This window comes from Cupressus sempervirens, chromosome 9, assembly GCF_028749045.1.
Source record: "Cupressus sempervirens isolate cs-2001-9-10 chromosome 9, ASM2874904v1, whole genome shotgun sequence".
In the NCBI taxonomy this organism is placed as follows: domain Eukaryota; kingdom Viridiplantae; phylum Streptophyta; class Pinopsida; order Cupressales; family Cupressaceae; genus Cupressus; species Cupressus sempervirens.
This window is the reverse complement of record NC_143126.1, coordinates 93,070,051-93,142,139: the sequence shown is the minus strand read 5'-3', so window position 1 is coordinate 93,142,139 and position 72,089 is coordinate 93,070,051.

Here is a 72,089-nt window from a genome sequence, read left to right as displayed (position 1 = left end):
TGACTAGTTTCGAAAACAATTTTGAAATAATTAAACGAAATTAATGAATTAAATGGAGTACTTACTTCTAATTAATTAAATAAATTTATTTAATTAAATGAGAAGCCATTCCTAATTAATTAAATCATGTTATTTAATTAAATAAGAAAAGTTACTCTAATTAATTAAAGATTACTTAATTAAATAGAAAAAGTAATTATGAGAGCATATCTCATTTTATTAATTTAAATATCTCAAAAAAACCTCTCTTCAGTTCAAAAAGGGAAATTTTTAGTTCACTATTGATAAAAAATGAGTTAAATCAGTTAACTCCTTTTTCTACTCAAATTGAATCAGTTAGCTCCTTATTTTACTCAAATTAAATCTGTTAACTCCTTTTAGTTTGGAAATCTCTCTTTATAACTGAACTTCACATTTAATCCTGACCGCTGATTGAAATCGATCTCAACCGTTGATGAATTTCAGGAAAGTCTACTTCAGAGACCCTCATCTCTTCAATTTGAAAGGTTGAATGAGAATTTGCATTGAATTTTTAACTCCTTTTTGTACTCAAATTGAATCAGTTAACTTCTTATTTTACACAAATTAAATCTATTAACTCTCTTTAATTTGAAAATCTCTCTTTATGACTGAACTTCACCTTTAATCCTGACCGTTGATTGAAATCGATCTCAACCATTGATGAATTTCAGGAAATTCTATTTAAAAGACCCTCATCTCTTCATTTTAAAAAGTTGAATGAGAATTTGCATCGAATTGTAGCTGTAATTCATAATCGTGTTTGCTCATTTTCACATACGCAAATATCAAGTTTGACCAAAAGTTGACCAGATTCAACCACGATTGACCTGAGTTGACTAATTTTGAAAAGAATTATAAAATAATTAAAACAAATTATTTAATTAAATGGAGTACTTACTTCTAATAAATTAAACAAAGTTATTTCATTAAATGAGAAGCCATTCCTAATTGATTAAATTAAGTTATTTAATTAAATAAGAAAAGTGTCTCTAATTAATTAAAGATTATTTAATTAAATAGAAAAATTAATTATGAGAGCATATCTCATTTTATTAAATTAAATATCTCAACAAAATCTCTCTTTAGTTCAAAAAGTGAAATTTTTAGTTCACTATTGATCGAAAATGAGTTAAATCAGTTAACTCCTTTTTTTACCCAAATTGAATCAGTTAACTCCTTATTTTACTCAAATTAAATCTGTTAACTCTCTTTAATTTGGAAATCTCCCTTTATGACTGAACTTCACCAAAATTTGACCAGATTTAACCACAGTTGACTTGAGTTGACAAGTTTCAAAAAGAAATTTGAAATAATTAAACATAATTATTTAATTAAATGGAGTACTTCCTTCTAATTTATTAAACAAAATTATTTAATTAAATGAGAAGTCATTCCTAATTAATTAAATGAAGTTATTTAATTAGATAAGAAAAGTGTCTCTAATTAATTAAAGATTATTTAATCAAATAGAAAAAGTAATTATGAGAGCATAACTCATTTTATTTAATTAAATATCTCAACAAAATCTCTCTTCAGTTCAAAAAGGTAAATTTCCAGTTCACTATTGATCAAAAATGAGTTAAATCAGTTAACTCCTTTTTCTGCTCAAATTGAATCATTTAACTCCTTATTTTACTCAAATTAAATCTCTTACCTCCATTTAATTTTAAAATCTCCCTTTATGACTGAACTTCATCTTTAATCCTGACCGTTGATTGAAATCGATCTCAACGCTTGGTGAATTTCATGAAAGTCTATTTAAGAGATGCTCATCTCTTCATTTTGAAAGGTTGAATGAGAATTCGCATCGAATTTTTGTTGGAATTCATCCACACATTTGCTCATATTCACATACGCAAAGGTCAAGTTTGACCAAAAGTTAACCAGATTTAACCACGGTTGACTTGAGTTGACTAGTATCGAAAAAAATTTGAAATAATTCAATGAAATTATTTAATTAAATGGAGTTCTTACTTCTAATTAATTAAACAAAGTTATTTAATTAAATGAGAAGTCATTCCTAATTAATTAAATGAAGTTATTTAAATAAATAAGAAAAGTGTCTCTAATTAATTAAAGATTATTTAATTAAATAGAAAAAGTAATTATGAGAGCATATCTCATTTTATTCAATTAAATATCTCAACAAAATCTCTCTTGAGTTCAAAACAGGAAATTTCTAGTTCACTATTGATAAAAAATTAGTTAAATCAGTTGACTCCTTTTTCTACTCAAATTGAATCAGTTAACTCCTTATTTTACTCAAATTAAATCTGCTAACACACTTTAATTTGGAAATCTCCCTTTATGACTGAACATCACCTTTAATCCTGACCGTTAATTGAAATCGATCTCAACTGTTGATGAATTCAAGGAAAGTCTATTTAAGAGACCCTCATCTCTTCATTTTGAAAGGTTGAATGCGAATTTGCATCGAATTGTTGCTGGAATTCATACTCACATTTGCTCATATTCACATACGCAGAGATCAAGTTTGACCAAAAGTTGACCAGATTTAACCACAGTTGACTTGAGTTGACTAGTTTCAAATTTTTTTTTGAAATAATTAAATAAATTTTTTTTTGAAATAATTAAATGAAATTATTTAATTAAATGGAGTACTTACTTCTAATTAATTAAAGAAAATTATTTAATTAAATGAGAAGCCATTCTTAATTAATTAAATAAAGTTATTTAATTAAATAAGAAAATTGTCTCTAATTAATTAAAGATTATTTAATTGAATAGAAAAAGTAATTATGAGAGCATATCTCATTTTATTAAATAAAATATCTCAACAAAATTTCTCTTCAGTTCAAAAAGGAAAATTTTCAGTTCACTATTGATAAAAAATGAGTTAAATGAGTTAACTCCTTTTTCTACTCAAATTGAATCAGTTAAATCTTTATTTTACTCAAATTAAATCTGTTAACTCACTTTAATTTGGAAATTTTCCTTTATGACTGAACTTCACCTTTAATCCTGACTGTTGATTGAAATCGATCTCAACCGTTGATGAATTCTAGAAAAGTCTATTTAAGAGACCCTCATCTCTTCATTTTGAAAGGTTGAATGAGAATTTGCATCGAATTGTTGCTGGAATTCATACTCACATTTGCTCATATTCACATACGCAAAGATCAAGTTTGACCAAAAGTTGACCAGATTTAACCACTGTTGACTTGAGATGACTAGTTTTGAAAATAATTTTGAAATAATTAAATGAAATTATTTAATTAAATGGAGTAATTACTTCTAATTAATTAAACAAATTTATTTAATTAAATGAGAAGCCATTCCTAATTAATTAAATGAAATTATTTAATTAAATAAGAAAAGTGTCTCTAATTAATTAAAGATTATTTAATTAAATAGAAAAAGTAATTATGAGGGCATATCTCATTTTATTAAATTAAATATCTATACAAAATCTCTCTTCAGTTCAAAAAGGGAAATTTTTAGTTCATTATTGATCAAAAATAATTTAAATCAGTTAACTCCTTTTTCTACTCAAATTGAATCAGTTAACTGCTTATTTTACTCAAATTAAATCTGTTAACTCCCTTTAATTTGGAAATTGCCCTTTATGACTAAACTTCACCTTTAATCTTGACCGTTGATTGAAATCGATCTCAACCGTTGATGAATTCTAGGAAAGACTATTTAAGAGACCCTCATCTCTTCATTTTGATAGGTTGAATGAGAATTTGCATCGAATTGTAGCTGTAATTCATACTCGCGTTTGCTCATATTCACATACGCAAAGATCAAGTTTGACCAAAAGTTGACTAGATTTAACTACGGTTGACTTGAGTTGACTAGATTCAAAAAGAATTTTGAAATAATTAAACGAAATTATTTAATTAAATGGAGTACTTACTTCTAATTAATTAAACAAAGTTATTTCATTAAATGAGAAGCCATTCCTAATTGATTAAATGAAGTTATTTAATTAAATAAGAAAAGTGTCTCTAATTAATTAAAGATTATTTAATTAAATAGAAAAAGTAATTATCAGAGCATATCTCATTTTATTAAATTAAATATCTCAACAAAATCTCTCTTCAGTTCAAAAAGAGAAATTTTTAGTTCACTATTGATAGAAAATGAGTTAAATCAATTAACTCCTTATTCTACCCAAATTGAATCAGTTAACTTCTTTTTTTACTTAAATTAAATTTGTTAACTCCGTTTAATTTGAAAATCTCTATTTATGACTGAACTTCACCTTTAATCCTGACCGTTGATTGAAATCGATCTCAACCGTTGATTAATTCAAGGAAAGTCTATTGAAGAGACCCTCATCTCTTAATTTTGAAAGGTTGAATGAGAATTTGCATTGAATTTTTGCTGGAATTCATACTCACATTTGCTCATATTCACATACGCAAAGATCAAGTTTGACCAAAACCCCAGCAGCAACAGCAGAAACCTTCTCAAGGTTATTAGGGCTCTAAGCCCAAGTAGTGGCAGTCACAGGGTCCTAAGCAGGATCAGAAAGTATAGGCCCCGCAGTCACAGTCAGTGAAGACTCAACAGTCTTCTAGGGGAGGATTCAGCGGATCTAGCAGGACAGGAGGCCTACAGCAGTCTGGGTCACAAGGTGCACGATCTTATACTCGCGGACCATGCTACACTTGTGGTGGGATGGGTCATACAGCTAGGGAGTGTCCACAGGGACAGGCATCCAGTGGCTAGAGCATGGCTTTTTCAGAGCCGACAGTTGGTGACATGGGTAGATCCCATAGAGGTTTTGCAACGGTTGACAACCTCCAGGCTGAGCATCAGGCCATAGTTATTGAGGCTATAGGTATTATACAGGGCCATATGGTTGCAGTTTTATTTGATTCTGGGGCTACTGACTCTTTTATATCTCCATTTGTGGTGGAGCGTTGCGGGCTAGTGGCAGTTAGACAGGATGTTAGTTGGGAGGTAGAGTTAGCCTCAGGAGCCAGAGTGTCAGTTAGTTCCATGGTGCAGAGTTGTCAGATGCAGATTGGAGACATGTCCACTAGGACTGATCTACGCATTACCCCTCTAGGTTCTTATGATGTTGTTCTTGGCATGGATTGGCTTTATGCCCACAGTGTCAAGATGGATTGTCGACAAAAGAGGGTGGAATGTGTGGATGATGATGGTATCTCTAGGGAGATCTTTGGAGTGAAGAGGCCAGTGTCCCTTCGTATGATTTCCGCTATGCAGCTTAGACGGTGCATGCGAAAGGGTTGTCAGTTGTTTGCTATCACTATTAGTGACCGAGAGGAAGATTTAGAAAGGGAGCCATCCCTTGATGATTTTCCAATCCTTCAGGAGTTTGCAGATGTGTTTCGTTCAGAGCTTCTTGGTATGCCTTCACCTCGAGCAGTGGATTTTCACATAGACCTAGTGCCAGGAGCCGAGCCAGTTTCGAGAGCACCATACAGGATGACTACTCATGAGCTTAGTGAGCTAAAGGCTCAATTGGAGGAACTCTTAGAGAAGGGGCATATTCGACCTAGTGTGTCACCTTGGGGTGCACCGGTGATCTTTGTCAAGAAGAATGATGGATCACTTAGGTTGTGTATTGATTATCGGCAATTGAACAAAGTAACCATCAAGAACCGATATCCTCTTCCCAGAATTGATGATCTCTTTGATCAGTTATAGGGTGCCTAAGTATTTTCAAAGATTGACCTAAAGTCGGGTTACCATCAATTGAGGATTGTGGATAGTGATATCCGCAAAATAGCTTTTCGTACTAGGTATGGCCACTACGAGTTCACTGTGGTACCTTTTGGTCTTACAAATGTTCCAGCTATATTCATGAGCCTCATGAATGGAGTATTCCATACTTTTTTGGATAAGTTTGTGGTTGTGTTTCTTGATGACATTCTAATTTATTCTCATGATAAGAGAGAGCATGAAGAGCACCTGAGATAGGTATTGCAGAGGCTGAGAGAGAATCAGTTGTTTGGCAGCTTGTCGAAGAGTGCATTCTTTAGACTCGAGATACATTATTTGGGTCATGTCATATCAGGTGATGGTGTCTCAGTAGACCCATCAAAGATCAGGGCTATCATGGATTGGCCAACACCCACCAGTGTTACTGAAGTGAGGAGCTTTATAGGGCTAGCAGGTTATTACCGATGCTTCATTTCAGGATTCTCTAGATTGGCACACCCCATCACTTCTCTTCAGAGGAAGGAAAAGAAGTACGAGTGGATAGAGAAGTGTGGTAGAGCTTTTGAAGAGCTCAAGAGAGCCCTCACGAGTGCACCAATTCTTGCAGTACCAGATCCTATTGCAAATTTTGTGGTGTGCACCGATGCATCTTTAGATGGTTTAGGAGCAGTCCTTATGCAGGAAGGACGACCTATTTCCTTTGAGTCTAGGAAGTTGAAGACTCGTGAACTCAATTATCCTACTCATGACCTAGAACTAGCGGTGGTGGTTCATGCCTTGGTGAGATGGCGACATTTCCTTCTGGGTCATAGATTCGAGCTTCATTCCGATCACCAGAGCTTGCAGTACATATTTTCTCAGCCGAACCTTAATGCTAGGCAAAGAAGGTGGATGGAGTTCCTGTGTGAGTATGATTTTGATGTTCATTACATCAAGGGAAAGAAGAATGTGGTTGCAGATGCCTTAAGAAGAAGGTGCCATGAGCTTTCATCTGTGACCACTTGCACTGACTTGAGAGAGTGAATTTTGCAGCACTTACCAGCTGATGAGCTTTATGCAGAAGTTAGTCAGTTAGTACATTCTCAAAGACCCTTGGAAGGGAAGTTTGCAGAGTATTCCTTGGATTCCGATGGACTTTTGTGTCATAGGGGACGTATGTATGTACCTTCCATTAGGGGTTTGCGCGAGCTCATTGTACTTGAGGCTCACAAAGCACCTTATGCAGCGCACCCCGGTGTTAAAAAGTTACATGCATATTTGAGGCAGTTGTATCATTGGCCAGGCATGAGAGTGTGAATTGCTAGCATAGTTGTGAGATGCCTCGAGTGCCAAAGGGTGAAGGCAGAGCACCGTCATCCTGGCGGGCTTCTACAACCACATGAGATTGCAGTGTGGAAATGGGACACTATATCTATGGATTTTATTGTTGGTCTTCCTATGTCATCTCGTCGCCATGATACTATTTTGGTGATAGTTGACACATTGACCAAGGTTTCCCATTTCTCACCCGTGCGTACTACGTTCACAGCATGAGACTTAGCTCAGGTGTTCTTGCGGGACATTGTTAGACTTCATGGTATTCCTCGTAAGATAATCTGTGACAGAGACTCTTTGTTCACTTCTTCATTTTGGAGAGAGTTACAGTCGGCTTTGGGCACTAGGCTCAATTTTAGTACAGCGTACCATCCTCAGACCGATGGCTAGACCGAGCGAGTGAATCAGGTTTTGGAGGATATTCTATGTATGTACGTGATGGACCATCAGGTCAAATGGGAGGAATACCTTCATCTTGTCGAGTTTTCCTATAACAATGGGCATCATTCTTCTATAGGTATGTCACCTTATGAGGCTTTGTACGGGAGACCATGCAGGACACCCTTGAGTTGGGATAGGATCGAGGATCGAGTATCTATTGGTCCCCAGTTAGTAAAGGAGATGGAGCAGCAGGTGATCCTGATTAGACAGCGCCTAAGAGAGGCACAAGATAGGCAGATGAAGTATGCAGATGCAAAGAGGATAGATTGAGAGTATCAGGTTGGAGATAGAGTGTTCCTGAGGGTGCGACCCCACAAGAGTCCGATTCATTTCGAAAAGGGCTCTAAGTTGGCACCCTAGTTTGTTGGGCCGTTCGAGATCCTTGGGAGGATAGGACCTGTTGCATACCGTTTAGCTTTGCCACCTAGCCTGTCACGCATCCACGATGTGTTTCATATTTCAGTACTTAAAGGATACATTTATGATGAGTCTCATATTATAGATTGGGATGCTTTACAGGTGGAGTCAGACGGATAGCTAGCACTGGAGCCTATCCGCATTATTGCTCGACGGACCCTAGCACTTCGAGGCCGAGAGCTAGACCAGGTTAGGGTCCAATGGGATTGTTACGATGAGGTCACGGCTTCATGGGAGGATGCAGCGCAGATGCGATCTCAGTACCCGTACCTTTTTGATGAACTCCAGGAGGAAGTTCATGCCTAGTGGGGGAGGATGTGAGGCCTCGCCTCAACCCATCGTAGCATAGTGATACATTACTATTATTTTTTTATTCACGACTCGAGATGTCGAGACATTATCTGATGCTTAGAACATACTTTATTATTTCATGTTGTGTGATGTTACTTTCAGATATAATTGATGATTTTCATTTAATGTTTCATGTATATGTATGTTGATGAAATCAGTAAATGTAGGATGAAAAAATATTTATTGATGTATGTTTTAATTTAGGTAAATTTTTGATACGTATACATTTATGTACATGTGATTTTATGGGACTACTGATGTGTGCAATGAGTGTGCAGATATTTAGCCGAGAAACCCTACGGAGGAACATAACTGATCTCTTTGTGCTAAATTTTGGAAGCCTTGTTGTTCGTAATTATGATTCTTTCAGTGTCACTTGACACTCGTAAAATCTTTATGTGCTTCGGTGTACTGTTTAGGGTTAATTGTTTAACCTTTGGATCAAGGTTAGTCATCCCTTAATCCGGATTAGTGTTTAATTTGCAAGTTAGAGTAGTTAGATGGATCTATTTTATTCTTAGATTTTTATTTGACTCTAAACCTCTTTCCTAAGGCTTTTAACCATGTTATTATTCTAACCAAAGGGTATGGGTATGGGTTAGGGGTCTTTTCCAACCCCTAAGCCCCTTTTTTTGACTTTTGAGGTCACCCAAAAAGTCCCTTTTTGCCTTTGTGCGAAAATTGATCATGGTTATCTTGAGTTACCTCACCTCATCTCCACTTAGGGTTTAACCATGGTGTAGGTTGAGTTAGGAGTTTTTAGAGTTGCTAGTGGGTGGAGATAGTTATTGCTCCATTTGGGTGGTTGAGTTGGAGGCTTATTTAGAGGCCTTTCTTGGACTAGTTGGTGGTTACCCAATCTCTACATTTAGAGAAGTTTTCTTGAAGCTTGAAGGAAGGAAAGGGATACTCTACTCAAACTTGTTCATTGCCATTACTTCTTTTGTGAAGGTAGGAAATTCTCATCTCCCTTATTCAGTTTTTATGTTTGGTTTCATGTTCATGTTACCTAGTTGTTGTTTCACTGTTGTATGGTTGTGGGTATGTGGGAAGATTTGAAAACTATGTCATTTTGGTTGTTTTCCTTTTGTGTTTATGTTTTCAATTTTGAGTTTTTCATTGCATGGGTGTTTTGGTATTACTCACCCTTGGAGAGGGCAGAAGTGACCAATTTAGGGAGAGGTCTATTTAGTTGGACTACAACTAGTGTAGAGTCTCTTCTCAAGATGAGAAGAGGGATAAAGGGTAGGGTGTTATAGGCCCCTACCCGTCAGCACAAACCTGGTATGAATATGGCATGTTTAAATGGAAGAACGAAAGTTCTTGGTTATTAGCCCCGATTGGGCATCTGAAGGGGTGTTGTGCTTGACTTCTCCTGTTGGAAGAATCCACCTTTCCCTAGTCTTGATTCATTGTGAATCCCATTGTGTAAACCATGTATGATTAGGCATGCTTGATGTTCTCTTGGTTCTGCTTGGTTGTCACCCGATCAGTTATTGGTTCCCTCCATGGTTCTTGAAATGAGATTCAAAAAATATTACAAACTCCTTGTTTTGATCATGAAGAAAATTTGATAAAATTGTTGAAATTTGGGATTGAAATCCTATTGTAAATTGTATTTTAAACCTTATTGTATATGGCAACAAAGCCGGGTTTTCTTCTTCATTCTTTTCTGGCTGAGCCTTGAATCAGGTTTGCCAATAAAATTGGTGCTTTGAGCATAATTGTTGGTCATGTGATTAAATTTTGTAACACATTATTTTGGATGGATGCACATTAAAATAAGATGGAAATGGTAGGGATTTAGTTGGGCAAATTTCAAGCTTATTTTTATGATTGAAAATGAAAATTATATCATGGATGTAGATTTAGTTGGATTAAGCAAATTTTCTAATTTCTTTATATGTTCCTTATATGTTCAAATGTCAACTATGTTCCAGAAAGAAAATAACATCTATAATCGATATATTGCAAATTCAAGTTATATAGGAGATCATATTAAAGATGGTGTTAATAGGCTTCAAACTATTGTATCCTTGTGTTTAATTCTATTCAAAAATATTTTAAAAAATATATATATATATATATATATATATACTTGTCTTGTAATTCTATACTTAGGAATTTTCAAAAAAAAATGGCCCAAGAGAGTAAGAAAACTCTCTGCCTTTTGTATGGGCTTGAAATTTAAAATTTTATGGAACAGAGAATATTCTTTTCAATATCCTCTTTTGAATCATTATAAAATCTTGTAAATTACAAGTAAAATAATCATGATAATAGAAATTGTGTAGAATATAATTTTAAAACTTATATCCTTAATATCTTATCTCCACCTACAAAACTTTAGCCATAACTAGCCTAAAATATCCTAACCCAACAACAAAACTTTTTCATTAACTCAGGCTAGGAAGCAAGGTTTTTTTTTAAAAACAAAAACAAAACCAAAATTTATAAATTAAATTGTAAATCATCCCCAACCCCCTGTCAGCGAGTACATGGGTCGAATCATGGTGGGGGGAAGAGCTGAGGTCAACAAGCATTGTCATTTGCTATAAAAAACTACTATTTCCTTCCCCACTTTAATCTTACCTTACTCCTCCAGCATGATTTCCTTGACTGCGATAGGGAGAAAGGAGGTAGGCCTGCGTGCACAGGCCCTCGGGCAGTGCCCGTCCATTGGGATGAGGACCCCTGACACGCCACTCAGTATAGGGTGTAGGGAGGTTGGATAGTGTGAGATTAAGCTAGGTTAGGATAGGATGTCAATTTTAGTGTTTAATTAGTTTTTTTAATATTTAAGTTAGTTCTTCTTTTGTATATTGTTTTAAATTAGTCAAGTTTAGAATTTGATATTTTAGGTAATGCTAGTTTTTAAGTAAATAAAGTTTTTCCTTGTTGTTAGTTTAGAACTAAGTAAGTATCACATTAAAAATGTAATATAGTGTTAGATTTTAAATTAGTTAGCATTTTTTTTTTTAAAATATATATATATATATATTGCGATATAATTTTAGTTGCAATCATAGTTGTAATTTAGTTAGTTAATTCTTAGATTTATTTAGTTGTTTTAATATTCATGTTAATTAGTCTTGGAGTACGATTAGCTTCAATATAGATATATGTAAAATTGATTTTAGTATTTTAGTTAAGATAAATTTGTTTAGATTTTAGAGATGTTAGTATTGAATTAAATCTTGTTAATTATGTTTTAATAAATTAAATTATAAAATTAACTTTGTTAAATATATAGTTAGTATTAGATGTAAATAGTATTGGGTTTAATTAAAGATGGTTAGTCCCATGCATCGGATCTTAGTAGACCAATTAATAATTTGTTTAATTAATGTTCAATATCAGTCTTATCACAAAAGCTTTAATATCTTAATGATGTAATCATCGTCATGTTATAATCTTAAGACATCTTGTAGAGAACCTGTACATAGAATGTTATCTCAATCATTTCATCTTTAAGCACTTTATTTAATAACTATACTTAGTATAAAAAAAAAAAAATTGTGTGTGTTTTGCCCTCGTAGTTTGGGCATGACAAATCAGTTAACTCTTTTTTCTACTCAAATTGAATCAGTTAACTCCTTATTTTACTCAAATTAAATCTGTTAACTCCCTTTAATTTGGAAATCTCCCTTTATGACTAAACTTCACCTTTAATCCTGACCGTTGATTAAAATCGATCTCAACCATTGATGAATTCCAGGAAAGTCTAGTTAAGAGACCCTCATCTCTTCATTTTGAAAGGTTGAATGAGAATTTTCATCGAATTGTTGCGGGAATTCATACTCACATTTGCTCATATTCACATACGCAAAGATCAAGTTTGACCAAAAGTTGACCAAATTTAAAAATGGTTGACTTGAGTTGACTAGTTTCGAAAATAATTTTAAAATAATTAAACAAATTTTTTTAATTAAATGGAGTACTTACTTCTAATTAATTAAACAATGTTATTTAATTAAATGAGAAGCCATTCCTAATTAATTAAATGAAGTTATTTAATTAAATAAGAAAATTGTCTCTAATTAATTAAAGATTATTTAATTAAATAAAAAAATTAATTATGAGAGCATATCTCATTTTATTAAATTATATATCTCAACAAAATCTCTCTTTACTTCAAAAAGGGAAATTTCCAGTTCACTATTGATAAAAAATGAGTTAAATTAGTTAACTCCTTTTTCTACTCAAATTGAATCAGTTAACTCTTTATTTTACTCAAATTAAATCTGTTAACTCCCTTTAATTTGAAAATCTCCCTTTATGACTGAACTTCACCTTTAATCCTGATCGTTGATTGAAATCGATCTCAACTGTTGATGAATTTCAAGAAAGTCTATTTAAGAGACCCTCATCTCTTCATTTTGAAAGTTTGAATGAGAATTTGCATCGAATTGTTGCTGGAATTCATACTCACATTTGCTCATATTCACATACGCAAAGATCAAGTTTGAGAAAAAGTTGACCAGATTTAACGACGGTTGACTTGAGTTGACTAGTTTCGAACTTTTTTTTGAAATAATTAAACAGAATTATTTAATTAAATGGAGTACTTCCTTCTAATTAATTAAACAAAGTTATTTAATTAAATGAGAAGCCATTCCTAATTAACTAAATGAAGTTATTTAATTAAATAAGAAAAGTGTCTCTAATTAATTAAAGATTATTTAATTAAATAGAAAATGTAATTATGAGAGCATATCTCATTTTATTAAATTAAATATCTCAACAAAATCTCTCTTTAGTTCAAAAAGAGAAATTTCCAGTTCACTATTGATAAAAAATGAGTTAAATCAGTTAACTCCTTTTTCTACTCAAATTGAATCAGTTAACTCCTTATTTTATTCAAATTAAATCTGTTAACTCCCTTTAATTTGGAAATCTCCCTTTATGACTGGACTTCACCTTTAATCCTGACCGTTGATTGAAATCGATTTCAACAGTTGATGAATTCCAAGAAAGTCTATTTAAGAGACCCTCATCTCTTCATTTTGAAAGGTTGAATGAGAATTTGCATCGAATTGTTGGTAGAATTCATACTCACATTTTCTCATATTCACATACGCAAAGATCAAGTTTGATCAAAAATTGATCAGATTTAACCACGGTTGACTTGAGTTGACTAGTTTCGAAAAGAATTTTGAAATAATTAAATGGAATTATTTAATTAAATGGATTACTTACTTTTAATTAATTAAAAAAATTTATTTAATTAAATGAGAAGCCATTCCTAATTAATTAAATGAAGTTATTTAATTAAATAAGAAAAGTTTCTCTAATTAATTAAAAATTATTTAATTAAATAGAAAAAGTAATTATGAGAGCATATCTCATTTTATTAAATTAAATATCTCAACAAAATCTCTCTTCAGTTCAAAAAGGGAAATTTCTAGTTCACTATTGATCAAAAATGAGTTAAATCAGTTAACTCTTTATTTTACTCAAATTAAATCTGTTAACTCCCTTTAATTTGGAAATCTCCCTTTATGACTGAACTTCTCCTTTAATCTTGACTGTTGATTGAAATCGATCTCAACCGTTGATGAATTCTAGGAAAGTCTATTTAAGAGACCCTCATATCTTCATTTTGAAACGTTGAATGAGAATTTGCATCGAATTGTTGCTGGAATTCATACTCACATTTTCTCATATTCACATACACAAAGATCAAGTTTGACCAAAAGTTGACCAGATTTAACCACAGTTGACTTGAGTTGACTAGTTTCAAAATAAATTTTGAAATAATGAAACGAAATTATTTAATTAAATGGAGTACTTGCTTCTAATTAATTAAACGAAGTTATTTAATTAAATGAGAACAAAGAACGAACAATGATTGAAATAATTTTTATTTTTTTTAGAAATCATATTAATTCAAGTACCAATACATAGCTTGAACCCATCTTAATCTAAAAATCTCAATATGCAATAGAATGTCATCCAAATACATAACCATTACAATAAGAATACAAAAAGAGTTCATTACAATCATGAAGTACAATTTCATCTCTAGACACCTATGTCCAACAAAGGAACCCTAAATACTTATTCAAGAAGTAACTTCAATAAACATCCTTAGCTACTTGAAACTAGAAGCACCTGAAAATCACACAGAATACAACATAACACAAATAGGGGCTCAATACATACTGAGTTTAAAAGCGAAATCCATCTGCATACATGTTAGTACCAACATATAGATATCCAAAAGCAGATCTCTAATCTATCTAATGTAATGCCAATCTGATATTATTATGCAAGAAGTAAACAATTACTTAACAATGCAAAATTAAACTCGCACTAAGAATAACACGTAAATGAAACATATATATACTGAGGTGTCATCGTTATGGCACTGCGATTTTGCAACCATGTATGGTATGCTCATAGTCAACACATAATGGGTTTCTCTATTTTACTTGTCCATGACAGAATAGAGATAGACCTTGTACTCCATCCTTAACCTTATAGGTTAAGTCATAGGTAAGGCCAATTATCTTATATGTAATTAACCCACCCAATCCATTTTATAATTTTCACTGAATTAATTAACTGAATAGGATAAACCGAATTCAGCCACCTCAATATATGTTCACCACAGCTATTCTTATAAATAGACGTCAAATAGACTTTCTAAGAATGTACATGCTTCAGTTATAATTCAGTATTCAACATGATACCACATCCTATAATCTATTTGAGCACATCTTAACTTGCCTATTTCCAAGGTAAATCTAGACTACTATAACAAAGTTGTCATACAGGTTTGAGTATTCATTCAATTCAATATGATTTCTTTTCTACTCATAGCAAATTTCTAAATTTAAATAAAATTTTACAACATAGTCATTTACACCATATAACTGTCTATGTTCTCATTATAAAAAAAATATTTCTTTTTTAAAACTTACAACACCATCCTACAACATTCCTTGCTGTTATCTCAATAACTAGCCTCTATTTTCTTTGTCTTTACAATACTATCCAGTCTACTGTTTATAAATGAGTGAAATAAAACTATCCAAAGAATCGACAATTATCAAATAAACAAAATCTATTGTTATATCAAATAAATCAAATATCAGCATTTTACTAATTGTTCTCCAATAATCACTGTCAACTAGAAAATTTCCCAATTATCATATGATTTTCAAATGATCATAAGCCATTTTATATCCTATTCAATATAGAAAATGTTCAACTGTCAGCTGGGGGTTTTAGCTATCATAGACAGAAAAATAATGAAGGAATGATGTTTCGACAGCTAATTTAAATATTCCAAATCGATAGTTCTTGCAAACTATCTCAACCAAATCCCTAGTTTCCCTAATCCAAAGAAACCACCATTCTTTACTTAAAACAACACATATCGACACAGATACGACTATTTGTCCAAACACAACAAAAATCGTAGAGTATGCAAATGGTTTTTCCATAATGACATTGTCAAAACCTTATTACCGACTGTCCATAATTTCCTATATTATGCAACCAAAATAGAATTCTATACTATTTATCTCACAACAGTATAGTTTACGACAATAGAGTGATAAAATCATAAGATAACCCGAATTGCTAAACCCACCATATCATTGAAGCATCTTAAACCTTACTTCAAGCAAACTGTATGATGAAATGACTATGCCAAGAATTCCATAAACATCCCTTTTCCTAAGACTTAACCCTCAATCTTACAAAGTTAACAATGTCAACATAACAAATCTAAAATACCACATAAACATATAAACTACGGAAAATCTGAAACACATTACTAAATCTCCCATTTAGGTATGGGCACACACAGAGCTACGCCATAACATAGAGTCCAACTCTGCCTCTCCCCACACATAAATGACAAATACTTCTACAATGTAACTAATAAACATGTGTGTACAACAAGACAAATTACAAATGCAAATAAAAAGAGAGTGAAGGGTAAGAAATTGCCCCTACGTGAGGTAAGAAGACACAACTGTTCAACACATTCCTTGCTATGCAACTTGATGCGAAGCCCAAAATGTTGAATCCGACCAAAGTTCAAAGTGCAGAGATGGAAGAGCTTGATAAACAAACTAGCTGTGAGTAATATCTCGACGCTCAGCCTCATATACATGAAAATAGTTCCAACAAACACTTTCATGTTTTCAAAAATCATTGCAACTATGTTCACAAGTGTATGCCAAACAGAGCACGGCGGCCATGATTCTGACCAAACCTTAACAGAAAACCCTCTTGCAAATGAAATGATCAACAGAATAGCGAGTGCCATAATACCTCTTTAATATTGTTTTTAATGCTACAATGACACATAGCGATACTGGGTACAATAAAATGGACCCATTACCATTGTCATTTTGGCATTTTAAAACAATGCGAAATTCACATCTTATAAGCATTAAAGACTAAATTACCAAAACAAACTAATATGCATGTTCTATCATCTACGATTAATAAGAACCTAACTTAAACAAGTGAACCATTGACATGAAACCAAAACCAATTTAGGGTAAGATGCAATAAAATATATTTAACCCTATTCACAACATCTACAAATATACCCAGTCAAAATCATCTCTAAGGAAGTAATTAATCTTTTAACTTTATATGCATAAACCTTGTAAAGTTTATCCTCATGAACACTTGATACCCTAACATTATAACTTCTTATAATCATGTTTTCAAACCTTAAAAAATCAAATTAAATTAAGAACTTAAAACATTTACTCCTTCAAAGCAATCTAATATATGCAACTGAAAAAGTCAGGTATTTAAAACCTCTTAATAAAACATATTAAAATCATAAGTCATCTGTCATATCTATATAAAGTAGTGCTGATACCAGAAACACACTCAACAAAAGTTTTATGTTCTAGCTAAACAAAATATAACCAAGTTCTGACTGAACAATCAACTTATCAAACTGAAAGAAATTAGATCACAGCTAAGTCATAAAAATAGAATAACCAAAATAAGGAGTCAGGCATGACACCTTCCCCCACTAAGCTTCGACTTTCTCCTGGAAGTCAGCAAATAAGTGCAGATGAGCTATTCTCATCAATTCAGTATCTTCCTAGGTAGCAGATGTTTCATCATTAGGGTCCCATAAGACTTTTACCTGTTTAATTTCTCTTCCTCTTAAACTCATAGTTCTGGTTTGCATGATCAACACTAGTTCCAGCATGATTTGACCATCCAAAATCTATAAAATTTTCCAGTCAAGCACGTGAGCAATATTAGGAATATATTTACACAAAACTGAAACATGAAAAACATTATGAATGCATGAAAGACTCAGTGGCAAGGCAAGCTTGTAGGCAACAGGTCCAATCCGTTCCAGAATTTCAAACGGACCAACAAATCGAGGTGCTAACTTGGACCCCTTTCCATAACGAATCAGACTCTTACGCGGCCTAACTCGGAGAAACACTTTATCACCAGCCAAGAATTGATGGTCGATTCTATGCTTATTAGCATATTTCTTCTGCCTATCCTGAGCAGTAATAAGATGCTCTCTGATTCTCTTAACCTGCTGCTCCAAATCTAGCAACATATCTGGTCCTAGAAGAGTCCTATCCTCCAAATTATCCCAACTGAGAGGCATCCTACAGGGTCTTCCATACAATGCTTTAAATGGTGCCATACCTATGGAACTGTGATATCCATTGTTATACGCGAACTCAACCAAGTGTAGATACTCCTCTCATTTATTCTATCTATCCATTAAATACATCCTAAGCATGTCTTCTAGAATTTGGTTGACACGTTCAGTTTGTCCGTCCGTCTCAAGGTGATAGGCTGAACTGAAATTGAGCTGAGTACCTAATTCTCGCTGCAAGGATTTCCAAAGAGACAAAGTAAACACTGGATCCCTGTCAGAAATAATCTTTTTAGGAATTCTGTGTAACTTAACTATCCGTTCCATATAAAATTTGGCAATCGTTGCTGCATTATAGGATGACTTAACAGGAATAAAATGAGCAACCTTCAAAAATCGGTCCACTACCACCATAATAGCATCATGCCTTCGAGCTATGATAGGAAATCCAGTAATGAAATCTATCGAAATGGTGTCCCATTTCCATTCTGGAATATTATGTGGTTGCAATAAACCTGCAGGGTGCTGATGTTTAGCCTTAACTCACTGACATTCCAAGCATCGAGCCACAAAATCTGCTATGTCTCTCTTCATTCCAGGCCAATAGTAATGCTTCTTAAGGTCAGCATGCATTTTATTGACACCCGAATGAGCTGAATATGGTGCTCTGTGGGCCTCAAGCATAATCAGATTCCTCAAATCACCCAAATTAGGAACGTACATGCTTCCTTTATACAACATAAAACCTTCAGAATCTACTGAATACCCTTCAAAATGTCCTTCCAAGATGCTGTCACTGTCCAAAATAGCCTTAACATCCTGAAACCAACAATCTACAGAAAGGTTTTGCAAAATCTTATCCTTCAGATCCGCTGTTAGGATCAAAGAAGATAATTCATGATGCCTTCTGCTAAGAGCATCAGCAACTATGTTCTCTTTCCCCTGCACATACTTAATTTCAAAATCATATTAACGCAAGAATTACATCCATCTTCGCTGCCTAGCATTGAGGTGTGGTTGTGTGAAAAGATATTGAAGACTTTGATGATTCGAATGTAACTCAAAATGTTGCCCAGAAGAAAATTCTGCCACTTGGTCAAAGCATGCATAATCGCAGCAAGTTTGAGATCATGAATAGAGTAATTCACCTCATGACTCTTAATTTTTCTAGACTCATAAGCTATGACATGTCCCTCTTGCATCAAAACTGCCCCTATGCCATCCAATGATGCATCAGTACAAACCACGAACTCCTTAGCAGAATTAGGGACTGCTAGAACTGGTGCGCTAGTCAAACATTTCTTTAGTTTCTAAAATGTTGCCTCACACTCAACTGTCCACACAAATTTCTTCCCTTTTCTCTGAAGAGATGTGATAGGATGCCCTATTCTAGAGAAATTTAATACAAATCTAAGGTAATAGCTTGCTAAGCCCATGAAACTTTGAACCTCGGATACATTCGTAGGTGCTGGCCAATCAACAATAGCCCGAATTTTGGATGGATCCACCAAAATTCCATCACCAAAAATGATATGCCCCAAGTAACAAATTTCTGATTTGAAGAATTCACACTTTTTAGGATTGGCATACAATCTGTTCCTACGAAGACAATCCAAAACCTGCTCTAAATCCTGCTTGTGCTCCTCAAAAGAGTTGGAATAAACCAAAATATCATCCAGAAATACCACTACGAACTTATCTAGGTAAATCCTAAATACACCATTCATTAAGCTCATGAATACAAAAGGTGCATTAGTTAACCCAAAAGGTACCACTGTGAACTTGCAGTGTCCATACCTGGTGCGGAAAGTTGTCTTATGGATATCAGCTTCCTGGATTCTAAGTTGATGATACCCAGATTTCAAATCAATCTTCGAAAAGATTCAGGCACCCTTGACTTGATCAAAAAAGTCATCAGTTCTAGGCAAAGGATACCTGTTCTTAATTGTGACCTTATTTAACTGCCTATAATCGATACAAAGTCTTAAGGAATAGTCTTTCTTCTTGACAAAGATCACTGGAGCACCCCAAGGTGAAACACTAGGACGAATCAAACCTTTCTCCAAAAGCTCCTCCAACTAAAGTTTGAGTTCAACCAGCTCTTGAGCTGTCATTCTATAAGGAGTCTTGGAAATTGGTTCCGTTCCTGGTACTAAATCAATTCGAAAATCAATTTCTCTCTTCGGTGGTATCCTAGGAATCTCCTCAACAAAAACATCAGAAAAACTCTACAAGACAGAATAATCGAGAGAAGAACCTCCATCTACAGAATCTTCTAAGTCATTTATCAAAATGGCAAACAAACTATAGCCTTTCCGAGCACACCTTGCCAATTGCTTGGCAAAAATAGTCCGCAAAGAGATAGGTCTCTTTATTCCCGCAATAATCCTAGCTGATCCAAGATCATCAACATAGCTGATTGTCTTATCCTTGCAATCCAAAATAGCTTGATGCTGTTCTAACCAATCCATTCCCAAAACTATGTCATATGTCCCTAAAGGTATAACCCTAATGTTCTCTGAAGTAGAAAAAGATTTCATAAGAATCTTATAGTTAGGGGCAATCAAATCAGTACACACCCTAGAACTTGACGCTAACTCCACTTGCCAACTGTTACTTGCCTTAGCCACAGGAATACCACTATGAGCAACTAAAATAGAAGAAATGAATGAGTCTGTAGCTCTTGAGTCGAATGAGATAGAAACTTTCATACCTTGAGTATTACCTAGAGCTTCTATAACTGAGTTCTAGTGTTCGGCTTGCTTCTGATCCAAAGTTGCAAAGATATGGTGGTTCCTGGTAGAATAACCAACTATCACTTCAGACCTAGCTGGCTTAGGTCCAACCTTCAGCTTATCCCAATTAGGACACGAAGACTGATAATGCCCTAGCTGTCCACAATGGAAACACTCAACAAATTTCCTGAATCCCATGTTCTAACCAAAAGGATTAGGAAATGGCTTATTACTCTGCACACTTTGAGGTGGTTGAGATGGTTTAGGTTGTTCTGAAACCTTGGAATTCTTATCAAACTTCTTCTTCTTGAATCTCCCTCCAGAAAATCCTGATTTTGAACTGTTCTGAGGAAGCTTCTGATTTTTACTGACATCCGGATAAGGTGGATTCATAATAGTTTTGTAAGCAGCCCCATGATAACCAGACTTCATCTCTATTAACTTTGCTCACTCTAAGGCTTGCTGAATAGTCAAAGGTCAAAAAGTCCTCACTTCCTCCCCAATCCTGGGCATAAGCCCTCTGATAAAATGTTGAATCATGGCCTTATCATTTTCAGCCCACCCAGAAAACTTCTTAAGCTCAAAGAAAATACGTTCATAAACTTCCACTGAAGAGCTAGATTGCATAATCTGAAAGAATTCCTCAGCACGGGCCTGACGCCAATACTCAAACATGAATCTCTCCTTGAAGTGCTCAACAAAGAGCTCCCAAGTAACTACAGAGATATCAATGCCAAGCTTCTCCAACTCCTGTTCCCACCACAAGGAACCAAATCCTCTCAAATGCATCACCGTCCATATTACCTTCACGTTACTCATGTAATGGTGTAAGACAAAACATCGGTCAATATTCAGCAGCCAAGCTTCTACCGATGTACCCTATTCTGTACCAAAAAAATAACAGCCCTTTCATCTTGGAAAAATCCTTGAGCTGGGCTCTTGCCATTGGATCTTCCTCAACAGGAAGGTTAATACCCTACACAAGAGGTCTCCTTCCATCTGCTCCCCCACCAAGAATCTAGTTGTTAGCCTCGATATTATCAAGACGTTCCAGAATCCTCTGAAATACCATAGCCTAGTCAGCTTGGTTATCCTAGTTGTTTCCAACCCTAGCATTTTGATCAAACTGATCATTTCCAGCATCATTCTGATACCTAGGTCCTCTACCATGGCCCCTACCCCTACCTCTGCCCCTGCCAGCAAGGTTATCCTCAGGAATGCCATGTCCACGTGTTCCTCTAGTGATGGGAGGCATGATAGCAACCTAAAACAAAAGTTCTATTAATAACGCATCGATGACGGGTTAAACCCTATAACCCAAGAGTCCTGGTTATTCTAACCTAGCGCTCTGATACCAAAATGAAACACACCACCATAAAAATGAGAACAAAGAACGAACAATGATTGCAATAATTTTTTTTTTTTTTTTAGAAATCATATTAATTCAAGTACCAATACATAGCTTGAACCCATCTTAATCTGAAAATCTCAATATGCAATTGAATGTTGTCCAAATACATAACCATTACAATAAGAATACAAAAAGAGTTCATTACAATCATGAAGTACAATTTCATCTCTAGACACCTATGTCCAACAAAGGAACCCTAAATACTGATTCAAGAAGTAACTTCAATAAACATCCTTAGCTACTTGAAACTAGAAGAACCTGAAAATCACACAGAGTACAACATAACACAAATAGGGGCTCAGTACATATTGAGTTTAAAAGAAAAATCCATCTGCATACATGTTAGTACCAACATATAGATATCCAAAATCAGATCTCTAATCTATCTAATGTAATGCCAATCTGATATAATTATGCAAGAAGTAAACAATTACTTAACAATGCATAATTAAACTCGCATTAAGAATAACACGTAAATGAAACATATATATACTGAGGTGTCATCGTTATGGCACTATGATTTTGCATCCATGTATGGTATGCTCATAGTCAACACATAACGAGTTTCTCTATTTTACTTGTTCATGACAGAATAGAGATAGACCTTGGACTCCATCCTTAACCTTATAGGTTAAGTTATAGGTAAGGCCAATTATCTTATATGTAATTAACCCACCCAATCCATTTTATAATTTTCACTGAATTAATTAACTGAATAGGATAAACCAAATTTAGCCACCCCGATATACGTTCACCATAGTTATTCTTATAAATAAACATCAAACAGATTTTCTAAGAATGTACATGCTTCAGTTATAATTCAGTATTCAACATGATACCACATCCTATAATCTATTTGAGCACATCTTAACTTGCCTATTTCCAAGGTAAATCTAGACTACTATAACAAAGTTGTCATACGGGTTTGACTATTCATTCAATTCAATATGATTTCTTTTCTACTCATAATAAATTTCTAAATTTAAATAAAATTTTACAACACAGTTATTTACACCATATAACTGTCAATAGAGACTATGTTCTCATTATTAAAAAAATATTTCTTTTTTAAACCTTACAACACCATCCTACAACATTCCTTGCTGTTATCTCAATAACTAGCCTCTATTTTCTTCTTCTTTACAATACTATCCAGTCTACTGTTTATAAATGAGTGAAATAAAACTATCCAAAGAACCGACAATTATCAAATAAACTAAATCTATTGTTATATCAAATAAATCAAATATCAACATTTTACTAATTGTTCTCCATTAATCACTGTCAACTAAAAAATTTCCCAATTATCATATGACTGTCAAATGATCATAAGTTGTTTTATATCCTATTCAATATAGGAAATGTTCAACTGTCAGCTGGGCATTTTAGCTATCATAGACAACGAAATAATGAAGGAATGTTGTTTCGACAGCTAATTTAAACATTCCAAATCGATAGTTCTTGCAAACTATCTCAACCAAATCCCTAGTTTCCCTAATCCAAAGAAACCACCATTGTTTACTTAAAACCACACATATCGACAGAGATACGACTGTTTGTCCAAACACAACAAAAATCACAGAGTATGCAAATGGTTTTTCCATAATGACATTGTCAAAACCTTATTACCGACTGTCCACAATTTCCTATATTATGCAACCAAAATAGAAGTCTATCCTATTTATCTCACAATAGTATAGTTTACGACAATAGAGTGATAAAATCATAAGATAACCCGAATTGCTAAACCCACCATATCATTGAAGCATCTTAAACCTTACTTCAAGAAAACTGTATGACGAAATGACTATGCCGATAATTCCATAAACATCCCTTTTCCTAAGACTTAACCCTTGCTCTTACAAAATTAACAATGTCAACATAACAAATCTAAAATATCGCATAAACATATAAACTACGAAAAATCTGAAACACATTACTAAATCTCCCATTTAGGTATGGGCACACACAGAGCTACGCCATAACATAGAGTCCAACTCTGCCTCTCCCCACACATAAATGACAGATACTTCTACAATGTAACTAATAAACATGTGTGTACAAAAAGATGAATTACAAATGCAAATAAAAAGAGAGTGAAGGGTTAGAAATTGCCCCTACGTGAGGTAAGAAGACACAACTGTTCAACACAGTCCCTGCAATGCAACTTGATGCGAAGCCCAAAACGTCGAATCTGACCAAAGTTGAAAATGCAGAGATGGAAGAGCTTGATAAACAAACTAACTCTGAGTAATAACTCGACGCTCAGCCTCATATACATGAAAATAGTTCCAACAAACACTTTCATGTTTTCGAAAATCACTGCAACTATGTTCACAAGTGTATGCCAAACAGAGCATGGCGGCCATGATTTCGGCCAAACCTTAACAGAAAACCCTCTTGCAAATGAAATGATCAACAGAACACCGAGTGCCATAATACCTCTTTAATATTGTTTTTAATGCTACAGTGACACATAGTGATACTGGGTACAATAAAACAGACCCATTACCACCACCATTTTGGCATTTTAAAACAATGTGAAATTCACATCTTATAAGCATTAAAGACTAAATTACCAAAACAAACTAATATGAATGTTCTATCAACTACGGTTAATAAGACCCTAACTTAAACAAGTGAACCATTGACATGAAACCAAAACCAATTTAGGGTAAGATGCAATAAAATATATTTAACCCTATTCACAACTTCTGCAAATATACCGAGTCAAAATCACCTCTAAGGAAGTAATTAATCTTTTAACTTTATATGCATAAACCTTGTAAAATTTATCCTCATTAACACTTGATACCCTAACATTATAACTTCTTATAATCATGTTTTCAAACCTTAAAAACTCAAATTAAATTAAGAACTTAAAAAATTTACTCCTTCAAAGCAATCTAATATATGCAACCAAAAAAGTCAGGGATTTAAAACCTCTTAATAAAACATATTAAAATCATAAGTCATCTGTCATATCTATATAAAGTAGTGCTGATACCAGAAACACACTCAACAAAAGTTTTATGTTCTGGCTAAACAGAATATAACCAAGTTCTGACTGAACAATCAACATATCAAATTGAAAGAAATTACATCACAGCTAAGTCATAAAAATAGAATAACCAAAAGAAGGAGTCAGGCATGACAGAACTTCACCTTTAATCCTGACCATTGATTGAAATTGATCTCAACCGTTGATGAATTCCAGGAAAGTCTATTTAAGAGACCCTCATCTCTTTATTTTGAAAGGTTGAATGAGAATTTGCATCGAATTGTTGCTGGAATTCATACTCTCATTTGCTCATGTTCACATACGCTAAGATCAAGTTTGATCAAAAGTTGACCAAATTTAACCACAGTTGACTTGAGTTGACTAGTTTCAAAAAGAATTTTGAAATAATTAAACGAAATTATTTAATTAAATGGAGTACTTACTTCTAATTAATTAAACAAAGTTATTTAATTAAATGAGAAGCCATTCCTAATTAATTAAATGAAGTTATTTAATTAAATAAGAAAAGTGTCTCTAATTAATTAAAGATTATTTAATTAAATAGAAAACGTAATTATGAGAGCATATCTCATTTTATTAAATTAAATATCTCAACAAAATCTCTCTTCAATTCAAAAAGGGAAATTTTTAGTTCACTATTGATAAAAAATGAGATAAATCAGTTGACACCTTTTTCTACTCAAATTGAATCAGTTAACTCCTTATTTTACTCAAATTAAATCTGTTAACTTCTTTTAATTTGGAAATCTCCCTTTATGATTGAACTTCACCTTTAATCCTGACCGTTGATTGAAATCGATCTCAACCGTTGATGAATTCTAGGAAAGTCTATTTAAGAGACCCTCATCTCTTCATTTTGAAACATTGAATGAGAATTTGCATCGAATTGTTGCTAGAATTCATACTCACATTTGCTCATATTCACATACTCAAAGATCAAGTTTGACCAAAAGTTGACTAGATTTAACCACAGTTGACTTGAGTTGACTAGTTTTGAAAAGAATTTTGAAACAATTAAACCAAATTATTTAATTAAATGGAGTACTTACTTCTAATTAATTAAAAAAAGTTATTTAATTAAATGAGAAGCCATTCCTAATTAATTAAATGAAGTTATTTAATTAAATAAGAAAAGTGCCTCTAATTAATTAAAGATTATTTAATTAAATAGAAAAATTAATTATGATAGCATATCTCATTTTATTAAATTAAATATCTCAACTAAATCTCTCTTCAGTTCAAAAAGGGAAATTTCCAGTTAACTATTGATCAAAAATGAGTTAAATCAGTTAACCCCTTTTTCTACTTAAATTGAATCAGTTAACTCCTTATTTTACTTAAATTAAATATGTTAACTCCCTTTAATTTGGAAATCTCCCTTTATGATTGAACTTCACCTTTAATCATGACCGTTCATTGAAATCGATCTCAACCTTTGATGAATTCTAGAAAATTCTATTTAAGAGACCCTCATCTCTTCATTTCAAAAGGTTGAATGAGAAATTGCATCGAATTGTTGCTGGAATTCATACTCACATTTGCTCATATTCACATACGCAAAGATCAAGTTTGACCAAAACTTGACCAGATTTAACCAAGATTGACTTGAGTTGACTAGTTTCAAAATTTTTTATAAAATAATTAAATGGAATTATTTAATCAAATGGAGTACTTACTTCTAATTAATTAAGCAAAGTTATTTAGTTAAATGAGAAGCCATTCCTAATAAATTAAATGAAGTTATTTAATTAAATAAGAAAAGAGCCTCTAATTAATTAAAGATTATTTAATTAAATAGAAAAAGTAATTATGAGAGCATATCTCATTTTATTAAATTAAATATCTCAACAAAATCTCTCTTCAGTTCAAAAAGGAAAATTTGCAGTTCATTATTGATTAAAAATGAGTTAAATCAGTTAACTCCTTTTTCTACTCAAATTGAATCAATTGACTTCTTATTTTACACAAATTAAATATGTTAACTCCCCTTAATTTAGAAATATCCCTTTATGACTGAACTTCACCTTTAATCCTGACCGTTAATTGAAATCGATCTCAACCGTTGATCAATTCCAAGAAAGTCTATTTAAGAGACCCTCATCTCCTCACTTTCAAAGGTTGAATGAGAATTTGCATCGATTTGTTGCTGGAATTCATACTCACATTTGCGCATATTCACATACGCAAAGATCAAGTTTGACCAAACGTTGACCAGATTTAACCACGGTTGACTTGAGTTGACTACATTCAAACAAAATTTGAAATAATTAAACAAAATTATTTAATTGAATAGAATATTTACTTCTAATTAACTAAAAAAATTTATTTAATTAAATGAGAAGCCATTCCTAATTAATTAAATGAAGTTATTTAATTAAATAAGAAAAGTGCCTCTAATTAATTAAAGATTATTTAATTAAATAGAAAAGGTAATTATGAGAGCATATCTCATTTTATTAAATTAAATATCTCAAAAAAATCTCTCTTCAGTTCAAAAAGGGAAATATTCAGTTCACTATTGATCAAAAATGAGTTAAATGAGTTAACTTCTTTTTCTAGACAAATTGAATAAGTTAACTCCTTATTTTACTCAAATTAAATTTGTTAACTCCCTTTAATTTGGTAATCTCTCTTTATGACTGAACTTCACATTTAATCCTAACCGTTGTTTGAAATCGATCTCAATCATTGATGAATTCTAGAAAAGTCTATTTAAGAGACCCTCATCTCTTCATTTATAAAGGTTGAATGAGAATTTGCATCGAATTGTTGCTGGAATTCATACTCATGTTTGTCCATATTCACATATGCAAAGATCAAGTTTGACCAAAAGTTGACCAGATTTAACCACGGTTGACTTGAGTTGACAAGTTTCGAAAAGAAATTTGAAAGAATTAAACAAAATTATTTAATTAAATGGAGTACATAATTCTAATTAATTAAAGAAAGTTATTTAATTAGATGAGAAGCAATTCCTAATTAATTAAATGAAGTTATTTAATTAAATAAGAAAAGTGTCTCTAATTAATTAAAGATTACTTAATTAAATAGAAAAAATAATTATGAGAGCATTTCTCATTTTATTAAATTAAATATCTCAAAAAAATCTATCTTTAGTTGAAAAAGGGAAATTTCTAGTTCACTATTTATCAAAAATGTGTTAAATCAGTTAACTCCTTTTTCTAATCAAATTGAATCAGTTAACTCCTTATTTTACTCAAATTAAATCTGTTAACTCCCTTTAATTTGGAAATCTCCCTTTATGACTGAACTTCACCTTTAATCCTGACCGTTGATTGAAATCGATCTCAACCGTTGATGAATTCTAGGAAAGTCTATTTAAGAGACCCTCATCTCTTCATTTTGAAAGGTTGAATGAGAATTTGCATCGAATTGTTGCAAGAATTCATACTCACATTTGCTCATATTCACATACGCAAAGATCAAGTTTGACCAAAAGTTGACTAGATTTAACCATGGTTGACTTGAGTTGACTAGTTTCAAAACGAATTTTGAAATAATTAAACGAAATTATTTAATTAAATGGAGAACTTACTTTTAATTAATTAAACAAAGTTATTTAATTAAATGAGAAGCCATTCCTAACTAATTAAATGAAGTTATTTAATTAAATAATAAAAGTGTCTCTAGTTAATTAAAGATTACTTAATTAAATAGAAAAAGTAATTATGAGAGCATATCTCATTTTATTAAATTAAATATCTCAACAAAATCTCTCTTCAGTTCAAAAAGGGAAATTTTCAGTTCACTATTGATAAAAAATGAGTTAAATCTGTTAACTCTTATTTCTACTGCAATTGAATCAGTTAACTCCTTATTTTACTCAAATTAAATCTGTTAACTCTATTTAATTTGGAAATCTCCCTTTATGACTGAATTTCACCTTTAATCATGACCGTTGATTGAAATCGATCTCAACCGTTGATAAATTCTAAAAAAGTCTATTTAAGAGACCCTCATCTCTTCATTTTGAAAGGTTGAATGAGAATTTGCATCAAATTGTTGCTGGAATTCATACTCACATTTGCTCATATTCACATACGCAAAGATCAAGTTTGACCAAAAGTTGTGCAGATTTAACTACGGTTGACTTGAGTTGACAAGTTTCAAAGAGAATTTTGAAATAATTAAATGAAATTATTTAATTAAACAGAGTACTTACTTCTAATTAATTAAAAAAAGTTATTTAATTAAATGACAAGCCATTACTAATTAATTAAATGAAGTTATTAATTAAATAAGACAAGTGTCTCTAATTAATTAAAGATTATTTAATTTAATAGAAAAAGTAATTATGAAAGCATATCTCATTTTATTAAATTAAATATCTCAACAAAATCTCTCTTTTGTTCAAAAAGAGAAATTTCCAGTTTACTATAGATAAAAAATAAATTAAATTAGTTAACTCCTTTTTCTACTCAAATTGAATTAGTTAACTCCTTATTTTACTCAAATTAAATCTGTTAACTCCCTTTAATTTGAAAATCTCCCTTTATGACTGAACTTCACCTTTAATCCTGATCGTTGATTGAAATCGATCTCAACTATTGATGAATTCAAAGAAAGTCTATTTAAGAGACCCTCATCTCTTCATTTTGAAAAGTTGAATGAGAATTTGCATCGAATTGTTGCTGGAATTCATACTCACATTTGCTCATATTCACATACGCAAAGCTCAAGTTTGACCAAAAGTTGACCAGATTTAACCACGGTTGACTTGAGTTGACTAGTTTCGAAAAGAATTTTGAAATAATTCAACAAAATTATTTAATTAAATGGAGTACTTACATCTAATTAATTAATAAAAGTTATTTAATTAAATGAGAAGTCATTCCTAATTAGTTAAATTAAGTTATTTAATTAAATGAGAAAAGTGTCTCTAATTAATTAAAGATTACTTAATTAAATAGAAAAAGTAATTATAAGAGTACATCTCATTTTATTAAATTAAAGATCTCAACAAAATCTCTCTTCAGTTCAAAAAGATGAATTCCAGGAAAGTCTATTTAAGAGACCCTCATCTCTTCATTGTAAAATATTGAATGAGAATTTGCATCGAATTGTTGCTGGAATTCATACTCACATTTGCTCATATTCACATATGCAAAGATCAAGTTTGACTAAAAGTTGACCAGATTTAACCACGGTTGACTTGAGTTGACTAGTTTCAAAAAGAATTTTTAAATTATTTAATTAAATGGAGTACTTATTTCTAATTAATTAAACAAAGTTATTTAATTAAATGAGAAGTCATTCCTAATTAATTAAATGAAGTTATTTAATTAAATAAGAAAAGTGTCTCTAATTAATTAAAGATTACTTAATTAAATAGAAAAAGTAATTATGAGAGAATATCTCATTTTATTAAATTAACTATCTCAACAAAATCTCTCTTTAGTTCAAATAGGGAAATTTCCTGTTCACTATTGATAAAAAATAAGTTAAATCAGTTAACTCCTTTTTCTACTCATATTGAATCAGTTAACTCCTTATTTTACTCAAATTAAATCAGGTAACTCCCTTTAATTTCAAAATCTTTCTTTATGACTGAATTTCACCTTTAATCCTAACCGTTGATTGAAATCGATCTCAACCGCTGATGAATTCCAAGAAAGTCTATTTAAGAGACCCTCGTCTCTTCATTTTGAAAGGTTGAATGAGAATTTGCATCGAATTGTTGCTAGAATTCATACTCATATTTGCTCATATTCACATATGCAGAGATCAAGTTTCACCAAAAGTTGACCAAATTTAACTACGGTTGACTTGAGTTGACTAGTTTCGAAAAGAATTTTGAAAGAATTAAACAAAATTATTTAATTAAATGGAGTACTTACTTTTAATTAATTAAACAAAGTTATTTAATTAAATGAGAAGCCATTCCTAATTAATTAAATGAAGTTATTTAATTAAATAAGAAAAGTGTCTCTAATTAATTAAAGATTACTTAATTAAATAGAAAAAGTAATTATGAGAGCATATCTCATTTTATTAAATTAAATATCTCAACAAAATCTCTCTTCAGTTGAAAAAGGGAAATTTTCAATTCACTATTGATAAAAAATGAGTTAAATCAGTTAACTCCTTTTTCTAATCAAATTGAATCAGTTAACTCCTTATTTTACTCAAATTAAATCTGTTAACTTCTTTTAATTTGGAAATCTCCCTTTATGACTGAATTTCACCTTTAATCCTGACCGTTGATTGAAATCGATCTCAACCGTTGATGAATTCCAGGAAAGTGTATTTAAGAGACCCTCATCTCTTCAAATTTGCATCGAATTGTTGCTAGAATTCATACTCACATTTTCTCATATTCACATACGCAAAGATCAAGTTTGACCAAAAGTTGACCAGATTTAACGACGGTTGTTTTGAGTTGACTAGTTTTGAAAAGAATTTTGAAATAATTAAACGAAATTATTTAATTAAATGGAGTACTTACTTCTAATTAATTAAACAAAGTTATTTAATTAAATGAGAAGCCATTCTTTCCTAATTAAATGAAGTTATTTAATTAAAAAAGAAAAGTGTCTCTAATTAATTTAACATTACTTAATTAAATAGAAAAAGTAATTATGAGAGCATATCTCATTTTATTAAATTAAATATCTCAACAAAATCTCTCTTCAGTTCAAAAAGGGAAATTTCCAGTTGACTATTGATCAAAAATGAGTTAAATTAATTAACTCCTTTTTCTACTCAAATTGAATCAGTTAACTCCTTGTTTTACTCAAATTAAATCTTTTAACTCCATTTAATTTGAAAATCTCCCTTTATGACTGAACTTTACCTTGAATCCTGACCGTTGATTGAAATTGATCTCAACGGTTGATGAATTTCAGGAAAGTCTATTGAAGAGACCCTCATTTCTTCATTTTGAAAGGTTGAATAAAAATTTGAATCGAATTGTTGCTAGAATTCATACTCACATTTGCTCATATTCACATATGTAGAGATCAAGTTTGACCAAAAGTTGACCATATTTAACCACGGTTGACTTAAGTTGACTTGTTTTGAAAAGAATTTTAAAATAATTAAACGAAATTATTTAATTAAATGGAGTACCTACTTCTATTTAATTAAACAAAGTTATTTAATTAAATGAGAAGCCATTCCTAATTAATTAAATGAAGTTATTTAATTAAATAAGAAAAGTGTCTATAATTAATTAGAGATTACTTAATTAAATAGAAAAATTAATTATAAGAGCACATCTCATTTTATTAAATTAAATATCTCAACAAAATCTCTCTTTAGTTCAAAAATGGAAATTTCTAGTTTACTATTGATAAAAAATGAGTTAAATCAATTAACTCCTTTTTCTACTCAAATTGAATCAGTTAACTCCTTATTTTACTCAAATTAATTCTGTTAACTCCCTTTAATTTAGAAATCTCCCTTTATGACTGAACTTCACTTTTAATCCTGACCGTTGATTGAAATCAATCTCAACCGTTGATGAATCTGAGGAAATTCTATTTAAGAGACCCTCATCTCTTCATTTCGAAAAGTTGAATGAGAATTTGCATCGAATTGTTGCTAGAATTCATACTCACATTTGCTCATATTCACATACGGAATGATCAAATTTGACCAAAAGTTGACCAGATTTAACCATGGTTGACTTGAGTTGACTAGTTTTGAAAAAAATTAAACGAAATTATTTAATTAAATGGAGTACATACTTCTAATTAATTAAAGAAAGTTATTTAATTAAATGAGAAGCCATTCCTAATTAATTAAATGAAGTTATTTAATTAAATAAGAAAAGTGTCTCTAATTAATTAAAGATTATTTAATTAAATAAAAAAAGTAATTATGAGAGCATATCTCATTTTATTAAATTAAATATCTCAACAAAATCTCTCTTCTGTTGAAAAAGGGAAATTTTCAGTTCACTATTGATAAAAAATGAGTTAAATCAGTTAACTCCTTTTTCTACTCAAATTGAATCAGTTAACTCATTATTTTACTCAAATTAAATCTGTTAACTCCCTTTAATTTGGAAATCTCCCTTTATGACTGAACTTCACCTTTAATCCTGACTATTGATTGAAATCGATCTCAACCATTGATGAATTCCAGGAAAGTCTATTTTAGAGACCCTCATCTCTTCATTTTGAAAGGTTGAATGAAAATTTGCATTGAATTGTTGCTAGAATTCAGACTCACATCTGCTGATATTCACATATGCAAAGATCAAGTTTGACTAAAAGTTGATCAGATTTAACCACAGTTGACTTGAGTTGACTAGTTTCGAAAAGAATTTTGAAATAATTAAACGAAATTATTTAATTAAATGGAGTACTTACTTCTAATTAATTAAACAAAGTTATTTAATTAAATGAGAAGCCATTCGTAATTAATTAAATGAAGTTATTTAATTAAATAAGAAAAGTGTCTCTAATTAATTAAAGATTACTTAATTAAATAGGAAAAATAATTATGAGAGCATATCTCATTTTATTAAATTAAATATCTCAACAAAATCTCTCTTCAGTTCAAAAAGGGAAATTTCCAGTTCGCTATTGATCAAAAATGAGTTAAATAAGTTAACTCCTTTTTCTACTCAAATTGAATAAGTTAACTCCTTATTTTACTCAAATTAAATCTATTAACTCCCTTTAATTTGAAAATCTCCCTTTATGACTGAACTTCACATTTAATCCTGACCGTTAATTGAAATCGATCTCAACCGTTGATGAATTTCAGGAAAGTCTATTTAAGAGACCCTCATCTCTTGATTTTGAAAGGTTGAATAAGAATTTGCATCGAATTGTTGCTGGAATTCATACTCACATTTGCTCATATTCACATACGCATAGATCAAGTTTGACCAAAAGTTGACCAAATTTAACCACGGTTGACTTGAGTTGACTAGTTTCGAAAAAAATTTTGATATAATTAAACGAAATTATTTAATTAAATGGAGTACTTACTTCTAATTAATTAAACAAAGTTATTTAATTAAATGAGAAGCCATTCCTAATTAATTAAATGAAGTTATTTAACTAAATAAGAAAAGTGTCTCAAATTAATTAAAGATTATTTAATTAAATAGAAAAAGTAATTATGAGAGCATATCTCATTTTATTAAACTAAATATCTAAAAAAATCTCTCTTCAGTTCAAAAATGGAAATTTCCAGTTTAGTATTGATCAAAAATGAGTTAAATCAGTTCATTCCTTTTTCTACTCAAATTGAGTCAATTAACTCCTTATTTTACAAAAATTAAATATGTTAACTCCCTTTAATTTGGAAATCTCCCTTTATGATTGAACTTCACCTTCAATCCTGACCGTTGATTGAAATCGATCTCAACTGTTGATGAATTCCAGGAAAGTCTATTTAAGAGACCCTCATCTCTTCATTTTGAAAGAATGAATGAGAACTTGCATGGAATTGTTGCTGGAATTCATACTCACATTTGCTCATATTCACATACACAGAGATCAAGTTTGACCAAAAGTTGACCAAATTTAACCACGGTTGACATGAGTTGACTAGTTTTAAAAATAATTTTGAAATAATTAAATGAAATTATTTAATTAAATGGAGTACTTACTTCTAATTAATTAAACAAATTTATTTAATTAAATGAGAAGCCATTCCTAATTAATTAAATGAAGTTATTTAATTAAATCAGAAGATTGTCTCTAATTAATTAAAGATTATTTAATTAAATAGAAGAAGTAATTATGAGAGCATATTTCATATTATTAAATTAAATATCTCAACAAAATCTCTCTTCAGTTCAAAAAGAGAAATTTTCAGTTCACTATTGATCAAAAATGAGTTAAATGAGTTAACTCCTTTTTCTACTGAAATTGAATCAGTTAACTCCTTATTTTACTCAAATTAATTCTGTTAACTCCCTTTTTTTTTAATAATTAAACGAAATTATTTAATTAAATGGAGTATTTACTTCTAATTAATTAAAGAAAGTTATTTAATTAAATGAGAAGCCATTCCTAATTAATTAAATGAAGTTATTTAATTAAATAAGAAAAGTGTCTTTAATTAATTAAAGATTATTTAATTAAATAGAAAAAGTAATTATGAGAGCATATCTCATATTATTAAATTAAATATCTCAACAAAATCTCTCTTGAGTTCAAAAAGGAAAATTTCCTGTTCACTATTGATCAAAAATGAGTTTAATCCTGATCGCTGATTGAAATCGATCTCAACCGTTGATGAATTCCAGGAAAGTCTATTTAAGAGACCCTATCTCTTCATTTTGAAAGGTTGAATGAGAATTTGCATCGAATTGCTGCTGGAATTCATACTCACATTTGCTCATATTGACATACGCAGAGATCAAGTTTGACCAAAAGTTGACTAGATTTAACCACGGTTGACTTGAGTTGACTAGTTTCAAAAATAATTTTGAAATAATTAAATGAAATTATTTAATTAAATATAGTACTTACTTCTAATTAATTAAACAAAGTTATTTAATTAAATGAGAAGCCATTCCTAATTAATTAAATGAAGTTATTTAATTAAATAAGAAAAGTGTCTCTAATTAATTAAAGATTATTTAATTAAATAGAAAAAGTAATTATGAGAGCATATCTCATTTTATTAAATTAAATATCTCACCAAAATCTCTCTTCAGTTCAAAAAAAGAAATTTCATGTTCACTATTGATCAAAAATGAGTTAAATCAGTTAACTCCTTTTTCTACTCAAATTGAATTAGTTAACTCCTTATTTTACTCAAATTAAATCTGTTAACTCCCTTTAATTTGGAAATCTCCCTTTATGATTGAACTTCACCTTTAATCCTGACCGTTGATTGAAATCGATCTCAACCGTTCATGAATTCGAGGAAAGTCTATTTAAGAGACCCTCATCTCTTCATTTTGACAGGTTGAATGAGAATTTACATCGAATTGTTGCTGGAATTCATACTCACATTTGCTCATATTCACATGTGCAAAGATCAAGTTTGACCAAAAGTTGACCAGATTTAACCACGCTTGACTTGAGTTGACTAGTTTCGAAAAGAATTTTGAAATAATTAAACAAAATTATTTAATTAAATGGAGTACTTAATTCTAATTAATTAAACAAAGTTATTTAATTGAATGAGAAGCCATTCCTAATTAATTAAATGAAGTTATTTAATAAAATAAGAAAAGTGTCTCTAATTAATTAAATTTTATTTAATTAAATAGAAAATGTAATTATCAGAGCATATCTCATTTTATTAAATTAAATATCTCAACAAGATCTCTCTTCAATTCTAAAAGAGAAATTTCCAGTTCAGTATTGAATAAAAATGAGTTAAATCAGGTCACTCCTTTTTTCTACTCAAATTGAGTTAGTTAACTCCTTATTTTACTCAAATTAAATCTGTTAACTCCCTTTAATTTGGAAATCTCCCTTTATGACTGAACTTCACCTTCAAATCCTAACCGTTGATTGAAATCGATCTCAACCGTTGATGAATTCTACGAAAATGTATTTCAGACACCCTCATCTCTTCATTTTCAAAGGTTGAATGAGAATTTGCATCGAATTGTTGCTGGAATTCATACTCACATTTGCTCATATTCACATACACAGAGATCAAGTTTGACCAAATTTAACCACGGTTGACATGAGTTGACTAGTTTCAAAATTAATTTTGAAATAATTAAACAAAATTATTTAATTAAATGGAGTAGTTACTTCTGATTAATTAAACAAAATGATTTAATTAAATGAGAAGCCATTCCTAATTAATTAAATGAAGTTATTTAATTAAATAAGAAAAGTGTCTCTAATTAATTAAAGATTATTTAATTAAATAGAAAAAGTAATTATGAGAGCATATCTCATTTTATTAAATTAAATATCTCAACAAAATCTCTCTTCAGTTCAAAAAGAGAAATTTCCAGTTCACTATTGATCAAAAATGAGTTAAATCAGTTAACTCCTTTTTCTACTCAAATTGAATCAGTTAACTCCTTATTTTACTCAAATTAAATCTGTTAACTCCTTTTAATTTGAAAATCTTCCTTTATGACTGAACTTCACCTTTAATCCTGACCGTTGATTGAAATCGATCTCAACCGTTGATGAATTCTAGGAAAGTCTATTTAAGAGACCCTCATCTCTTCATTTTGAAAGGTTGAATGAGAATTTGCATCGAATAGTTGCTAGAATTCATACTCACATTTGCTCATATTCACATATGCAAAGATCAAGTTTGTCCAAATGTTGACCAGATTTAACCATGGTTGACTTGAGTTGACTAGTTTCAAAATTTTTTTTGAAATAATTAAACAAAATTATTTAAGTAAATGGAGTACTTACTTCTAATTAATTAAACAAAGTTATTTAATTTAATGAGAAGCCATTCCTAATTAATTAAATGAAGTTATTTAATTAAATAAGAAAAGTGTTTTTAATTAATTAAAGATTATTTAATTAATTAGAAAAAGTAATTATGAGAGCATATCTCATTTTATTAAATTAAATATCTCAACAAAATCTCTCTTCAGTTCAAAAAGAAAAATTTTCAGTTCACTATTGATCAAAAATGAGTTAAATCAGTTAACTCCTTTTTTTACTCAAATTGAACCAGTTAACTCCTTATTTTACTCAAATTAAATCTGTTAACTTCCTTTAATTTGGAAATCTCCCTTTATGACTGAACTTCACCTTTAATCTTGACCGCTGATTGAAATCGATCTCAACTATTGATGAATTCCAGGAAAGTCTATTTAAGAGACCCTCATCTGTTCATTTTGAAAGGTTGAATGAGAATTTGCATGGAACTGTTGCTGGAATTCATACTCACATTTGCTCATATTCACATACGCAAAGATCAAGTTTGACCAAAAGTTGACCAGATTTAACTATGGTTGACTTGAGTTGACTAGTTTCGGAAAGAATTTTGAAATAATTAAACGAAATTATTTAATTAAATGGAGTCCTTACTTCCAATTAATTAAACAAAGTTATTTAATTAAATGAGAAGTCATTCCTAATTAATTAAAAGAAGTTATTTAATTAAATAAGAAAAATGTCTCTAATTAATTAAAGATTATTTAATTAAATAGAGAAAGTAATTATGAGAGCATATCTCATTTTATTAAATTAAATATCTTTAAAAAATCTCTCTTCAGTTCAAAAAGGGAAATTTCTAGTTCACTATTGATAAAAAATGAGATAAATCAGTTAACTCCTTTTTCTACTCAAATTGAATTAGTTAACTCCTTATTTTACTCAAATTAAATCTGTTAACTCCCTTTAATTTGGAAATCTCACTTTATGACTGAACTTCACCTTTAATCCTGACCGTTGATTGAAATCGATCTCAACCGTTGATAAATTTCAGGAAAGTCTATTTAAGAGACCCTCATCTCTTAATTTTGAAAGGTTGAATGAGAATTTGCACCGAATTTAAGAGGGACATTGATTTTAGTATTGATCTGATTCTTGGAGCAGAGCCTATCTCTAAAGCTCCTTATCACATGACTACTCAGGAATTGGGTGAGCTACGTCTTCAGCTAGAGGAACTTCTGGCCAAAGGGAGCATTCGACCTAGTGTATCACCATGGGGAGCTCCAGTGCTCTTTGTGAATAAGAAAGACGATTCTTTGCGCCTTTGTATTGACTACAGACAGTTGAATAAGGTAACTATTAAGAACAGGTATCCTTTGCCTAGGATTGATGACTTATTTGATCAGATCAAGGGAGCTACAGCATGCTCCAAGATTGATCTTAAGTCAGGATACCACCAACTTCGCATTAAGGAAGCAGATATTCACAAGACTGCTTTTCGAACACGCTATGGGCATTATGAGTTCACAGTGGTACTTTTTGGGTTGACTAATGCTCCATTGGTTTTCATGAGTTTGATGAATGGTTTTTTTCGATCATATCTTGATAGGTTTGTACTTGTGTTTCTTGATGACATATTGATATATTCTAAGGCTCAAAAGGAGCATGAGGAACACATGCGGTTGGTATTGCAGTGTTTAAGGGACAATCAGCTTTATGCCAATGTAGGTAAGTGTGAATTCTTTGAATCAGAGGTTCAGTATTTAGGGCATGTCATCTCAGATGATGGTATTTCAATGGATCCTACAAAGATTCAGGCGATAATAGATTGGCCTACACTAACTAATGTGTCAAAGATTCGTAGTTTCATGGGTTTAGCCGATTATTATCGCAGATTTGTCTAGAACTTCTCTAGGATAGCACATCCTATCACTTCTCTTCAAAGGAAAGGAAAGAAGTTGTTATGGACAGAGAAATGTGAGGAAGCTTTTCAGAAACTCAAGGAGCTTTTGACTAGTGCACCACTTCTAGCTATACCTGATCCAGAAGGTGATTTCATGGTATGTACAAATGTTTCTCTTGAAGGGATTGGGGCAGTGTTGATGCAGAATGGATGGGTGATTGTGTATGAATCATGCAAGCTCAAAAATCATGAGTTAAATTATCCTACACATGATCTTGAGTTAGCAACAGTAATTCATGCTTTGACAAGGTGGAGACATTTCTTGTTAGGGCACAAATTTGAGCTACATAGCGATCATCGTAGTCTTTAGTACATTTTTACTTAGCCTAATTTGAATGTTCGCTAGAGGCAATCGATGGAGTTTCTATGCGAGTATGATTTTGAGGTTAAGTACAATCAGGGTAAGGAGAATGTGGTGGCAGATGCTTTGAGTTGCAGGAGACATGTGGTATCATCGATGACTCTTAGTGTGGATTTGAGGAGTTAGATTCTTCAGGCACTTCCTACGGATTCCTGGTATCAGGAAGTGTGCAGAGAGATAGATTCAGGAAGGCCTTTGGAAGGTAGGTTTGCAAGTTATGTTCGAGAATCAGATGGTCTTTTGAGATATTTGGGGAAGATTTATGTGCCATTTTTGGATGAGCTTCACACCTTGATTCTAGCAGAAGCCCATTGTACACCTTACTCGGCACATCTAGGTGTCAAGAAAATGCATGCGGATTTGAGACATTTGTTCTCTTGATCTAGGATGAAGCGAGATATTGCTGATTTTGTGGCTAGGTGTCTCGAGTGTCAGAGAGTCAAGGAAGAACACCAGCACCCGGCTGGACTTTTGCAGCCAAATCTCATTCCTTCTTGGAAGTGGGATATCATCTCCATGGATTTTATTGTAGGATTACCTATGATAGTTCGACGTCATGATGCTATCATGGTCACCGTTAATCGATTGACTAAGGTGGCACATTTTTCACCGATTAGGTCTTCCTACATAGCAGCTTCTGTAGCTAATGTCTTTATGCATGATATTGTGAGATTACATGGTATTCCTAGAAAGATCATTTATGACAGGGATCCTATATTCACATCTGCATTCTGGACATCACTGCAACATGAGCTTGGAGCGCAACTAAACTTCAGTTTGGCATATCATCCAGAGACTGATGTTCAGATAGAGAGGGTGAATCAGGTTTTTGAGGATATGTTATGGATGCATGTGATGGATAGGCAGATACATTGGAAGGATTATCTCTACCTAGTGGAGTTTTCTTACAACAATGGATATCATAGTTCTATTGGTATGGCACCATTTCAGGCATTATATGGACGTCCTTGTCGTACACCATTGAGTTGGGATAGTCTTGAGGATTGCATCTTGTTGGGTCCTAAGATGCTTCATGATATGGAGCAACAGGTAGTGCGTATCTGTGAGCACTTGACTACAGCATAGGATAGGCAGAACAAGTATGCCGATGCTCATAGGACTGATAAGCAGTTTGCTGTGGGAGACAAGGTTTTCTTGAGAGTGCGACCGTGAAAGAGTCTGATACGTTATGGAAAGGGTTCGAAGCTAGCACCTTGCTTTGTGGGACCATTCGAGATTCTAGAGAGGATTGACCCGGTTGCTTACCATCTTGCTCTACCGCCCAGCCTAGCTCACATTCATGATGTTTTCCATGTTTCAGTGCTTAGGCAGTATATTCTTGATATTGTGCATGTTCTTGATTGGAATGCGTTGCAGGTAGAGGATGGGTAGTTGGCTTTGGAGCTGGTTCGTATTCTGGAGCAGTGGGGGTTGACCCTCAGGGGTCAAACCATCGAGCAGGTAAGGGTCCAATGGGACCCTACTGATGATTCTTCAGCTACTTGGGAGGATGCAACTAGATTGAGGGAGTTATATCCCTATTTGTTTGTACGCTTCCATGAGTAAGCCTAACCGAAGGGGGGGTGGATGTAGTGCCTACCCTCATTCACATGTTTTCTGGACATTGATGCTATTATTATCAGACTGTGATGGACTAGTTTTATGTTGATGGATTAGTGGTATTGTTTTGACACTGTTAGACATTATGTTATGGATTCCGTGGTTATATGATGAGATCATTTAGATTTTAAATTTCATGCATACATGATGATCATTATACTATTTTCAATTATTAATGATGATTAGTTAGATGGTATATTATCTCATGTGTTTTATTATGGATACTTACCCCATACTTGCATGTGTATGGTGTTCATGTTTTCTTATTGTATGGTGTTTCTGATGTGGTTAAGGAAGGGAGTCGTAGTCACCTGGTTAGTTGGGATCTACACGATGCACCACTTCTTGCCATTGTCTATTTAGTTAGCATTATATATATTGTATGTACATGCATGGTTTTTCTGCAGGTTGCAGGTACCAGGTATTGACTTCCCTGAATTGCCAGGATGAGTGTACCCTATTATACTATCTCAATGATAAGAGAAAGGAGATGAATTCTCAAGTCCAAATCCCAAACCCTTAAACCATTTGTCCTAGTGAGTTAGGACAAGTATCAGAGTTGAGTACCCACCGAATGTGTCAGATGACATATTTCATGATTTTTAACCCTTTAGACTGATTTTGTATGATTTGTTCTATGATGGGTTTTCATATTTTATCTTGGAGGTCTATGGTGAATTTTCTATTAATTAAGTCTTAATAAATAGATTTAATTAATAAATTAATTATTTTGGAGAAAATTAATAAAATATCATGTTATTTGATATTTTGATTGTAATTAAATAAATGTTAATTATTGAGGAAAATGAATTAAATAAAAGAAAATTAGAAATTAAAATTAACAATAATAATAAAATAATAATAAAGTAATAAATAAATAATAATAATAAAAGTTATAAAAGTTAAAATGAAAGTTATAAATATTTAAATAGAAATTATATAAAAAGTGAATTGGAGTTATAAGCTTGCATGGGAGTGAATGCACTTCTCTATTTCTCATGTGTCAACAATACGGGGGTTAGTGCATCAATTAAGCACATGGTGTCTACAACCCTATGACTCATCTTGAAAGTTGGAAAAGACCCATGCTTAGTTGGTGACACCTTCCAACTATTTCTAGAAACATTCTAGAGGTTTCTTGAGAGCTCTTTATATTCAGGCATTCCTAGAAGCTTAGACATAGCGTTTGGAGTGCAATTGGAGCATTGGAGGATTCGATAATTCTGAAGAAGGGAGCTTGCTCTGCGAGTTTTCTGAGGAAGAGCGAATCAGCATCAGAATTCGGGTAGATTTTTATGATCTTACTTATGCTATTTCCGCATCTTGCATTCCCTATCTTCTTCGTGTCTTCCATATGTCTTATGAGGAATTTCATATTTTTATTGTATGCTTTCTCAATATGGGCAATTGAATTTAAGTGGAAATCTTTATATGCATAGATCTGAAAGAAAATGGGGCTAGGGTTTAAATTCATAGCCAAACCCATTAGATTATTTATTGGATAAATTTGAAGATCAAAGAATTCAAGGAAAATTCTGAAAATTAGAATTTCTAATTAAACTGTGTATATTCTTGAATCTGCATACACATATACGTATATATCATTATATACATATATATATGTATGTGTTGTGATGGTGATAAACTTTGCATGTATATATAATATATATACACACACACATATATATACATATATACTCATATATATACATACATATGTATATATATACATACATATGCATATATATACATATATTTATTTATTTATATAATAATCGAATGTCAAATCGCGATAGACTTTCATGTTAATAGTATTTCATATCGCATAGGAACATTTTTATAAAAAATGTTATTGAAAATCGCATTAAAAAATATATATATGATGTTGGGTGGGTATTATATACCCCACCCACCGTAGGCCTGCGAGACCACAGTGTACCTGCGATCCGTAGTGTACCTACGATGCAGATGTATTGGGCCGCAAATTATATAAAGTTTTATTTGCAACGTTATTTCATATGAGATTTGGATATGAATCTCGATTTTGTTGCAATATCATTAATTATTAAATTATATTATATATATATATATATATATATATGTATATATATATATATATGTATATATATATATGTATATATATATATATATGTATATATATATGTATATAAGTATATATGTATATATAATTAATTATAAATGAATATTATAAAGTTCTAAATTAATGGATCACTCTATTAATGATTTAAAATATTGATATTGAGCTTGTCAATTATGAAGAGATATTAATAATTAATTTAACTAAACTCAGTTTAAGATTAGTTATTAGAATATATAATCGAAGTTTTTGAGAGTGTCAATTTTCCAACAATGTTATATAAACAAAATATTATTAGATCAATTAGGAAATTGAGTCTAATAGTTTTGGGGAGAAACTTTTATCTATCAAACCAATAAATGGGTTAGGAAAAACGTGAAATTTCTCCACTTAATATAATTTGGAAAAACGTAAACTGAGACTTTTAAATTCAAATTTGAAAACTTACCAATACCAAAACATGTGTATTTTTTATGCTATTGTTTTGGGTTTTGGGTTGACTAGTGTTGACCAGTATAGGACGTCTACCAGAGGCTTGGGGGTTATGTGATTGTGATGTCATGATGATGTTTTAATCTCGATCTTTATAAACCCAACCATGGTTTGTGATGGAATGCTCTATGTATTGGATGTGATTACTGATTGTTATAGTTGAGATTCTTGTGTATGAGACTTTTGACCTAACCATTATTTTGGTCATCGATCAGTTATCCTTGATTATTTTCTAGTCACCATGATGGGACTCAGATGTAGATTTACTCTTGATGATGTCATGTTGTGACATGTTTGACTCAACCATTTTTGGAGTCTTCGATCATTATGATTGAGATATATATTTTGGTTATTGAGAACCATTGGATACTTTGACTATTAGTGATACTTCAGTTGCCAATAGAGAGCTGTTGTATTCATGATTTTCTATGGATGTTTGCTCATGGAGATTTGATGCTTTTTATGCATATTTGACCAAAAGTTGACCAGATTTAACCACGATTGACTTGAGTTGACTAGTTTCGAAAAGAATTTTGAAATAATTAATCAAAATTATTTAATTAAATGGAGTACTTACTGTAGACACCTAAAAACTTTGAGAAAATAAAGTATTTTTATTTTTTGAAAAATTCCTGATGACATCATCATTAATTAATTAATTAATTATTTAATTTATTTATTTATTTTTATGCCATTAAATCCCTTTATCTTAATTAAAAATATTTAATTAAGGAATCCCTCCCAAAAATGTTTAAATCTTATTTAAACATTATTTCTTTATTTATTAATTATTTAATTAATAAATTGACCAAAAAATTCAAAATAAATAAAAAATTTATTTTTTGCCCAAAACTTCGTCAATTTCCTTAAGACCACTAACCTTTTCCAAAATCTTCTAATCCTTCTTTAATGTTGATTAAAGGCTAATCCCATCATTTCCTACCCCTAATCCCAACTCAAAATATTTAATTAAGATTAAATATTAATCCTCATGTTTATTAAAAAAGTTTTAATAAATATCTCCTTAACCCAAACCCTTGAAATAAATAAAACTTAATTTATTTCCTAAAAATCTAATTTATCCTCATCCTAAAAAGTTCTAGACTCTTCTAGAAAGTTTTCATCCTCATCCTAGGAAGTTCTAGACTATTCTAGAAAGTCTTTATCCTCATCCAAAGTCTAGACTCTTTTAGAAGATGTCTTTAAACGTAATCCTAATCTCCTCCTAACCTTGTCACATTCCCTAAAAATGGGTTAAAACTTACTAAGCCAAGCCAAAGTTAACAAATATCTCCTCCTTCACCCACCCTCATTAAATACCATCCACTTGCCTATCCCTAAGCTAATCCTAAACCATCCTAATCCATCCTCTAATCATTTGCACAATTCTAAGTAAGCTTAAAACCCTCCTAATCAAGCCCAAGTCAAAATTGCTCTCATCTCCCTCAAAATATCTCAACCATAAAACTTTATGAATCCCACTAGGCCATAAATGGCTCTTCCAAGCCCTTTTATTGCTCTTACAAGCCATTATGAGGGTCTTTATGAATATTTTATCCCTTGAGCCTCCTTTGTTTACTCATCCTTCCACTTTCCTCCATCCTCTCACCCTATGACATGTGTCACTCCCTGATTGGCTGTAAGGAAGCACAATCCATGTCCTCTCCTCTCATGCAATCTGAGCCCTCCATGAACTTTTTCCCATTCTTGCATCTTAGCCCTCAATCCCTCAAGCCTCTTGCCTATAAATTGGATCATTCCCCTTTGCAAAATAACACAATCCATGAAGTAAAGTCATAATCTCATTTTAAGAAGCTATTTTACATCCCATTTTAAGAAGCTATTTTACATCAAAACCATACACTCACACCCAAATTCCAAGTTCATTTGAAGCTATTTTTGAAAAATAAGCTTGAGCATACATCTTATCTATTTAGACAAAGCAACTCAACAAGAGAGATTCTTATTGAGAGAGTCCATTCATGACTCATATTCTCAATTGAGAGCTCATCTTAGTCTATCTTGAAGTTTATAAATTTTGTTTAGTTTGTAGAAGATTTATTTAAATTTGGTTTCTATTAGCATACTAACATATTTCTCATATAAACTTACTTCTAATTAATTAAATAAAGTTATTTAATTAAATGAGAAGCCATTCCTAATTAATTAAATGAAGCTATCTAATTAAATAAGAAAAGTGTCTCTAATTAATTAAAGATTACTTAATTAAATAGAAAAGGTAATTATGAGAGCATATCTTATTTTATTAAATTAAATATCTCAACAAAATCTCTCTTCAGTTCAAAAAGGGAAATTTCTAGTTCACTATTGATCAAAAATGAGTTAAATCAATTAACTCTTTTTTCTACTCAAATTGAATCAGTTAACTCCTTATTTTACTCAAATTAAATATGTTAACTCTCTTTAATTTAGAAATCTCCCTTTATGACTGAACTTCACCTTTAATCCTGACCGCTGATTGAAATCGATCTCAACTATTGACAAATTTAAGTAAAGTCTATTTAAGAGACCCTCATCTCTTCATTTTGAAAGATTCAATGAGAATTTGCATCGAATTCTTGCTAGTATTCACACTCACATTTGCTCATATTCACATACGCAAAGATCAAGCTTGACCAAAAGTTGACCAGATTTAACCACGATTGACTTGAGTTGACTAGTTTCAAAAATAATTTTGAAATAATTAAACGAAATTATTTAAGTAAATGGAGTACTTACTTCTAATTAATTAAATAAAGTTATTTAATTAAATGAGAAGCCATTCCTAATTAATTAAATGAAATTATTGAATTAAATAAGAAACGTGTCTCTAATTAATTAAAGATTACTTAAATAAATAGAAAAAGTAATTATGAGAGCACATCTCATTTTATTAAATTAAATATCTCAACAAAATCTCTGTTCAGTTCAAAAAGGGAAATTTCCAGTTCACTACTGATAAAAAAATGAGTTAAATCAGTAAACTCATTTTTCTACTCAAATTGAATCAGTTAACTCCTTATTTTAATCAAATTAAATCTGTTAACTCCCTTTAATTTGGAAATCTCCCTATATGACTGAACTTCACCTTTAATCCTGACCGTTGATTGAAATTGATCTCAACCGTTGATTAATTCTAGGAAAGTCTATTTAAGAGACCCTCATCTTTTCATTTTGAAATGTTGAATGAGAATTTGCATCGAATTGTTGCTGAAATTCATATTCACATTTGCTCATATTCACATAGGCAAAGATCAAGTTTGACCAAAAGTTGACTAGATTTAACCACGGTTGAGTTGAGTTGACTAGTTTCAAAAAAAATTTTGAAATAAGTAAACGAAATTATTTAATTAATTGGAGTACTTACTTCTAATTCATTAAAGAAAGTTCTTTAATTAAATGAGAAGTCATTCTTAATTAATTAAATGAAATTATTTAATTAAATAAGAAAAGTGTCTCTAATTAATTAAAGATTACTTAATTAAATAAAAAAAGTAATTATGAGAGCATATCTCATTTTATTAAATTAAATATCTCAACAAAATCTCTCTTCAGTTCAAAAAGGGAAATTTCCAGTTCACTATTGATCAAAAATGAGTTAAATCAGTTAACTCCTTTTTTTACTCAAATTGAATCAATTAACTCCTTATTTTACTCAAATTAAACCTGTTAACTCCGTTTAATTTGGAAATCTCCCTTTATGACTGAACTACACCTTTAATCCTGACCGCTGATTGAAATCGATCTAAACTGTTGATGAATTCCAAGAAAGTCTATTTAAGAGACCCTCATCTCTTCATTTTGAAAGGTTGAATGAGAATTTGCATCGAATTGTTGCTAGAATTCATACTCACATTTGCTCATATTCACATACGCAAAGATCAAGTTTTACCAAAGTTGACCAGATTTAACCACGGTTGACTTGAGTTGACTAATTTCAAATTTTTTTTTGAAATAATTAAATGAAATTATTTAAATAAATGGAGTACTTACTTGTAATTAATTGAACAAAGTTATTTAATTAAATGAGAAGACATTCCTAATTAATTGAATGAAGTTATTTAATTAAATAAGAAAAGTGTCTCTAATTAATTAAAGATTATTTAATTAAATAGAGAAAGTAATTATGAGAGCAAATCTCATTTTATTAAACTATCCTAACAAAATCTTTATTTAGTTCAAAACGGAAAATTTCAAGTTCACTATTGATAAAAAATGAGTTAAATCAGTTAACTCCTTTTTCTACTCAAATTGAATCAGTTAACACCTTATTTTACACAAATTAAATTTGTTAACTCCCTTTAATTTGGAAATCTCCCTTGATGACTGAACTTCACCTTTAATCCTGATCGTTGATTGAAATCGATCTCAACCGTTGATGAATTACAGGAAAGTCTATTTAAGAGACCCTTATCTCTTCATTTTGAAAAGCTAAATGAGAATTTGCATCGAATTGTTGCTGAAATTCATACTCACATTTGCTCATATTCAAATACGCAATGATCAAGTTTGACCAAAAGTTGACCAGATTTAACCAAGGTTGACTTGAGTTGACTAGTTTCGAAAAGAATTTTGAAATAATTAAATGAAATTATTTAATTAAATGGAGTACTTACTTCTAATTAATTAAATAAAGTTATTTAATTAAATGAGAAGCCATTCCTAATTAGTTAAATGAAGTTATTTAATTAAATAAGAAAAGTGTCTCTAATTGATTAAAGATTATTTAATTAAATAGAAAAAGTAATTATGAAAGCATATCTCATTTTATTAAATTAAATATCTGAACAGAATCTCTCTTCAGTTCAAAAAGAGAAATTTCCAGTTCACTATTGATAAAAAAATGAGTTAAATAAGTTAACTTTTTTTTCTACTCAAATTGAATCAGTTAACTCCTTATTTTACTCAAATTAAATCTGTTAACTCCCTTTAATTTGCAAATCTCCCTTTATGACTAAACTTCACGTTTAATCCTGACCGTTGATTGAAATCGATCTCAACTGTTGATGAATTCAAGAAAAGTCTATTTAAGAGACCCTCATCTCTTCATTTTGAAAGGTTGAATGAGAATTTGCATCGAATTGTTGCTGGAATTGATACTCACATTTGCTCCTATTCACATACGCAAAGATCAAGTTTGACCAAAGTTGACCAGATTTAACCACGGTTGACTTGAGTTGACTAGTTTCGAAGAGAATTTTGGAATAACTAAACGAAATTATTTAATTAAATGGAGTACTTACTTCTAATTAATTAAAGATAGTTATTTAATGAAATGAGAAGCCATTTCTAATTAATTAAATGAAGTTATTTAATTAAATAAGAAAAGTGTCTCTAATTAATTAAAGATTATTTAATTAAATAGAAAAAGTAATTATAAGACCATATCTCATTTTATTAAATTAAATATCTCAACGAAATCTCCTTTCAGTTCAAAAAGTAAAATTTCCAGTTCACTATTGATCAAAAATGAGTTAAATCAGTTAACTCCTTTTTCTACTCAAATTGAATCAGTTAACTTCTTATTTTACTAAAAGTAAATCTGTTAACTCCCTTTAATTCAGAAATCTTTCTTTATGACTAAACGTCACCTTTAATACTGAATGTTGATTGAAATCGATCTCAACCGTTGATGAATTCGAGGAAAGTCTATTTAAGAGATCCTCATCTATTCATTTTGAAAGGTTGAATGAGAATTTGCATCGAATTGTTGCTGGAATTCATGCTCACATTTGCTCATATTCACATACGCAAATATCAAGTTTGACCAAAAGTTGACCAGATTTAACCACGGTTCACTTGAGTTGACTAGTTTCAAAAAGAATTTTGAAATAATTAAATGAAATTATTGAATTAAATGGAGTACTTACTTCTAATTAATTAAACAAAGTTATTTAATTAAATGAGAAGCCATTCCTAATTAATTAAATGATGTTATTTAATTAAATAAAAAAAATGTCTCTAATTAATTAAAGATTATTTAATTAAATTGAAAAAGTAATTATGAGAGCATATTTCATTTTATTAAATTAAATATCTCAACAAAATTTCTTTTCAGTTCAAAAAGGGAAATTTTCAGTTCACTGTTGATAAAAAATGAGTTAAATCAGTTAACTCCTTTTTCTACTCAAATTGAATCAGTTAACGTCTTATTTTACTCAAATTAAATCTGTTAACTCCCTTTAATTTGGAAATCTCCCTTTATGACTGAACTTCAACTTTAATCCTGACCGTTGATTGAAATCGATCTCAACCGTTGATGAATTCAAAGAAAATCTATTTAAGAGACACTCATCTCTTCATTTTGAAAGGTTGAATGAGAATTTGCATCGAATTGTTGCTGGAATTCATACTCATATTTGCTCATATTCACATACGCAAAGATCAAGTTTGACCAAAAGTTGACCAGATTTAACCAAGGTTGACTTGAGTTGACTAGTTTCGAAAAGAATTTTGAAATAATTAAACGAAATTATTTAATTAAATGGACTACTTACTTCTAATTAGTTAAACAAAGTTATTTAATTAAATGAGAAGCCATTCCTAATTAGTTAAATGAAGTTGTTTAATTAAATAAGAAAAGTGTCTCTAATTGATTAAAGGTTATTTAATTAAATAAAAAATGTAATTATGAGAGCATATCTCATTTTATTAAATTAAATATCTCAACAAAATCTCTCTTTAGTTCAAAAAGAGAAATTTTCAGTTCACTATTGATAAAAAATGAGTTAAATCAGTTAACTCTTTTTTCTACTCAAATTGAATCAGTTAACTCCTTATTTTACTCAAATTAAATTTGTTAACTCCCTTTAATTTGGAAATCTCCCTTTATAACTGAACATCACCTTTAATCCTAATCTTTGATTGAAATCGATCTCAACCGTTGATGAATTCCAGAAAAGTCTATTTAAGAGACCCTCATCTCTTCATTTTGAAAGGTTGAATGAGAATTTGCATCGAATTGTTGCTAGAATTCATACTCACATTTGCTCATATTCACATACGCAAAGATCAAGTTTGACCAAAAGTTGACCAGATTTAACCACGGTTGACTTGAGCTGACTAGTTTCGAAAAGAATTTTGAAATAACCAAATGAAATTATTTAATTAAATGGAGTACTTACTTCTAATTAATTAAAGAAAGTTATTTAATTAAATGAGAAGTCATTCCTAATTAATTAAATGAAGTTATTTAATTAAATAAGAAAATTGTCTCTAATTAACTAAAGATTATTTAATTAAACAGAAAAAGTAATTATGAGATCATATCTCATTTTATTAAATGAAATATCTCCAGACAATCTCCTTTCAGTTCAAAAAGTGAAATTTTTAGTTCACTATTGATCAAAAATGAGTTAAATCAGTTAACTCCTTTTTCTACTCAAATTGAATCAGTTAACTCCGTATTTTACTCAAATTAAATCTGTTAACTCCCTTTAATTTGAAAATCTCCCTTTATGACTGAACTTCACCTTTAACCCTAACCATTGATTGAAATCGATCTCAACCGTTGATGAATTCGAGAAAAGTCTATTTAAGAGACCCTCGTCTATTCATTTTGAAAGGGTGAATGAGAATTTGCATCGAATTGTTACTGGAATTCATGCTCACATTTGCTCATATTCACATACGCAAAGATCAAGTTTGACCAAAAGTTGACCAAATTTAACCACAGTTGACTTGAGTTGACTAGTTTTGAAAATAATTTTTAAATAATTAAATGAAAATATCTAATTAAATGGAGTACTTACTTCTAATTAATTAAACAAAGTTATTTAATTAAATGAGAAGCCATTCCTAATTAATTAAATGAAGTTATTTAATTAAATAAGAAAATTGTCTCTAATTAATTAAAGATTATTTAATTAAATAGAGAAAGTAATTATGAGAGCAAATCTCATTTTATTAAATTAAATATCTCAACAAAATCTCTCTTTAGTTCAAAATGGAAAATTTCCAGTTCACTATTGATAAAAAATGAGTTAAATCAGTAAACTTCTTTTTCTACTCGAATTGAATCACTCAACTCCTTATTTTACTCAAATTGAATCTGTTAACTCCATTTAATTTGGAAACCTCCCTTTATGAATTAACTTCAATTTTAATCCTGACTATTGATTGAAATTGATCTCACCTGTTGATAAATTCCAGGAAAGTCTATTTAATAGACCCTCATCTCTTCATTTTGAAAGGTTGAATGGGAATTTGCATCGAATTGTTGCTGGAATTCATACTCACATTTGCTCATATTCACATACACAAAGATCAAGTTTGACCAAAAGTTGACCAGATTTAACCATGGTTGACTTGAGTTGACTAGTTTCGAAAAGAATTTTCAAATAATTAAACAAAATTATTTAATTAAAACGAGTACTTACTTCTAATTAACTAAACAAAGTTAATTAATTAAATGAGAAGCCATTCGTAATTAATTAAATGAAGTTATTTAATTAAATAAGAAAAGTGTCTCTAATTAATTAAAGATTATTTAATTAAATAGAAAAAGTAATTATGACAGCATATGTCATTTTATTAAATTAAATATCTCAAAAAAATCTCTCTTCAGTTCAAAAAGGGAAATTTCCAATTCACTATTGATAAAAAATGAGTTAAATCAGTTAACTCCTTTTTCTACTCAAATTGAATCAGTTAACTCCTTATTTTACTCAAATTAAATCTGTTAACTCTCTTAAATTTGGAAATCTCCCTTTATGACTGAACTTCACCTTTAATCCTGATCGTTGATTGAAATCGATCTCAACCATTGATGAATTTCCCGAAAGTCTATTTAAGAGACCCTCATCTCTTCATTTTGAAAAGTTGAATGAGAATTTGCATCGAATTGTTGCTGAAATTCATACTCACATTTGCTCATATTCACATACGCAAAGATCAAGTTTGACCAAAAGTTGACCAGATTTAACCATGGTTGAATTGAGTTGACTAGTTTCGAAAAGAGTTTTGAAATAACTAAATGAAATTATTTAATTAAATGAAGTACTTCTAATTAATTAAACAAAGTTATTTAATTAAATGAGAAGTCATTCCTAATTAATTAAATGAACTTATTTAATTAAGTAAGAAACGTGTCTCTAATTAATTAAAGATTATTTAATTAAATAGAAAAACTAATTATGAGAGCATATGTCATTTTATTAAATTAAATATCTCAACAAAATCTCTCTTCAGTTCAAAAAGCGAAATTTCCAGTTCACTATTAATCAAAAATGAGTTAAATCAGTTAACTCCTTTTTCTACTCAAATTGAATCAGTTAACTCTTTATTTTACTCAAATTAAATCTATTAACTACCTTCAATTTGGCAATCTTCCTTTATTACTGAACTTCACCTTTAATCCTGACCATTGATTGAAATCGATCTCAACCGTTGATGAATTCGAGGAAAGTCTATGTAAGAGACCCTGATCTCTTCATTTTGAAAGGTTGAATGAGAATTTGTATCGAATTGTTGTTGGAATTCATGGTCACATTTGCTCATATTCACATACGCAAAGATCATGTTTGACCAAAAGTTGACCAGATTTAACTACGGTTGACTTGAGTTGAATAGTTTTGAAAAGAATTTTGAAATAATTAAACAAAATTATTTAATTAAATGGAGTACTTACTTCTAATTAATTAAACAAAGTTATTTAATTAAATAAGAAGCAATTCCCAATTAATTAAATGAAGTTATTTAATTAAATTAGAAAAGTGTCTCTAATTAATTAAAGATTATTTAGTTAAATAGAAAAAGTAATTATGAGAGAATATCTCATTTTATTAAATTAAATATTTCAACAAAATCTCTATTTAGTTCAAAAAGGGAAATTTCCAGTTACCTATTGATCAAAAATGAGTTAAATCAGTTAACTCCTTTTTTTACTCAAATTGAATGTTTCAACTCCTTATTTTACTCAAATTAAATCTGTTAACTCCCTTTAATTTGAAAATCTCCTTTTATGACTGAACTTCACCTTTAATCCTGACTGTTGATTGAAATCGATCTCACCCATTGATAAATTCTAGGAAATTCTGTTTAATAGACCCTTATCTCTTCATTTTGAAAGGTTGAATGAGAATTTGCATCAAATTATTGCTAGAATTCATACTCACATTTGCTCAGATTCACATACGCAAAGATCAAGTTTGACCAAAAGTTGACTAGATTTAACCACGGTTTGCAGTCTTGAATTATCCAAGATTTCTTTTTTTTTTTAAGGGTTTTTTATGCATGTTAAAATGAGACCTCTCGTGGTTAGAGCCAAAATGCTAGATGATTTATTCATTACCAATCTTATTACCAATGAATTAAACTCAACAGCTCCGATTAAATCAATTCTTTTTTCTTTAGCTAAAGAAAAGTTTTGTGACATCTCAGGGTGGCCAATTAGTAAATTGTCTTGGACCAGTCTATCAGATGATGATATTCTCGATCGATTCGATCAAATTTGGATAAATCTTTTTCATTACTACAGTGGATCCATCAATCAAGATGGTTTATATCATATAAAGTATATACTTTTAATTTCATGTGCTAAAACTTTGGCCTGTAAACATAAAAGTACTATACGTGTAGTTCGAGAACAATTAGGTTCGGAACTCTTTACAAAATCATTTTCAAAAGAAAGAGAATCCATTTCTTCGTCCCTTTCAAAAACTCGTTCACAGAGAGAACGAATTTGGAATTCAGAAATTAGCCAGATAAACCCCCTGGCTAATTTCTGGCAAAAGATGCGGAAAAAACAAAGAAATTGTTAGTTGTTACAATTTAACTATTTCTAATTGGATCATTTTCATTAACTAAATTGAACGAAGGTGTTCATGCTTGGATGGCGGCTCACGATCAGCCTCATGAAAATCTTATATTCCCTGAGGAGGTTCTACCCCGTGGAAACGCTCTTTAATGGAACTCTAACTTTAGCTGGTCGTGACCAAGAAACCACTGGTTTCGCTTGGTGGGCTGGTAATGCTCGACTTATTAATTTGTTAGGCAAATTACTTGGAGCTCATGTGGCTCATGCCGGATTAATTGTATTCTGGGTTGGGGCAATGAATTTATTTGAGGTGGCTCATTTTGTACCAGAAAAACCTATGTATGAACAAGGATTGATTTTACTTCCCCATCTAGCTACTCTAGGATGGGGAGTCGGTCCTGGTGGGGAAATTGTGGACACTTTTCCCTATTTTGTATCCGGGGTACTTCACTTAATTTCTTCTGTAGTTTTAGGCTTCGGTGGTATTTATCACGCACTAATTGGACCCGAAACTTTAGAAGAATCTTTTCCATTTTTTGGTTATGTATGGAAAGATAGGAACAAAATGACCACAATTTTAGGTATTCACCTAATCTTGCTAGGTGTTGGTGCTTTTCTCCTAGTGTTTAAGGCTTTGTATTTTGGTGGCATATATGATACCTGGGCTCCCGGCGGTGGAGATATAAGAAAAATTACGAACCTTATAAATAGTTAAAGCTTCCATAAAAGCTAAACTTAGCAGTAAGGTACCTCGTATTTTACCCTCCGCCTCCGGTTGTCTCGCAATACCTTCAACAGCTTGTCCCGCAGCAGTGCCTTGACCAATGCCAGGTCCAATAGAAGCAAGGCCTATGGATAATCCAGCAGCAATAACGGAAGCAGCAGAAATCAAAGGATTCATGGTAATCTCCTCTTAGATTAAATAATGGTGGATAATATGATAGTTTTCTCTATTGATTTGATTGTTCACGTTCAACTAGAGAACAATTTCTTTTCTTTGAAAACAACTCAATTTTGATTCGACGAAATGGTATTAAAAAATTATTTGATAATACAAAATAGGTAAATCCTCTACCCTTATATTATATCCTTTTTTAGATTAAATATTCTATCTCTAAAGAATTAGAGATAGAATATATAGACAAACTATGTACATAAAACGTATCCCTTCGAATCATTGCTCGAAATCAGGATACACACATAGTTTACTAAACTAATTCCCATTAGTAAACCTATTAATATTATTAATGTAGATATGAATCTACAAATATGATCTATTCTATCTATCGATTCTATCGACGGGTGAGGTGATCCTTAATCTTTCTACTAAGATCTTAGAGATTCAGTATTTTCATTTATGACTATTTTCATTTATGACTATAATTAAGGGGGAATCAAAATGGAAAGAAAATTTAACGTTTTATAAATATAAATGAGCAAATTATTATGAATTTGAATTAAAAGACTAAGTCCAATTAATTCAATTAATGATGACCCTCCATGGATTCTCCTATATAAGCTGCGGCTAGAGTTGCAAAGATTAGAGCTTGAATGCCACTTGTAAATAATCCTAGGAACATTACAGGTATAGGTACCACTAAAGGTACTAAGGAAACAAGAACGGAAACTACCAATTCGTCCGCTAATATATTTCCAAAAAGCCAAAAACTAAGTGATAGAGGTTTCGTAAAATCTTCTAATATGTTAATCGGTAAAAGTATTGGGGTTGGTTGAATATATTTACCAAAATAGCCTAAACCCCTCTTTGTAAGACCTGCATAAAAATAAGCTACTGATGTGAGCAAAGCTAGAGCTACTGTAGTATTAATATCATTTGTAGGCGCGGCTAATTCCCCATGAGGTAATTGAAAAATTCCCCAGGGGAAAAGAGCACCTGCCCAATTAGAAACAAAGATAAATAAAAACATGGTTCCTATAAAAGAAACCCAAGGACCATATTCTTCTTCGCCAATCTGAGTTCTAGCCAAGTCCCGAACAAATTCGAGAACATATTCCACAAAATTTTGAGTTCCGTTTGGAACAATTTGTGGGTCTTGAACAGCTAGAGTAGCTGAACTTAATAATACAGCAATTACAATCCAGGAAGTTATAAGTACCTGTGCATGAACTTGGAACCCCCCTATTTGCCAATAAAAATGCTGACCTACTTCCACACCAGATATCTCATAGAAAAAATTCAGCGTGTTAATAGGAAATTGTACAATATTCATATTACCCTTTCTATATAAAGATGAATTTCAAAAAAAAAATGATTTTGGTTCAATGACCGATTCCTCAATTATTTCACTATCATCAGTTAGGTTACGAAATAAAATAATGAAATGATTATTTCATTGATTAAGAATATTTCTATATTTCTAGACAAATATATCTGTATTTCTAGACAAATATATCTTAATCTATTCTATAAGATTTGGGAATAGTAGCCAACTTAGTTTTAGCTTCTCTTTTTTTTGTTTATTCACTTTTTATAGAATTACAATGCTTTACCCGTGCGAATTGCTAAAATTAATTTATTTAGGATCAGTCGGATTGGTCCTCTACCATCATCATTAGTTGGGATTGGGATATCCACGAGATCCGGGTCACAATCTGTATCAACTAAGCAAATTGTGGGAATACCCAAAGTTCTACATTCCCGAATAGCAGTATATTCTCCTTTTTGATCTAGAATTATTACAATATCAGGTAATTTTTTCATGTATCTAATACCTCCCAGATCTTCCTGTAATTTGTTCAATTCTCTCCTGAGTATTGCTGCTTCTTTCTTCGTAAATTGATCAAATCCTCCCGTATTTTTTTTTTTCATTAAATTTTTGAATTTTTCAAGTCTTGCTTCTGTAGTAAACCAATTAGTTAACATACCTGCGAGCCATTTTTTATTTACATAATGACATCGAGCTGCTAAAGCAGCTAATTTAGCTGCATCAGCTGTTTGATGTTTTGTACCAACTATCATAAATTGTTTTCCTCTTTTTGCTCCATCAAACACAAAATCACAGGCTTCTGATAAAAAACGAGCGGTATAAGTCAAATTTATAATATGACTATTTTGACGTTCTTTAAAAATGTAAGGTGCCATCTTAGGATTACATTTTTTTGTCTCATGACCAAAATGAACTCCTACTCTTACCATTTCTTTCAAATTGATGTTCCAATTTTTTTTCATCATTTTCTTTTTTTGCTTTTTAATATGAACTCGAATACCTACATTCCAATGGAATGGGTTAAATTGCTTGCCGTAGCCTACTTGGTACAAATATTCATTTGATTTTTATTTTTATTTTTATACAATAAAGCAAATTGTTAGATTTCTTTCTTTATAAATTTCTTTTTTACTACTCCTACTCGTTTTGATTTTTTCTTTATTTTGACTAATTTTTTTAGAACTTTTTTTTTTTTGCAATAAAACTTTAAAGAAAAAATCTTTCACTTTTATTGGAAATATATTTTTCTTACTCATTCTCGGATCTATTTTACTCCATTTTTTCAAACGGTTGAATCCAGTACCAACAGGTATCATTCTCCCGAGAATAACATTTTCCTTCAAGCCCTTCAACCAATCAATGCGACCTTGAAGAGCAAATTTCGCTAAGACCCGAGCAGTTTCCTGAAAACTCGCTTCCGATAGAAAACTTTGAGTATTCAGAGATGCGTTTGTCATTCCCAATAAAATGGTTCGATAGTTTATTCTTTTTTCGAGAGCACGATCCATTCTTTGTGCTTGTGATAATCTAATGAGTTCTCCGGGTAAAAAAAGACTATTTAGTCCATTTTCCAAATTTTTATTTTCGGACTTTTCGACATCTACAACTAAAACTTTCGATGTAATTTGGCGCACAATAATTTCTATATGCTTATCAGAAATTTGTACCCCCTGGGATCGATAAATCTTTTGAATTTCATTGACCAACTGATTCTGACTATCCTCCATAGTTATTCTAACACTGGTGAATGACCCCCAAAAGTTTCCAAAAAATCTTGCCAGGTGTCTGTTCAATTCTTTAAATTTTTTTTTTCGATTTTTCGATATTAAATTATTCGAGCGGGCTTCTGATAATTGTTCAACTTTAGGAAGACCTTGAATTATATCATCGGATTTTAATCTGTCGTATGACATGGTGATTAATGTATCTCCTTCGTAAAGAATTTTCCCATAATAACTATTATGAGTTGCTCCTCGAGTACCCAAATAGGGTTTAGCTAATCTAATGATAAAAGATCCCTCACGAACAACTACAATTTGACCAGATTCTTGGAGTTGTTTATCTTCGAATATCCATATACTTTTGCAAAAAAATTGTCCAAGGCTGACTATTGGAAATGTTTTTTCAAAAAAATTAGATAGGGAAAAGTACAAATGAAAATTGAAAAGAATATTTTTGCATGAATCAAATTTATAAATTTCCCTCTTTTCATCCATAAAATAGCATTTAGCTACTTGAAAAGTATTCGAGTCATTGTTAGAAATTGAACGTTCATTTAGTAATACTTTTTTATAAGTCATCAAACGACAGTATGGAAAACGATTAGAAATACTATGTAAATAACCTAGGAAACCTGACAATGCCATTTTTTTATTTGCATCCGACTTTTTTACTATATTTAAGCTTTTTAAAGAATCATTAAACAAAATGATTTGCAAAAAATCAGAAGTAGACAGAATAATAAAAGATTGATCTTTTTTATTCTCATTAGGTACTGAACGAATAGTTCCCTTACTAAGTAATTTACTTTGATCATTCGAAAAAAAAGAATTAGTGTGACCTAATTTGTTATGAAACAAAAATGGAGAACTTGCCATATTAAAAGAAGGGTATTTCAGCAAGCTAATTTGAATCATATTGATAATGATCTTATTTGTTCTTACTGAAATGAGAGAAATATAAGCCTTTTTTATTTTTAATCTGGGCCTTCCGTCTAATTGATTTTCAAGAAAATTCCTTTCTTTTTCAATTGAATAACCCCCGTTCCCATATTTTATCATTTTTGAACGAGGGTCATTCAAAAAAGCAAAAATATTGTTATTTTCATTTTTATAGAAAATAGATTCTATAGGCATTCTAAGAATTAAATGAGGACAAGGGATTCTTCGCTTTCCCGATTGTTTATCACACCATAATGGTACGATGAGTTCATTTTTTACCCTCATATTGTTGGTATTTTTCTAATGTATAAAATATACGACTCCAATGGCTTTTGCTACTCTAACCTTCCCAACCATAATTCCTTTCAGTTAGGCACCTTCCAAGTAGGCAGGGGATTGGACCTTGCATTTAAGTAATCAAAATAATCTATATACATATATATTATTATTTTCTTTTTCTCTTATGGATTTCTTCATTTCTATGGTTATTTCTCTAACGGTAAGGTCCTCTCTATACGCCGGAGCCCTAAGATATGAGATGAGTATTTGGTAACTTGTATATTTTACCATCTCTAGCTCTACTCTTCCCCCCCGAATTACAAAGACTCTAAAGATTTATCGATACAGTAACGACATCTGTTTGTGAGAGTTCGCAAGATAGCTGACCTTTTGTCCGTTCTCGCAGCAATATAAACATAATCTTTATGTTTTTTTAAATTACTTTTTTTCCTCGCTCAATGGATTGATGACCATTCGCTACCAATGAGGAAGTGCTTTTCATCCTACATAAAGGTGATTGGATTTGCATCAATTTAAACCATAAATTTCATTTTCCCCGGTACAAGGAAACTGATAGATCTGTACTTTTTCACAGAAGAAAACTATTGTTCAATTTCCTGGTCCGTTTCAGCTTCTGATCCAAACGAGTCGCACATACACCCTAGCGCATACTCCCTTCCGTTGAGGACATCCTCGAAGAGCAGGAGATTCTTTTCTTTTTCTTATCGACTGTCTCGCATTTCTAATCTCAATCTATCAGATAAGAAAGGTAATTGGTTTTTGAATCCCCTACCCTACTGTATAGAGAAAGAATCAGAACTATAGAGAAAGAATCGGAACTAACAGTTATGATATATAAATTTGAAAGATAAAAGTTTTACAAATATGACCTGGCACAGTTTTTTTTATGACAGTTTAGTCAATAAACTGTACCTAGTGGGATTGTAGTTCAATTGGTTAGAGTACCGCCCTGTCAAGACGGAAGTTGCGGGTTCGAGCCCCGTCAGTCCCGATTCAATAAATTGAACAATTGTTTGAGCGATTCCTACCCCAAACAAGAGCAAAAAAGGGAAATAGAGTAGACTAGAATAGATTTGACATCTTTTTAATTAAATGGAGTACTTACTTCTAATTAATTAAACAAAGTTATTTAATTAAATGAGAATCCATTCCTAATTTATTAAATGAAGTTATTTAATTAAATACGAAAAGTGTCTCTAATTAATTAAACATTATTTAATTAAATAGAAAAAGTAATTATGAGAGCATATCTCATTTTATTAAATTAAATATCTGAACAAAATCTCTCTTCAGTTCAAAAAGGGAAATTTTCTGTTCACTATTGATCAAAAATTAGTTAAATCAGTTAACTCTTTTTTCTACTCAAATTGAATCAGTTTACTCCTTATTTTACTCAAACTAATTCTGTTAACTCCCTTTAATTTGGAAATCTCCCTTTATGACCGAACTTCACCTTTAATCCTGACAATTGATTGAAATCAATCTCAACCGTTGATGTGTTCTAGGAAAGTCTATTTAAGAGACCCTCATCTCTTCATTTTGAAAGGTTGAATGAGAATTTGCATCAAATTGTTGCTAGAATTCAAACTCACATTTGCTCATATTTACATACGCAAAGATCAAGTTTGACCAAAAGTTTACCAGATTTAACCACGGTTGACTTGAGTTGACTAGTTTCAAAAAAAAAATGGAAACAATTAAACGAAATTATTTAATTAAATGGAGTACTTAGTTCTAATTAATTAAACAAAGTTATTTAATTAAATGAGAAGCCATTGCTAATTAATTAAATGAAGTTATTTAATTAAATAAGAAAAGTGTCTCTAATTAATTAAAGATTATTTAATTAAATAGAAAAAGTAATTATGAGAGCATATCTCATTTGATTAAATTAAATATCTCAACAAAATCTCTCTTCAGTTCAAAAAGGGAAATTTCCAATTTACTTCTAATAAAAAATGAGTTAAATCAGTTGACTCCTTTTTCTACTCAAATTGAATCAGTTAACTCCTTATTTTACTCAAATTAAATCTGTTAACTCCCTTTAGTTTGGAAATCTCCCTTTATGATTGAACTTCACCTTTAATCCTGACCATTGATTGAAATCGATCTGAACCGTTGATGAATTCCAAGAAAGCCTATTTAAGAGACCCTCATCTCTTCACTTTGAAAGGTTGAATGAGAATTTGCATCGAATTGTTGCTGGAATTGATACTCAAATTTTCTCATATTCACATACGCAAAGATCAAGTTTGACCAAAAGTTGACCAAATTTAACCACAGTTGACTTGAGTTGACTAATTTTGAAAAGAATTTTGAAATAATTAAATGAAATTATTTAATTAAATGCAGTACTTACTTCTAATTAATTAAACAAACTTATTTATTTAAATGAGAAGTCATTACTAATTAATTAAATGAAGTTATTTAATAAAATAATAAGAGCGTCTCTAATTAACTAAAGATTATTTAATTAAATAGAAAAAGTAATTATGAGAGCATATGTCATTTTATTAAATTAAATATCTTAACAAAATCTCTCTTCAGTTCAAAAAGGGAAATTTCCAGTTCACTATTGATAAAAAATGAGTTAAATCAGTGAACTCCTTTTTCTACTCAAATTGAATCAGTTAACTCCTTATTTTACTTAAATTAAATCTATTAACTACCTTTAATTTAGAAATCTCCCTTTATGACTGAACTTCACCTTTAATCTTGACCGTTGATTGAAATCGATCTCAACCATTGATGAATTCTAGGAAAGTATATTTAAGAGAGCCTCATCTCTTCATTTTGAAAGGTTGAAGGAGAATTCGTATCGAATTGTTGCTGAAATTCATACTCACATTTGCTCATATTCACATACGCAAAGATCAAGTTTGACCAAAAGTTGACCAGATTTAAGCACGGTTGACTAGAATTGACTAGTTTTAAATTTTTTTTTAAAATAATTAAATTAAATTATTTAATTAAATGGAGTACTTATTTCTAATTAATTAAGTTATTTAATAAAATGAGAAGCCATTCCTAATTAATTAAATGAAGTTATTTAATTAAATAAGAAAAGTGTCTCTAATTAATTAAAGCTTATTTAATTAAATAGAAAAAGTAATTATGAGAGCATATCACATTTTATTAAATTAAATATCACAACAAAATCTCTCTTCTATTCAAAAAGAGAAATTTCCAGTCCGTTATTGATAAAAAATGAGTTAAATCAGTTAACTCCTTTTTCTACTCAAATTGAATCAGTTAACTCCTTATTTTACTCAACTTAAATCTCTTAACTTCCTTTAATTTGGAAATCTCCCTTTATGATTGAACTTGACCTTTAATCCTCACCGTTGATTGAAATCGATCTCAACGATTGATGAATTCCAAGAAAGTCTATTTAAGAGACCCTCATCTCTTTATTTTGAAAGGTTAAATGAGAATTTGCATTGAATTGTTGCTTGAATTCATACTCACATTTTCTCATATTCACATACGCAAAGATCAAGTTTGACCAAAAGTTGACCATATTAAACCACAGTTGACTTGAGTTGACTAGTTTCGAAAAGAATTTTGAAATAATTAAACGAAATTATTTAATTAAATGGAGTACTTACTTCTAATTAATTAAAAAAAGAATTATTTAATTAAATGAGAAGCCATTCCTAATTAATTAAATGAAGTTATTTAATTAAATAAGAAAAGTGTCTCTAATTAATTAAAGATTATTTAATTAAATAGAAAAAGTAATTATGAGAGCATATCTCATTTTATTAAATTAAATATCTCAACAAAATCTCTCTTTAGTTCAAAAAAGGAAATTTCTAGTTCGTTATTGATTAAAAATGAGTTAAATCAGTTAACTCCTTTTTCTACTCAAATTGAATCAGTTAACTCCTTATTTTACTCAAATTAAATCTGTTAACTCCCTTTAATTTGGAAATCTCCCTTTATGACTGAACTTCACCTTTAATCCTGACCGTTGATTGACATCGATCTCAACCGTTGATGAGTTCCAAGAAAGTCTATTTAAGAGACCCTGATCTCTTCATTTTGAAAGGTTGAATGAGAATTTACATCGAATTGTTGTTGGAATTCATACTCACATTTGCTCATATTCACACACGTAAAGATCAAGTTTGACCAAAACTTGATCAGATTTAACCACGGTTGACATGAGATGACTAGTTTTGAAAAGAATTTTCAAATAATTAAATGAAATTATTTAATGAAATGCAGAACTTACTTCTATCTAATTAAACAAATATATTTAATTAAATGAGAAGCCATTCCTAATTTAATTAAATCAAGTTATTTAATTAACTAAGAAAAGTATCTCTAATTAATTAAAGATTATTTAATTAAATAGAAAAAGTAATTATGAGAGGATATCTCATTTTATTAAATTAAATATCTCAACAAAATCTTTCTTCAGTTCAAAATGGGAAATTTGCAATTCACTATTGATAAAAAATGAGTTAAATCTGTTAACTCCTTTTTCTACTCAAATTGAATCAGTTAACTCCTTATTTTACTCAAATTAAATCTGTTAACTCCCTTTAATTTGGAAATCTCCCTTTATAATTGAACTTTACCTTTAATACTGACCGTTGATTGAAATCGATTTCAACCGTTGATGAGTTCCAAGAAAGTCTATTTAAGAGACCGTCATCTCTTCATTTTGATAGGTTGAATGAGAATTTACATCGAATTGTTGCTGAAATTCATACTCACATTTGCTCATATTCACACACGCAAAGATCAAGTATGACATAAATTTTTTCAGATTTAACCATGGTTGACTTGAGTTGAATAGTTTCGAAAAGAATTTTGAAATAATTAAACGAAATTATTTAATTAAATGGAGTACTTACTTCTATCTAATTAAACAAAGTTATTTAATTAAATGAGAAGTCATTCCTAATTATTTAAATGAAGTTATTTAATTAAATAATAAAAGTGTCTCTAATTAATTAAAGATTATTTAATTAAATAAAAAAAGTAATTATGAGATCATATCTTATTTTATTAAATTAAATATCTCAACAAAATCTCTCTTCAGTTCAAAACGGGAAATTCCAGTTCACTATTGATCAAAAATGAGTTAAATAAGTTGACTCCTTTTTCTATTCAAATTGAATCAGTTAACTCCTTATTTTACTCAAATGAAATCTGTTAACTTTCTTTAATTTGGAAATCTCCCTTTATGACTGAACTTCACCTTTAATCCTGACCGTTGATTGAAATCGATCTCAACCATTGATGAATTCCAGGAAAGTCTATTTAAGAGACTCTCATCTCTTTATTTTGAATGGTTGAATGAGAATTTGCATCGAATTGTTGCTGGAATTCATACTCACATTTGCTCATATTCACATACGCAAAGATCAAGTTTGACAAAAAAGTTGACCAGATTTAACCACAGTTGGCTTGAGTTGACTATTTTCGAAATTTTTTTTGGAATAATTAAATGAAATTATTTAATTAAATGGAGTACTTACTTCTAATTCATTAAACAAAGTTATTTAATTAAATGAGAAGCCATTTCTAATTAATTAAATAAAGTTATTTAATTAAATAAGAAAAGTGTCTCTAATTAATTAAAGATTATTTAATTTAATAGAAAAAGTAATTATTAGAGCATATCTCATTTTATTAAATTAAATATCTCAACAAAATCTCTCTTCAGTTCGAAAATTTAAATTTCTAGTTCACTATTGATAAAAAATGAGTTAAATCAGTTGACTCCTTTTTCTACTCAAATTGAATCAGTTAACTCCTTATTTTACTCAAATTAAATCTGTTAACTTCCTTTAATTTGGAAATCTTCCTTTATGACTGAACTTCACCTTTAATCCTGACCGTTGTTTGAAATCGATCTCAACCGTTGATGAATTTCAGGAAAGTCTATTTAAGAGACCCTCACCTCTTCATTTTGAATGGTTGAATGAGAATTTGCATTGAATTTTTTTTGGAATTCATACTCACATTTGCTCATATTCACATACGCAAAGATCAAGTTTGACCAAAAGTTGACCAGATTTAACCATGGTTGACTTGAGTTGACTAGTTTCAATTTTTTTTTTAAATAATTGAACGAAATTATTTAATTAAATGGAGTACTTACTTCTAAATAATTTAACAAAATTATTTAATTAAATGAGAACCCATTCCTAATTAATTAAATGAAGTTATTTAATTAAATAAGAAAAGTGTCTCTAATTAATTATAGATTATTTAATTAAATAGAAAAAGTAATTATGAGAGCATATCTCATTTTATTAAATTAAATATCTCAAAAAAATCTCTCTTCGGTTCAAAAAGGGAAATTTCCAATTCACTATTGATAAAAAATGAGTTAAATCAGTTAACTCCTTTTTCTACTCAAATTGAATTAGTTAACTTCTTATTTTACTCAAATTAAATTTGTTAACTCCCTTTAATTTGGAAATCTTTCTTTATGACTGGACTTCACCTTTAATCCTAACCGTTGATTTAAATCGATCTCAACCATTGATGAATTCCAGGAAAGTCTATTTAAGAGACCCTCATCTCTTCATTTTGGAAGGTTGAATGAGATTTTGCATCGAATTGTTGCTGGAATTGATACTCACATTTGCTCATATTCACATACACAAAGATCAAGTTTGACCAAAAGGTGACTAGATTTAACCATAGTTGACTTGAGTTGACTAGTTTCGAAAAGAATTTTGAAATAATTAAACGAAATTCTTTAATTAATTAGAGTACTTACTTCTAATTAATTAAACAAAGTTATTTAATTAAATGAGAAGCCATTCGTAATTAATTAAATAAAGTTATTTAATTAAATAAGAAAAGTGTCTATAATTAATTAAAGATTATTTAATTAAATAGAAAAAGTAATTATTAGAGCATATCTCATTTTATTAAATTAAAAATCTCAACAAAATCTCTCTTCAGTTCAAAAAGGGAAATTTCCAGTTCAGTATTGATAAAAAATGAGTTAAATCAGTTGACTCCTTTTTCTACTCAAATTGAATCAGTTAACTCCTTATTTTACTCAAATTAAATCTGTTTACTCCCTTTAATTTGGAAATCTCCCTTTATGACTGAACTTCACCTTTAATCCTGACCGTTGATTGTAATCAATCTCAACCATTGATGAATTCCAAGAAAGTCTATTTAAGAGACCCTAATCTCTTCATTTTGAATGGTTGAATGAGAATTTTGATATCATAGAAGAGATAATATTCATAGAAGTGATAATATTCATAGGAAGGATTATCCTAGTGGATTGCTATTATCATTTTAGTTCCATTGTTTACCTTTTGTGAATGTACATTCAAATCTAGATTTGCATAAGAAGATAATGTTGAGAAAATGGTTTCTAAATTTCATAATTCAAAGATAGGGATAATCCAGATAACTTCATATAAAGTCTTGTCATGAAATGTTGAGTTATTTGATTAATTTAATGTTTTGAATGCTAAATGAATCACAATTTTAAAACTATACTTAGTTTATAATTATCTCCTAATTATCCTTGCAATAACTTACCTTGAATATCCTAGATTACAGAAGAAGAAAATTAAGTGATGATATAAAATATACAAGACTTAAGACATAAGCTTGCTGTAGGTGCACATTTTATCCTCTGGAAAATGTATGAGAAAGTAAAATAAATGTCTTCTCTTAATATAGACATTAAAATATTCAAGAGTATTCCTTAGACTCCTAGGACCCTATAACCTATAAAGCATATTTTAACATAATAAACTAACCATCATATTAATTACATTAGAAGGGACCTCATATGAGACACATAACTCGAGTCAACACCCTATCAAATCAAAAGAATTTTTTTTTAAAAAAAAATATACAATGCTCATGTTGAACAAACCTAAACTAGCACCAAGTAATATTTTAAACAAGACATAGCATGACAAATAACCTACTATATTTTCTACCCTAGGCTAGCATGGGTTGGTGAATGGGAAAACAATTTAATATGCTATGGAGACCAAGGTATTTAATTTCTCTAACATGACCAAGAATTATTTCATCCACCTATTCCCTAGGTGCTTTATGCCTTCAAATATTATATTGGAATACCGTGCAAGTTTATGACATAATTTTGACAAGAGGGAATGGCTTCCATTTTTTCCTTGACGCCTGGATTTTCCTTGGAAGAAGTTATTGAATTTTATATGTCTTTATTCACCCACCTAATTAAGAATAGGATAAACTCCACGCTGCCAACAATATGGGACCAAGTAGCAAGTCGATTTAACATGGGAATTCGAAATGGATATCTTCTAGCTCAAAATTAATAGGATTTGACTCATGGAAAAGGCGCCTATGCTTGTCTCGGCCAAAAATTTGGTAAGTGAGTCCACCATGGAGAGAAACCCAAGGAACTCACTTGGTCTATGGGTAAGTGAAGAAGATTATGGGGTAGTAGCACGTGGGTAGTAGGGTGATTTGGAACTTTGCTAGAGAAAAATTATTTCATCTTCTTAAAAGAAATGTGAGTGGGGTCAAGTTAATGGACTATGACTAATAGGGTATTTTAGATAGATGGATAGTTAATATGTTCATATGCATTCATTTTGTTACCTTACTATTAGTAAGGATAGATTATCTTTTAAAATCATTCTTTTATGATATATGTTTATATAAATGAATTGATCATTCTTTTCACTACAATTTCAATTTTAGTAGGTATTGACCCTAATATTAAAATGTGATGTCACTTGCATTAGAGATATAATATGAATAATAAATAGATAATTCAATCTTAATAACTATGTCAATTAAAGATGTAAGTTGGGATATGAAAAAAATAAAAATATACACCCATTGATTTTGGGAACATTTTAAATACTCTAGAAAAGTGTTAATTATGTATATATTGTTATTTGAATCAATTGCCTAGAGTAGCATAGTTGGTATCAAAGTTGATGATAGTTCTAATGGATGGTTAATCGAGGGTTACATGCATTGAAGAAATGTTAACTCATATGACAAATTAGTAAAGATGACATTGAAATGTGGAGTGCAGATTGAAGTAGTAGGTATGTGTATTCTCTTTCCAAACCCTAGGTTAGTAGATGTCAGAGGGATGTCCAACTCAGTGATGATATAGTTGTAACACACATATGTCTTTTGGAGGTTATTTAGGCTTATGAAATTAATTAATTAAGAATAATAATAATGATAATAATAATAATAATAATTTTTTTAAAAAAAATTGTGCTTAATGTACATTTAGGGTAAATTTAGGGCATGAAATTTTGGTATCAGAGCCTAGTTGAAGAACTGGGCATTGATGGGTCCATAAACAAATGTAAAATTTAAATGTTACCTTTAACAGAGAAAAACTTCAATTGATTCATCTTTTAAGCTAGTATCTGCTATGAGAGAGTCAACTAAAGCATAACACCCTTATTGTTCTTGACCTATTGATAAGATAACCTTTGACCAATTTTTTTATAAATGACTTTTAATCATATTAAATAGATTATTCTAAATGATACTAACCAATATAATTCTCCTAGTACTAGGTAACTTTGTTCATCATTGTAATAATAATTTCATTAATACTAAAATAAAATAATTAACCCTAATAATACATTCACCAAACCCTTCTCTCACTACTTATAGATTTAGTACACGCCATTGTCATAAAATTACTATAAATAAGGACTTACATATAGATCTAAAGAGTTATATAGATAACATCAAGGAGCTAGCATTTTCCTTATCTCATAGGTGAACAATGATCTATCATTAGTGTCATTCTCAACTTCAAGATAAGACATATATAAAAACATTTACCTCTAACATTCCTAGATGAAAGATCTTTCTGAGGCACTACTAATATCATTATAGTGAAAATAAGAAAAGAAAGAAATCAACAATAAACAAGAATTGAATTTCAATTAAAAGATTAAATTTATTTTATAAGTTTTACTCTTTTTAAAAAAATAAATAAATATAATCTATATAGTTTTGCTTTTAACTAACATTAGCTAAACTTGTATTTCTTTACTCATTCCATTGATAAAGGAATACTAAGTTAATATTATGTGTCAAAAATGTTCTTATATGCCTTTCACATTTGTCACTACATGTAAGAGAGCTTAGTGACCATAGATTGAACTAGAATGAAGGAATTGTAAAGAAAATAAATGCAAGATTTATCTAAGATTTTCTATGCAAGTAAATGAATATAAACTAGATGAAATACAAATTTAATCTAAGAGTTAGTAAGAAAACATTGAAGCTAGAACATGTAAAATGAAAGTATTGAATGAGAATGTAATAAACTGTTTTAAAAAGCACAAAAATGGAGTACTCAAACTGATAGAGTTTATTCATTCACAAATTTCATCCTCTCAAATGAGAGACATAAGTTCCCAATTTATAGAGAAATCCAAAATAAATCAATGGTGTATATCAATTAAATGAATGGTGGAGATTGAATGAATGTTCACTTTGAAATGGAAGTTTCCATTTAAGAAAGTTAATTGATTTGTTTCCTTGTTCTTTTTAAAATCACTCAATGTTTCCATTTTTTTATATAAAAACAAATCAAAAGAAGATTTTGGAGATTTTGTTAAAATTATGTCTCATATTTTGAATATATAAATTCAAATAATATATATATGTAGATATTTAATTAAAATAATTAATAAATTCATTTTTCATGTAATTTTAGAAAATATCAAAATTAATATAATCAAAGTATTAGGAAAATTTAATTAAATTAATTGATTTAGTGGGTTTAATAGCCAAGATGTCAATATTCATGAGCTTATTATTTTATTTATATTTATTTTTTTATTAATTCTTATAGTGATTTTTATAGATTAATGATTTTCTACAATTGATATTTAAATCAAATAGAGTCAATTAGGACTAGAAATGCCTAATAAATTAGGATTTTGTTGATCATTAGAAAGATTAGGAGTAAGTTAGTTTTTGAGACCAATTTGAGGTATTAAGAATATAAAAATACAAGGTATACTATCCATTATATTATGATCCAATTTAATACTATTCCTATAACTAACAACATTAACTATTTATTATTAATTGTACATATATGACAATTATAATTGATTATCATTAATAATAGTGTTGAAGGGTCTAGGTGTCATAAAAATATAGCATATAAATTAGGGCAGTGTACATGTTGGATAAGCTGGATAATTACTTATTTAGGCAGATCCATTTGGACACAATTCAAATTGGGAATCTAGGTTTCAAAAAGAATTTACATGTTACTTTATAGATATCATGCTTACCCTAAAGGATAGGATGTTAAATTGAATCATTGATAAAGGATATTTCTATAGTAAGGTTGCGTAAGCATATGTTTCCTTCTGAGATCAACTATTAGCAGAGTTTAGTTACAACACTAGGTGCCTAACCCATTATGTTTCAACATATGCAATAAATGACAACTTGGTGTAAGATGTATTAGTACACCCAATTAAACCACGAGCTATGGATGAAGCACTTTGAGACATAGCAGGATATGAGACTTCTTACTAAGCCATTAGTTCCATAAAACAACAATGTATCCTCTTCTCCACCAGGGAACCTTGGTATGGCTATGTTATTTCTGTGAGCTTCATATTTGATGTGAATTCTTGTTGGTCATTTGTTCAAACTTTACATTTATATCATCTTTATTTCTACCAATAATTTGACACTTCACATTTCATTAGATTTCTTGAAGTTGGTCCCATTGTGCCTCAGGGACATGTCTTGTGTTATTTGAAAATTTACTAATGCGGCCACATACGTATTATTTTCTTGTAAAATATTCCTTTTATTTGTGAGTTTCTTTTGAGGCATTTTCTTGGATTGTATTGAAATGGCCATACCAAGGAGAATCCTTGACAAACCATTTAGGGAATTAATGTACCTATAAACTTTCTAGTTATCCATTGAAAAGTTGCTACACAAGATTTCTAAGACACTAACCCCTTTGTATGTCATAATTATGGAATAAGGACCAACCTCTTTTACCATAGGTATGTTATGTATATTAAAAGTTAGTTAAGACCATAGATGCTTGTTATGTTGGGGACCCTAAGCAAGGACATAAGCAATTTAGTAGTTAGACCTTAGTAAAGAAAGGATTGGATTACTTGGCACCAACAGTAGAATATTCAAGTAGGGTCAGCTCTGATAATTACAACATAGGCAATAACACAACACTGATACCTAGTTGATGAACTCCAGGAGGAGGTTCATGCCTAGGGGGAGAGGATGTGAGGCCTCACCCAATTTGTCATAGTACCAATGAGATAATTGCATTACAGTGATTTTAATCCTATGTT